This window comes from Triticum urartu, chromosome 2A (genome assembly GCF_056163025.1).
Source record: "Triticum urartu cultivar PI428250 chromosome 2A, HENAU_Tu73, whole genome shotgun sequence".
Taxonomy (NCBI): Eukaryota; Viridiplantae; Streptophyta; class Magnoliopsida; order Poales; family Poaceae; genus Triticum; species Triticum urartu.
Window position 1 is genome coordinate 8,998,408 of NC_141874.1, and position 72,089 is coordinate 9,070,496.

The 72,089-nt window shown below is 44.8% G+C and overlaps 3 protein-coding genes across 4 annotated transcripts; all 3 read right to left on the reverse strand.

Moving 5' to 3' along the window:
- Positions 1-11,740: 11,740 nt before the first annotated feature.
- Positions 11,741-29,806, reverse strand: LOC147982802 (uncharacterized). Its single transcript, XM_087542699.1, has 4 exons — positions 21,743-29,806; positions 13,099-13,216; positions 12,562-12,971; positions 11,741-12,183 (listed from the first exon to the last, which is right to left on the reverse strand). Exons 3-4 carry the CDS (start codon positions 12,928-12,930, stop codon positions 11,923-11,925), a joined length of 630 nt encoding a protein of 209 aa, XP_087398825.1. The 5' UTR covers positions 12,931-12,971; positions 13,099-13,216; positions 21,743-29,806; the 3' UTR covers positions 11,741-11,922.
- Positions 29,807-39,479: 9,673 nt separating this feature from the next.
- On the reverse strand, positions 39,480-46,252 carry LOC147982803 (G-type lectin S-receptor-like serine/threonine-protein kinase At2g19130). Of its 2 annotated transcripts, XM_087542701.1 has the most exons (2): positions 44,462-46,252; positions 39,480-41,774 (listed from the first exon to the last, which is right to left on the reverse strand). In XM_087542701.1, exons 1-2 carry the CDS (start codon positions 46,169-46,171, stop codon positions 41,616-41,618), a joined length of 1,869 nt encoding a protein of 622 aa, XP_087398827.1. In that variant the 5' UTR covers positions 46,172-46,252; the 3' UTR covers positions 39,480-41,615. The 2 variants fall into 2 exon arrangements, with proteins under 2 accessions (XP_087398827.1, XP_087398826.1); XM_087542700.1 differs by lacking the exon at positions 39,480-41,774 and having other exon boundaries at positions 43,069-46,252.
- A 7,566-nt stretch (positions 46,253-53,818) lies between these two features.
- On the reverse strand, positions 53,819-58,717 carry LOC147982804 (L-type lectin-domain containing receptor kinase IX.1-like). The gene is made up of 3 exons (XM_087539356.1): positions 57,784-58,717; positions 54,859-55,435; positions 53,819-54,744 (listed from the first exon to the last, which is right to left on the reverse strand). Exons 1-3 carry the CDS (start codon positions 58,646-58,648, stop codon positions 54,129-54,131), a joined length of 2,058 nt encoding a protein of 685 aa, XP_087395482.1. The 5' UTR covers positions 58,649-58,717; the 3' UTR covers positions 53,819-54,128.
- Between the last annotated feature and the right edge of the window lie 13,372 nt (positions 58,718-72,089).

Sequence of the window (72,089 nt, forward strand, 5' to 3'; positions counted from 1 at the left end):
GAGAAAAACAGAGAGCCGGAGGGTTACCAGAACCCTACCGGGAGAAGTAATGGGCCATATGGGCCTTAGTGGAGAGAGAGAGGGGCAGCCAGGGTGGGCCACGCGCCTCCTCCCCCCTGGTCCGAATTAGACTAGGAGAGGTGGGGCGGCACCCCCCTTTCCTTCTCCCTCCCCACTTCCTTCCCCCTCCTAGTAAGAATCCTACTCCTACTAGGAGGACTCCTCCTTGGCGCGCGTATAGGGCCGGCCGGCCTCCTCCCCTTTCTCCTTTATATACGGGGGCAGGGGCAACCCTAGACACACAAGTTGATCCACGTGATCATATTCTTAGCCGTGTGTGGTGCCCCCTTCCACCATAATCCTCGATAATATTGTAGCGGTGCTTAGGCGAAGCCCTGCGACGGTAGTACATCAAGATCATCACCACGCCGTCGTGCTGACGGAACTCTTCCCCGACACTTTGCTGGATCGGAGTCCGGGGATCGTCATCGAGCTGAACGTGTGCTAAAACTCGGAGGTGTTGTAGTTTCGGTGCTTGATCGGTTGGGCCGTGAAGACGTACGACTACATCAACCGCGTTGTGCTAATGCTTCCGCTGTCGGTCTACAAGGGTACGTAGATCACACTCTCCCCTCTCGTTGCTATGCATCGCCATGATCTTGCATGTGCGTAGGAATTTTTTTGAAATTACTACATTCCCCAACAGTGGCATCCGAGCCTAGGTTTTATGTGTTGATGTTATATGCACGAGTAGAACACAAGTGAGTTGTGGGCGATATAAGTCATACTGCTTACCAGCATGTCATACTTTGGTTCGGCGGTATTGTTGGACGAAGCGGCCCGGACCGACATTATGGGTACGCTTACGCGAGACCAGTTCTCCCGACGTGCTTTGCACAAAGGTGGCTAGCGGGTGACAGTTTCTCCATCTTTAGTTGAACCGAGTGTGGCTACGCCCGGTCCTTGCGAAGGTTAAAACAGCACCAACTTGACAAACTATCGTTGTGGTTTTGATGCGTAGGTAAGATTGGTTCTTGCTTAAGCCCGTAGCAGCCACGTAAAACTTGCAACAACAAAGTAGAGGACGTCTAACATGTTTTTGTAGGGCATGTTGTGATGTGATATGGTCAAGACATGATGCTAAATTTTATTGTATGACATGATCATGTTTTGTAACCAAGTTATCGGCAACTCGCAGGAGGCATATGGTTGTCGCTTTATTGTATGCAATGCAATTGCGCTGTAATGCTTTACTTTATCACTAAGCGGTAGTGATAGTCATGGAAGCATAAGATTGGCGAGATGACAACGATGCTACGATGGTGATCAAGGTGTCGCGCCGGTGATGATGGTGATCACGACGGTGCTTCGAAGATGGAGATCACAAGCACAAGATAATGATGGCCATATCATATCACTTATATTGATTGCATGTGATGTTTATCTTTTATGCATCTTATATTGCTTTGATTGACGGTAGCATTTTAAGATGATCTCTCACTAATTATCAAGAAGTGTTCTCACTGAGTATGCACCGTTGCGAAAGTTCTTCGTGCTGAGACACCACGTGATGATCGGGTGTGATAGGCTCTACGTTCAAATACAACGGGTGCAAAACAGTTGCACACGCGGAATACTCAGGTTATACTTGACGAGCCAAGCATATACAGATATGGCCTTGGAACACGGAGACCGAAAGGTCGAGCGTGAATCATATAGTAGATATGATCAACATAGTGATGTTCACCAATGAAACTACTCCATCTCACGTGATGATCGGACATGGTTTAGTTGATTTGGATCATGTAATCACTTAGAGGATTAGAGGGATGTCTATCTAAGTGGGAATTCTTTAGTAATATGATTAATTGAACCTAAATTTATCATGAACTTAGTACCTGATAATATCTTGCTTGTTTATGTTTGATTGTAGATAGATGGCCCGTGATGTTGTTCCGTTGAATTTTAATGCGTTCCTTGAGAAAGCAAAGTTGAAAGATGATGGTAGCAATTACACGGACTGGGTCCGTAACTTGAGGATTATCCTCATTGCTGCACAGAAGAATTACGTCCTGCAAGCACCGCTGGGTGGCAGGCCTGCTACTAGAGCAACACCAGATGTTATGAACGTCTGGCAGAGCAAAGCCGATGACTACTCGATAGTTCAGTGTGCCATGCTTTGCAGCTTAGAATCGGGACTTCAACAACATTTTGAACGTCATGGAGCATATGAGATGTTCCAGGAGTTGAAGTTAATATTTCAAGCAATTGCCCAGATTGAGAGATATGAAGTCTCCAATAAGTTCTATAGCTGCAAGATGGAGGAGAACAGTTCTGTCAGTGAGCATATACTCAAAATGACTGGGTATAATAATCACTTGATTCAATTGGGAGTTAATCTTCTAGATGATTGCGTCATTTACAGAATTCTCCAATCACTGCCACCAAGCTACAAGAGCTTCATGATGAACTATAATATGCAAGGGATGAATAAGACTATTCCCAAGCTCTTCGCAATGCTGAAAGCTGCGGAGGTAGAAATCAAGAGGGAGCATCAAGTGTTGATGGTCAACAAGACCACTAGTTTCAAGAAAAAGGGCAAAGGAAAGAAGAAGGGGAACTTCAAAAAGAACAGCAAGCAAGTTGCTACTCAAGAGAAGAAACCCAAACCTGGACCTAAGCCTGAAACTGAGTGCTTCTACTGCAAGCAGACTGGTCACTGGAAGCGGAACTGCCCCATGTATTTGGCGGATAAGAAGGATGGCAAGGTGAACAAAGGTATATGTGATATACATGTTATTTATGTGTACCTTACTAATGCTCGCAGTAGCACCTGGGTATTTGATACTGATTCTGTTGCTAACATTTGCAACTCGAAACAGGGACTACAGATTAAGCGAAGATTGGCTAAGGATGAGGTGACGATGCGCGTGGAAAATGGTTCCAAAGTCGTTGTGATCGCGGTCGGCACGCTACCTCTACATCTACCTTAGGGATTAGTACTAGACGTAAATAATTGTTATTTGGTGCCAGCGTTAAGCATGGAAATTATATCTGGATCTTGTTTGATGCGAGATGGTTATTCATTTAAATCAGAGAATAATGGTTGTTCTATTTATATGAGTAATATCTTTTATGGTCATGCACCCTTAAGGAGTGGTCTATTCTTATTAAATCTCGATAGTAGTGACACACATATTCATAATGTTGAAGCCAAAAGATGCAGAGTTGATAATGATAGTGCAACTTATTTGTGGCACTGCCGTTTGGGTCATATCGGTGTAAAGCGCATGAAGAAACTCCATACTGATGGACTTTTTGAAGGAAATATGCCCTAGAGGCAATAATAAAGTTATTATTTATTTCCTTATATCATGATAAAAGTTTATTATTCATGCTAGAATTGTATTAACCGGAAACATAATACATGTGTGAATACATAGACAAACTTAGTGTCACTAGTATGCCTCTACTTGACTAGCTCATTAATGAAAGATGGTTATGTTTCCTAACCATGAACAAGGTGTTGTTATTTGATTAACGAGGTCACATCATTAGTTGAATGATCTGATTGACATGACCCATTCCATTAGCTTAGCACCCGATCGTTTAGTATGTTGCTATTGCTTTCTTCATGACTTATACATGTTCCTATGACTATGAGATTATGCAACTCCCGTTTACCGGAGGAACACTTTGTGTTCTACCAAACGTCACAACGTAACTGGGTGATTATAAAGGAGCTCTACAGGTGTCTCCAAAGGTAGATGTTGGGTTGACGTATTTCGAGATTAGGATTTGTCACTCCGATTGTCGGAGAGGTATCTCTGGGCCCTCTCGGTAATGCACATCACATAAGCCTTGCAAGCATTGCAACTAATGAGTTAGTTGTGGGATGATGTATTACAGAATGAGTAAAGAGACTTGCCGGTAACGAGATTGCACTAGGTATTGGATACCGATGATCGAATCTCGGGCAAGTAACATACCGATGACAAAGGGAACAACGTATGTTGTTATGCGGTCTGACCGATAAAGATCTTCATGGAATATGTAGGAGCCAATATGGGCATCCAGGTCCCGCTATTGGTTATTGACCGGAGATGTGTCTCAGTCATGTCTGCATTATTCTCGAACCGTAGGGTCCGCACGCTTAACGTTACGATGACAGTTATTATGAGTTTATGCATTTTGATGTACCGAAGTTAGTTCGGAGTCCCGGATGTGATCACGGACATGACGAGGAGTCTCGAAATGGTTGAGACATAAAGATTGATATATTGGAAGCCTATGTTTGGATATCGGAAGTGTTCTGGGTGAAATCGGGATTTTACCGGAGTACCGGGAGGTTAACGGAACCCCCCGGGAGCTATATGGGCCTTAGTGGGCTTTAATGGAAAGGAGAAAGGGGCAGCCCAAGGTGGCCGGCCCCCCTCTCTCCCCCCCCTTAAGGAATCCTATTCCAACTAGGATTGGGCGGGGGGAATCCTACTCCCAGAGGGAGTAGGACTCTCCTGGCGCGCCCTCCTTGATCGGCCAGCCCCTCCCCCTTGGATCCTTTATATATGGAGGCAGGGGGCACCTCTAGACACACAAGTTGATCCTTGAGATCGTTCCTAAGCTGTGTGCGGTGCCCCCTGCCACCATATTCCACCTCGATCATATCGTTGTAGTGCTTAGGCGAAGCCCTGCGTCGGTAGAACATCAAGATCGTCACCACGCCGTCGTGCTGACGGAACTCATCCCCGACGCTTTGCTGGATCGGAGCCCGGGGATCGTCATCGAGCTGTATGTGTGCTAAGAACTCGGAGGTGCCGGAGTAACGGTGCTTGGATCGGTCGGATCGGGAAGACATACGACTACTTCCTCTACGTTGTGTAAACGCTTCCGCAGTCGGTCTGCGTGGGTACGTAGACAACACTCTCCCCTCTCGTTGCTATGCATCACCATGATCTTGCGTGTGCGTAGGAAATTTTTTGAAATTACTGCGTTCCCCAACAGTGGCATCCGAGCCTAGGTTTTATGGTTTGATGTTACATGCACGAGTAGAACACAAGTGAGTTGTGGGCGATATAAGTCATACTGCCTACTAGCATGTCATACTTTGGTTCGGCGGTATTGTTGGACGAGACGACCCGGACCAACATTACGCGTACGCTTACGCGAGACCGGTTCTCCCGACGTGCTTTGCACATAGGTGGCTTGCGGGCAACTGTCTCTCCAACTTTAGTTGAACCGAGTGTGGCTACGCCCGGTCCTTGCGAAGGTTAAAACGGAGTCTATTTGACAAACTATCGTTGTGGTTTTGATGCGTAGGTGAGATTGGTTCTTGCTTAAGCCCATAGCAGCCACGTAAAACTTGCAACAACAAAGTAGAGGACGTCTAACTTGTTTTTGCAGGGCATGTTGTGATGTGATATGGTCAAGGCATGATGCTGAATTTTATTGTATGAGATGATCATGTTTTGTAACCGAGTTATCGGCAACTGGCAGGAGCCATATGGTTGTCACTTTATTGTATGCAATGCAATCGCGCTGTAATGCTTTACTTTATCACTAAGCAGTAGCGATAGTCGTGGAAGCATAAGATTAGCGAGACGACAACGATGCTACGATGGAGATCAAGGTGTCGCGCCGGTGACGATGGTGATCATGACGGTGCTTCGGAGATGGAGATCACAAGCACAAGATGATGATGGCCATATCATATCACTTATATTGATTGCATGTGATGTTTATCCTTTTATGCATCTTATCTTGCTTTGATTGACGGTAGCATTATAAGATGATCTCTCACTAAATTATCAAGAAGTGTTCTCCCTGAGTATGCACCGTTGCGAAAGTTCTTCGTGCTGAGACACCACGTGATGATCGGGTGTGATAGGCTCTACGTTCAAATACAACGGGTGCAAAACAGTTGCACACGCGGAATACTCAGGTTATACTTGACGAGCCAAGCATATACAGATATGGCCTCGGAACACGGAGACCGAAAGGTCGAGCGTGAATCATATAGTAGATATGATCAACATAGCGATGTTCACCAATGAAACTACTCCGTCTCACGTGATGATCGGACATGGTTTAGTTGATTTGGATCACGTGATCACTTAGAGGATTAGAGGGATGTCTATCTAAGTGGGAGTTCTTAAGTAATTTGATTAATTGAACTTAAACTTATCATGAACTTAGTACCTGATAGTATCTTGCTTGTTTATGTTTGATTGTAGATAGATGGCTCTTGCTATTGTTCCGTTGAATTTTAATGCGTTCCTTGAGAAAGCAAAGTTGAAAGATGATGGTAGCAATTACACGGACTGGGTCCGTAACTTGAGGATTATCCTCATTGCTGCTCAGAAGAATTACGTCCTGGAAGCACCGCTGGGTGCCAGGCCTGCTGCTGGAGCAACCACATGTTATGAACGTCTAGCAGAGCAAAGCTGATGACTACTCGATAGTTCAGTGTGCCATGCTTTACGGCTTAGAATCGGGACTTCAACAACGTTTTGAACGTCATGGAGCATATGAGATGTTCCAGGAGTTGAAGTTAATATTTCAAGCAAATGCCCGGATTGAGAGATATGAAGTCTCCAATAAGTTCTATAGCTGCAAGATGGAGGAGAACAGTTCTGTCAGTGAGCATATACTCAAAATGTCTGGGTATAATAATCACTTGATTTAGATGGGAGTTAATCTTCCAGATGATTGCGTCATTCACAGAATTCTCCAATCACTGCCACCAAGCTACAAGAGCTTCGTGATGAACTATAATATGCAAGGGATGAACAAGACTATTCTCGAGCTCTTCGCAATGCTGAAAGCTGCGGAGGTAGAAATCAAAAAGGAGCATCAAGTGTTGATGGTCAACAAGACCACTAGTTTCAAGAAAAAGGGCAAAGGGAAGAAGGGGAACTTCAAGAAGAACAGCAAGCAAGTTGCTGCTCAAGAGAAGAAACCCAAGTCTGGACCTAAGCCTGAAACTGAGTGCTTCTACTGCAAGCAGACTGGTCACTGGAAGTGGAACTGCCCCAAGTATTTGGCGGATAAGAAGGATGGCAAGGTGAAGAAAGGTATATGTGATATACATGTTATTGATGTGTACCTTACTAATGCTCGCAGTAGCACCTGGGTATTTGATACTGGTTCTGTTGCTAATATTTGCAACTCGAAACAGGGACTACGGATTAAGCGAAGATTGGCTAAGGACGAGGTGACGATGCGCGTGGGAAACGGTTCCAAAGTCGATGTGATCGCAGTCGGCATGCTACCTCTACATCTACCTTCGGGATTAGTATTAGACCTAAATAATTGTTATTTGGTGCCAGCGTTGAGCATGAACATTATATCTGGATCTTGTTTAATGCCAGACGGTTATTCATTTAAATCAGAGAATAATGGTTGTTCTATTTATATGACTAATATCTTTTATGGTCATGCACCCTTGAAGAGTGGTCTATTCTTATTGAATCTCGATAGTAGTGATACACATATTCATAATGTTGAAGCCAAAAGATGCAGAGTTCATAATGATAGTGCAACTTATTTGTGGCACTGCCGTTTAGGTCATATCAGTGTAAAGCGCATGAAGAAACTCCATACTGATGGACTTTTGGAACCACTTGATTATGAATCACTTGGTACTTGCGAACCGTGCCTCATGGGCAAGATGACTAAAACACCGTTCTCCGGTACTATGGAGAGAGCAACAGATTTGTTGGAAATCGTACATACAGATGTATGTGGTCCGATGAATATTGAGGCTCGTGGCGGATATCGTTATTTTCTCACCTTCACAGATGACTTAAGCAGATATGGGTATATCTACTTAATGAAACATAAGTCTGAAACATTTGAAAAGTTCAAAGAATTTCAGAGTGAAGTTGAAAATCATCATAACAACAAAATAAAATTCCTACGATCTGATCGTGGAGGAGAATATTTGAGTTACGAGTTTGGTGTACATTTGAAACAATGCGGAATAGTTTCGCAACTCACGCCACCCGGAACACCACAACATAATGGTGTGTCCGAACGTCGTAATCGTACTTTACTTGATATGATGCGATCTATGATGTCTCTTACTAATTTACCGCTATCGTTTTGGGGTTATGCTCTAGAGACGGCCGCATTCACATTAAATAGGGTACCATCAAAATCCGTTGAGACGACGCCTTATGAACTGTGGTTTGGCAAGAAACCAAAGTTGTCGTTTCTGAAAGTTTGGGGTTGGGATGCTTATGTGAAAAAGCTTCAACCTGATAAGCTCGAACCCAAATCCGAGAAATGTGTCTTCATAGGATATCCAAAGGAAACTATTGGATACACCTTCTATCACAGATCTGAAGGCAAAACCTTTGTTTCTAAATTCGGAAACTTTCTAGAGAAGGAGTTTCTCTCGAAAGAAGTGAGTGGGAGGAAAGTAGAACTTGATGAGGTAACTGTACCTGCTCCCTTATTGGAAAGTAGTACATCACAGAAACCAGTTTCTGTGACACCTACACCAATTAGTGAGGAAGCTAATGATGATGATCATGAAACTTCAGAACAAGATACTACTGAACCTCGTAGATCAACCAGAGTAAGATCCGCACCAGAGTGGTATGGTAATACTGTTCTGGAAGTCATGCTACTAGATCATGATGAACCTACGAACTATGAAGAAGCGATGGTGAGCCCAGATTCCGCAAAATGGCTTGAAGCCATGAAATCTGAGATGGGATCCATGTATGAGAACAAAGTATGGACTTTGGTTGACTTGCCCAATGATTGGCAAGCAATTGAGAAAAAATGGATCTTTAAGAAGAAGACTAACGCTGACGGTAATGTTACTGTCTACAAAGCTCAACTTGTCGCAAAAGGTTTTCAACAAGTTCAAGGGATTGACTACGATGAGACCTTCTCACCCGTAGCGATGCTTAAGTCTATCCGAATCATGTTAGCAATTGCCGCATTTTATGATTATGAAATTTGGCAGATGGATGTCAAAACTGCATTCCTGAATGGATTTCTGGAAGAAGAGTTGTATATGGTGCAGCCGGAAGGTTTTGTCGATCCAAAGGGAGCTAACAAAGTGTGCAAGCTCCAGCGATCCATTTATGGACTGGTGCAAGCCTCTCGGAGTTGGAATAAACGCTTTGATAGTGTGATCAAAGCATTTGGTTTTGTACAGACTTTTGGAGAAGCCTGTATTTACAAGAAAGTGAGTGGGAGCTCTGTAACATTTCTGATATTATATGTAGATGACATATTACTAATCGGAAATGATATAGAATTTCTGGATAGCATAAAGGGATACTTGAATAAGAGTTTTTCAATGAAAGACCTCGGTGAAGCTGCTTACATATTGGGCATTAAGATCTATAGAGACAGATCAAGATGCTTAATTGGACTTTCACAAAGCACATACCTTGACAAAGTTTTGAAAAAGTTCAAAATGGATCAAGCAAAGAAAGGATTCTTGCCTGTGTTACAAGGTGTGAAATTGACTAAGACTCAATGCCCGACCAATGCAGAAGATAGAGAGAAAATGAAAGATGTTCCCTATGCTTCAGCCATAGGCTCTATCATGTATGCAATGCTGTGTACCAGACCTGATGTGTGTCTTTCTATAAGTTTAGCAGCGAGGTACCAAAGTAATCCAGGAGTGGATCACTGGACAGCGGTCAAGAACATCTTGAAATACCTGAAAAGGACTAAGGATATGTTTCTCATATATGGAGGTGACAAAGAGCACATCGTAAATGGTTACGTTAATGCAAGCTTTGACACTAATCCGGACGATTCTAAATCGCAAACCGGATACGTGTTTACATTAAACGGCGGAGCTGTCAGTCGGTGCAGTTCTAAACAAAGCGTTGTGGCGGGATCTACATGTGAAGTGGAGTACATAGCTGCTTCGGAAGCAGCAAACGAAGGAGTCTGGATGAAGGAGTTCATATCCGATCTAGGTGTCATACCTAGTGCATCGGGTCCAATGAAAATCTTTTGTGACAATACTGGTGCAATTGCCTTGGCAAAGGAATCCAGATTTCACAAGAGAACAAGCACATCAAGAGACGCTTCAATTCCATCCGGGATCTAGTCCAGGTGGGAGACATAGAGATTTGCAAGATACATACGGATCTGAATGTTGCAGACCCATTGACTAAGCCTCTTCCACGAGCAAAACATGATCAGCACCAAAGCTCCATGGGTGTTAGAATCATTACTGTGTAATCTAGATTATGACTCTAGTGCAAGTGGGAGACTGAAGGAAATATGCCCTAGAGGCAATAATAATGTTATTATTTTATTTCCTTATATCATGATAAATGTTTATTATTCATGCTAGAATTGTATTATCCGGAAACATAATACTTGTGTGAATACATAGACAAACTAAACGTCACTAGTATGCCTCTACTTGACTAGCTCGTTAATCAAAGATGGTTATGTTTCCTAATCATAGACATGTGTTGTCATTTGATTAATGGGATCACATTATTAGGAGAATGATGTGATTGACATGACCCATTCCATTAGCTTAGCACCGATCGTTTACTGTGTTGCTATTGCTTTCTTCATGACTTATACATGTTCCTATGACTATGAGATTATGAAACTCCCGTTTGCCGGAGGAACACTTTGTGTGCTACCAAAGGTCACAACGTAACTGAGTGATTATAAAGGAGCTCTATAGGTGTCTCCAAAGGTACATGTTGGGTTGGCGTGTTTCGAGATTAGGATTTGTCACTCCGATTGTCGGAGAGGTATCTCTGGGCCCTCTCGGTAATGCACATCACATAAGCCTTGCAAGCATTGCAACTAATGAGTTAGTTGCGAGATAATGTATTACGAAACGAGTAAAGAGACTTGCCGGTAACGAGATTGAACTAGGTATTGAGATATCGACGATCGAATCTCGGGCAAGTAACATACCGATGACAAAGGGAACAACTTATGTTGTTATGCGGTCTGACCGATAAAGATCTTCGTAGAATATGTAGGAGCCAATATGAGCATCAAGGTTCCGCTATTGGTTATTGACCGGAGACGTGTCTCGGTCATGCCTACATTGTTCTTGAACCCGTAGGGTCCGCACGCTTAAGGTTTCGATGACAGTTATATTATGAGTTTATGAGTTTTGATGTACCGAAGTTAGTTCAGAGTCCCGGATGTGATCACGGACATAAAGAGGAGTCTCGAAATGGTCGAGACATAAAGATTGATATATTGGACGGCTATATTCAGACACCAGAAGTGTTCCGGGTGATTTCGGAGAAAAACAGAGAGCCGGAGGGTTACCAGAACCCTACCGGGAGAAGTAATGGGCCATATGGGCCTTAGTGGAGAGAGAGGGGCAGCCAGGCACTACTAGGGAAAAGGCTAGCAGCAGCGCGGGTTTTAGGCCTATCAGCAGTGCGGGTGCCCGCGCTACCAATAAGGCTCTACAGCTAACTCTTAGTAGTAGCGCTGCCTGTACTCGTGCTACCACTATTGACTATAGCAGCAGCGCTTTTCAGGAACGCGCTGCTATTACTTAGCTGTAGCGATTACCAGGTCCAGCGCTACTGTTATATCTTTCACCATTTCCCATTCCAGCTTCAATAAACTGTAATTTCCAGATACTAGGTACTACTAGATATCAATTTCATAAAGCATTATAGGTACTAGGTAGTACTCCCTTGGTTCGAAATTACTCGTCGTGGTTTTAGTTCAAATTTGAACTCAAACCACGATGAGTAATTTGCAACCGAGGGAGTACTAGATAACAATTTCATATATACTCAACATGCATCCTCAAGCAGTACAAGGTGACATCGACGACAATCATCATATTTCTAGATGATATCGACGACGATCATCATATGTAGTTCTACATGATATCGACGACGATCATCATATGTAGTTCCAGATGATATAGCCACACACACATATGTAGTTCTAGATGATATCGACGACGATCATCATCCTCAAGCCTGGGCGGTGGGTGTTCCTGATAGTAATTAGGATGGCCTGTCCAGCACGAAGATTCTTGCCAACGAGGAATCTCTTCCACCCAACCGAGTTCAAGTGTGTGCGACCATCTGTGCCCATGCGGTAAGTACATGTGGTGACGGAGCCCCTTGCGGTAAGGCGTAGTCCAACTGAGCCTTCTTCATCAGGCTCAATACTACAACTCACAGATAGGTTCTTTGGCAATCTCTGAATAAGAAAAACATATCAATTAATAAATAGCCTCACACATACTCTTGCAAATATATTTCTATTGAGTCTAGATTTCTACACTATCAAAAGACACAGTACTACGCATTTGTACTAATTAATCATGAATTCTACTAATAAGTATATATGGATTATCTACACTATTAATAGTTCCTTGGATTCTACACTAATAAGAATGTGATCAGACTCTACACTAAAGTATATCATCGACTAGATTCCACAAAGCATATCATTGGACTCTACACTAAGCATATCATCGGATTCACTAAGCATATAATCGGATAATTTGCATTTGTAAGTATAACAATAAAGCATATATATATCATCAAATTACTACATGCAGTGCGTATAACATACCATTTCATGCCGATCGACCATGGTACTTGTCAGGCGGGTTACGAATGGCACCCCGACAAAGTCATCACGTGGCGGAATTATGTCCCATAGGTTGCACACCTCCTCCTCGCTCAGCCTCATTCTTTGAGCTATGATGGCTTCATGAAGTGGGTTCTCATCATCTTCATTGAGTGGGTCCTCATTATCTTCATCATCTTCGTCATCTTCATCATCTTCCACCAGGTTGATATAAATGACAACCAGCTTGGGTCTTTCTGCTCTGAAGGAGAATCTGATCAACTCACCACCAGTAAGACGCATGCGAGCGAGGAAACGGGCCCATCCATCTCCTCCAATCTGCGACATATTGCGTCCTTTCTCGAACTCCATAGTGTACGGCCCCCCAGGAGCCTCAAATGTCACAGTGTCTCCTGTCAGCTTGTTGAATTTCAACCTCACATTGCATGGGACGATCTATGTAAGAAAAGCAAAATGGTACAATGCAGTAATGCCAACACTAAAAATAAAATAGTTGTTACATTTCATCTAATTTCTTACCGCCGCATGACGAAAACTCGGATGGAAGTAGATGCCGAACAGCTTGCCAGTTGCAAGGCTACTAGCGCACCTTGACTTGCACAGTCGACATAGTGGTGCTGGTGGTGGCACCATTTTCCTAAAGCAATATGAGCAAAGGATTAACGATTCACTTCACAGGAAACAAGTGGCAAATTTAACTAAATTGGCACCTATATTTTGCCAAAAAATAACTTATTACAAAAAAACTAAATTGAGCATACTAAATCAACTAGCATACCAAATCCACTAGCATACTAAATCCACTAGCATACTAAATCAACTAAATCAAAATGTTCTAAATTAACTAGCCTACTAAATCAACTAGCCTACTAAATAAACTAAATCAAAATGTTCTAAATCAACTAAATCAACTAGCCTACTAAATCAACTGAATCATATCAACTAAATCAAAATGTTACATATGAAAGCCTACTAAATCAAAATGTATCAGGGAGGAGGGACAAGGAGGGGCGACTCGAGGAGGGAGAAGATAGTAGGATGGAGGAGGAAGGCGGAGCGAGGAGGGGCCGGCCGGCGGCGAGTGGAGGGAGGACGGATCGAGGAGGAAGGAGGAGCGAGGACGGGGCGGCCAGCGGCGAGTGGAGGGAGGACGGAGGAGGAGGCCGGTACCGAGTCCAGCGAGGAGGATGAGGCGACAGCGGCGCAGATTGGGGGAGGGGTGACGGGGGAGGACCGGCGGCGCGGGGGGTGAGGAGGAGACCATGAGTGTGTGTGAGTGTGATCTGTGGACGAGGCTAGTGAGTGGGGAGATGGAATGGAATAGCAGTAGCACGCTATAGGTAAACGCGCTACTGCTAAACTACCTATCAGTAGCGCCTTTCGGCCTGAACGCGCTACTGTTATGTGTCAGTATGTAAAAATAGACATAGACATAAAAAATACGCTACTGCTACGTTACGCTGAATGCGCTGAATGCGCTGAATGCTCATTGATTTTTGTAGTTAATTTAGCAGTAGCGATTATTGCCTGAATGCGCTGCTGCTACGTTATGTAGCAGTAGCGCTGTTTATTTTAACGCGTTGCTGCTATAACTGGCCTCGCGGCGGCGTCGTGGGAATTTTAGCAGTAGCGCTTCTTGGAGTGCACGCGCTACTGATAAACTTGTTTCAGCAGCGAGTTTCCATGGCCCGCGCTACTGCTACTTAGCAGCAGCGCCTGATTTTAAAGCGCGCTGCTGGTAAGATTCTGTGTATAGGCTTTTCCCTAGTAGTGAGGGTGGGCCGCGCGCCTCCTCCCCCCTGGTCCGAATTGGACTAGGAGAGGTGGGGCGGCGCCCCCCCCCCTTCCTTCTCCCTCCCCACTTCCTTCCCCCTCCTAGTAGGAGTCCTACTCCTACTAGGAGGAGGACTCCTCCTTGGCATGCCTATAGGGCCGGCCGACCTCCTCCCCTTGCTCCTTTATATATGGGGGCAGAGGGCAACCCTAGACACACAAGTTGATCCACGTGTGCGGTGCCCCCTTCCACCATAATCCTTGATAATATTGTAGCGGTGCTTAGGCGAAGCCCAGCGACGGTAGTACATCAAGATCGTCACCATGCCGTCGTGCTGACGGAACTCTTCCCCGACACTTTGCTGGATCGGAGTCCAGGGATCGTCATCGAGTTGAACGTGTGCTAAAACTCGGAGGTGCCGTAGTTTCGGTGCTTGATCGGTTGGGCCATGAAGACGTACGACTACATCAACCGCGTTGTGCTAACGCTTCCGCTGTCGGTCTACAAGGGTACGTAGATCACACTCTCCCCTCTCGTTGCTATGCATCACCATGATCTTGCGTGTGCGTAGGAAATTTTTTGAAATTACTATGTTCCCCAACAGCACTGTCGAAAGTGTTCAGACTTCTCACGCTGTGTTATGGGGTATGCTTAAGCCCCTGGCGTATTGGCCGTACCAGAGTGTACAGGTGCTAGATGTCATGAATGAACATATATATAAAAAAGAATAGAGAATGCGGTAATAGTCTAGTTCTATGCATTGTTTACTCAAAAAGGTGCGTCGAAGCAGAATGATACAAGTAGTGCGATAAGCAAAAAGTAGGACTATTTAACATGTCCCCGCCAAGGGCAAGCTGAGGAATGGTATTTAAAGCAGGTATTTCGCCCGTTATCAGAGACCACCTGGGAATTCCATGATGCGACGTAGCTTTCTGCCTCCTTGGTTGTTGTATCATGTGTCCGGCAATCGTACTACCGGTCGGGGTTTCCAGAGAGTAAAGTCCTGAAAGATAGAAAAAATAAAAAGGCGGGAAGCCCCTAGTGCGGTTGAGCTGCGTTTTGGGGCGTGCCGTAGTCGTGCCCCCCCCACCTATGCCCATGGTATTTTCAATGCGTAATTATGTACGCGTGACATGGATTTCGCCATTTGGCTAGGACTGGGGTGGGGGCCGCATTGCTATGCAAGCTCGGAACGTGCCAGGCGGTCTTGTTGCAGATTACTCCAGGCGCGCTTGACGGTGTCCGGGTGTTTAATCATTGAACTGGTGGATTGCCTGAAGAGGCTGCTTTGTGCTTCTGCTGCAAGGGCCGCAGTGTGCTCCTCTGTGCAGAGAGAGCGCTCTGTGTTTCCATTGACTGTGATGACCCCCCGAGGTCCTGGCATCTTGAGCTTGAGGTATGCATAATGCGGTACCGCATTGAATCTCGCAAATGCGGTTCGCCCGAGTAGTGCGTGATAGCCACTGCGGAACAAGACTATATCAAAGATTAACTCCTCGCTTCGGAAGTTATCCGGGGATCCAAAGAACACTTCCAGTGTGACTGAGCCTGTGCAATGGGCCTCTGCACCTGGTATGACGCCTTTGAAGGTCATTTTTGTGGGTTTGATCCTTGAGGGGTCTATACCCATTTTGCGCACTGTGTCCTGATAAAGCAGGTTCAGACTGCTGCCGCCGTCCATGAGGACTCAAGTGAGGTGAAATCCGTCAATGATTGGGTCTAGGACCAGTGCGGCGAATCCGCCATGACGGATACTAGTGGGGTGGTCCTGGCGATCGAAGGTGATCGGACAGGAGGACCATGGGTTGGACTTTGGGACGACTGGCTCCAACGCATATACGTCGCTTAGCGCACGCTTCCGCTCCTTCTTGGGGATGCGGGTTGCGTATATCATGGTCACCATCCGCACTTGTGGGGGGAACCTCTTCTGTCCTCCGGTGTTCGACGGTCGGGGCTCCTCCTCGTCATCACTATGTAACCCCTTATCTTTGTTTTCGGCATTTAACTTGCCGGCCTGCTTGAACACCCAACATTCCCTGTTGGTGTGGTTGGCTGGATTGTCGGGGGTGCCATGTATTTGGCACGAGCGATCGAGTATACAGTCCAAACTGGACAAGCCCAGAGTGCTTCTTTTGAATGGCTTTTTCCGCTGACCAGGTTTAGAGCCTCTGAATCCGGCATTGACTGTCATATCCTCGGTATTGTCGGTGTTGATGCGGCGCTTGTGTTTGTTGCGACATGACCTGCCATTGCTATCCTTGGTATCCGAAGTACCATGGTTCTTTGATATGTTATTGCTTCGAGCCAGCCAGCTATCCTCTCCCGCGCAAAAGCGGGTCATGAGTGTCGTGAGGGCTGCCATAGATTTCAGCTTTTCCTGGCCAAGGTGTCGGGCGAGCCACTCATCGCGGATGTTTTGCTTAAAAGCTACTAGGGCCTCTACATGTGGACAGACGACGATTTGATTTTTCTTTGTTAGGAACCGTGTCCAGAATTGCCTGGTCGATTCCTCTGGCTGTTGAATTATGTGGCTCAAGTCATCGGCATCTGATGGTCGCACATAAGTGCCCTGGAAGTTGTCGAGGAATGCGGCTTCCAGATCTTCACAACAGCCAATGGATTCTGCTGGCAGGCTGTTGAGCCAATGCTGAGCTGGTCCTTTGAGTTTGAGTGGGAGGTATTTGATGGCGTGTAGATCGTCACCGCGGGCCATGTGGATGTGCAGGAGCAAGTCCTCGATCCATACCGCAGTCGTATGATTCGATATTTACGGGTTTGAAACCCTCTGGGATTTGGTAATCCATTACTTCGTCCGTGAAGCATAGTGGGTGTGCGGCGCCTCTGTACTAGGCTATATCGCGACGCAGCTCAAATGAGTCTTGTCCGCTGTGTTCGGCCCGGCCAGATTTACTTTTACTGTATCCGGCGTGACGGTTATCGTCTGGCATAGTGGCGCACCCTCGTGATCCGTAGATCGATCTTGCGTGTTTTGCTTTGTCCTCCAATACGTCTCGTAAGTCTAGCGTGTCTCCCCGTGACATGACATTTATGTTTGAGTGGCATCGGGATGCGGGCAGAGCTTTTGGCTGAAATGCCTCTCTGTCGCGGCCACAAGGTGGCCGATCAGCCGTGTCACACGCTAGAGATGTAGGTTTTAATGCTTCCTCCTCCAGTCGGGGTAGCAACCTGCACTTTGGGTAACTCTTGGAGGGGCGTTCGAGTTCATATTCCTCGACCACAAGGACTTCAGTCCATCTGTCAGCTAGCAAATCTTGATCAGCTTGAAGCTGTTGTTGCTTTTTCTTAAGGCTATTTGCCGTGGCTATAAGCCGGCGCTTGAAGCGCTCTTGGTCGACGGGATCCTCAGGCACGACAAATTCGTAGTCGTCGAGTCTTGCCTCCTCTTCGGAGGGAGGCGTGTAATTATCATCCTCCACCTCTCCATCTGCCGCTCTCTCGGGAGGGCTGGCTTCTCTATCCTCCTGCTCTAAATCTTGCTGGGGGGATTGTCGTCATCTTCGGCACTGTTCGGAGTTCTATTATCTCCTGCGCCGGTATCACCTCTTTTGCCTTGGCGAGACTTAGAGCAGCACCGCTGACGTCGGCGCTTGGGTTGCTTCTTGGAGGGGTCATCCTCCACTGTCCCGTCGCCATTGCCTTCTTTGGGTGTGTCCACCATATATATATATCATATGACGAGGTGGCTGTCCAGTGCCCTGTGGGCAGTGGTTCTTGTTCGTCTCCTGCATCGCCGTCCATACCGTCGATGTCTTCGGAGTCGAAGTCGAGCATGTCGGTCAAATTGTCGACAGTGGCTACTAAGTGGGTGGTGGGTGGGCGGCGAATTTCTTCGTCATCCGCATCCCAATCCTACCGGACATAGTTCGTCCAGGACTCTCCTGACAAGGAGAGAGACCTTAATGAGTTCAGTATGTCGCCGAAGGGCGAGTGCTGAAAGATATCCGCGGAGGTAAACTCCATGATCGGCGCTCAGTCGGATTCGATAGGCACGGGCGCAGCCGGTTCGGAGTCCGTGGCCGGGGAAGAATCCGGCAGTTTGGCGTCACGGCTCTCGTGAAGGGTAAGGTCGATACTCAGCTCGATCGCCGCTGAGAATACGGCCTCCATGGGGGGGACTATCCACCCATCCATTGATGACGCAATTGGCTCCGAATTGAGGGTCGGAGCGGTTGTCGGTGCGATCTCCTGAACACTATCCGATGGTAGAGCTAAATCATGCTCATCGTGACCGTGTGGCGCGCTCGGCAGGGGCTCAAATCCGTCGAAGATCAAGTCTCTATGGATGTCGGCCGTGTTGTTTAAGCTTCCAAACCTGACCTGGTGGCCAGGGGCGTAACTCTCGATCTGCTCCAGATGGCCAAGCGAGTTGGCCCGCAGTGCGAAGCCGCCGAATACGAAGATCTGTTCGGGGAGAAAAGTCTCACCCTGGACTGCATCGTTATCGATGATCGAAGGAGCCATCAAGCCTAACGATGACGACACAAAGGAACTCTCAATGAAAGCACCAATGTCGGTGTCAAAACCGGCGGATCTCGGGTAGGGGGTCCCGAACTGTGCATCTAAGGCGGATGGTAACAGGAGGCAGGGGACACGATGTTTTATCCAGGTTCGGGCCCTCTTGATGGAGGTAATACCCTACGTCCTGCTTGATTGTTCTTGATAATATGAGTAGTACAAGAGTTGATCTACCACGAGATCAGAGAGGCTAAACCCTAGAAGCTAGCCTATGGTATGATTGTTGTTGTCCTCCGGACTAAAACCCTCCGGTTTATATAGACACTGGAGGGGGCTAGGGTTACACAGAGTCGGTTACAAGGAAGGAGATCTACATATCCGTATTGCCATGCTTTCCTTCCACGCCAAGGACAGTCCCATCTGGACACGGGACGGGGTCTTCAATCTTGTATCTTCATAGTCCAACAGTCCGGCCAAAGGATATAATCCGGCTGTCCGGATGCCCCCTAATCCAGGACTCCCTCAGGTACTGTCTCGCGTTGATTTTCTTCCCATGTCTCACAAATATTAAAAAAATATTCTCCGTCCGTTTTTATTCTGTTTGGACTCCGTTTGATATGGATTTTTTGTGAAACAAAAAACATGCAACAAACAGGAACTAGCACTGGGCACTAGATCAATATGTTAGTCCGAAAAATAGTATAAAAAGTGGCCAAAAGTATATGAAAGTTGTAGAATATTGGCATGGAACAATCAAAAATTATAGTTACGACGGAGACGTATCAGCATCCCCAAGCTTAATTCCTGCTCGTCCTCGAGTAGGTAAATGATAAAGAAGATCATTTTTGATGTGGAATGCTACCTAGCATAATCTTGACCATGTAATCTAATCATGGCATGAATATTAAGACACGAGTGATTCAAAGCAATAGTCTATCATTTGACATTAAAACAATAATACTTCAAGCGTACTAACCAAGCAATTATGTCTTATCAAAATAACATAGCCAAAGAAAGATCATCCCTACAAAATCATATAGTCTAGCTATGCTGCATCTTCACCACACAAAGCATTCAAATCATGCACAGCCCCGATGACAAGCCGAGAAATTGGTTCATACTTTTTAATGCGCTTCAGCCTTTTCAACCCTCACGCAGTACATGAGCACAACCCATGGACATAGCACTATGGGTGGAATACAATTTGATGATGGAGGTTGCGTGGAGAAGACAAAAAAGGAAGAAGTCTCACATCGACGGGGCTAATCAACGGGCTATGGAGATGCCCATCAATTGATGTCAATACGAGAAGTAGGGATTGCCATGCAATGGATGCACTAGAGCTATAAGTGTATGAAAGCTCAAACTGAAAACTAAGTGGGTGTGCTTCCAACTTGCTTGCTCATGAAGACCTAGGGCATTTGAGGAAGGCCATCGTTGGAATATACAAGCCAAGTTCTATAATGAAAATTCCCACTAGTATATGAAAGTGATAACTCAAGAGACTCTCTATATGAAGAACATGGTGCTACACTGAAGCACAAGTGTGGTAAAAGGATAGTAACATTGTCCCTTCTCTCTTTTCTCTCTTTTTTTATTTTTTTCTCTTTTATTCTCTTTTTTTGTAGGCTTCTTTGGCCTCTCTCTTTTTTTGGGGGGGGGGGGGCTTCCTTGGCCACTTTTATTTTGATAACCTCACATGGGACAATGTTCTAATAATAATGATCATCACACTTTTATTTACTTACAACTCAATATTACAACTCGATACTAGAACAAAGATATGACTCTATATGAATGCCTCAGGCGGTGTGCCGGGATGTGCAATGACGATCTAGCGTAGCAATGACATCAAAAAATGGACAAGCCATGAAAACATCATGCTAGCTATCTTACGATCATGCAAAGCAATATGACAATAAATGCTCAAGTCAAGTATATGATGATGATGGAAGTTGCATGTTAATATATCTTGGAATGGCTATGGAAATGCCATGATAGGTCGGTATGGTGACTGTTTTGAGGAAGATATAAGGAGGCTTATGTGTGATAGAGCATATCGTATCACGGGGTTCGGATGCACCGGCGAAGTTTGCACCAACTCTCGAGGTGAGAAAGGGCAATGCATGGTACCGAAGAGGCTAGCAATGCTGGAAGGGTGAGAGTGCGTATAATCCATGGACTCAACATTAGTCATAAAGAACTCACATACTGATTGCAAAAATCTATTATTCATCGAAACAAAGTACTACGCGCATGCTCCTAGGGGGATAGATTGGTAGGAAAAGACCATCGCTCGTCCCCGACCGCCACTCATAAAGAAGACAGTCAATAAATACCTCATGCTCCAACTTCGTTACATAACGGTTCACTATATGTGCATGCTACGGGAATTACAAACTTCAACACAAGTATTTCTACAATCCACAACTACCCACTAGCATGACTCTAATATCACCATCTTTATATCGCAAAACTATTGCAAGGAATCAAACATATCAAATTCAGTGATCTACAAGTTTTATGTAGGATTTAATGACTAACCATGTGAATGACCAATTCCTATCATCTCTCTAAATAGATATAAGTGAAGGAAGAGAGTTTGATTCTTTCTACAGAAGATATTCCCACGCTCTAACAAATATAAGTGAAGCAAAAGAGCATTCTACAAATGGTGGTTTTCTATGTGAAGAGAAACAGGCAATCCAAACTTCAAATGATATAAGTGAAGCACATGAAGCATTCTATAAAGCCATACTCAAAAGATATAAGTGAAGTGCAAAGAGCATTCTATAAATCAACCATGGACAATCTCACACCAGCATGGTGCATCAAAGAAAAGCGAAAACTAAATGCAAAATATGCTCCAAGATTTGCACATATCACATGAACGAAACGAATCCGAAAACATACCGATACTTGTTGAAGAAAGATGGGATGCCTTCTGGGGCATCCCCAAGCTTATGTGCTTGAGTCACCTTGAATATTTACTTAGGGTGCCTTGGGCATCCCCAAGCTGGAGCTTTTGCCTCTCCTCCTTCTCCTCCCATCGAGACCTCCTCGATCTTCGAACACTTCATCCACACAAAACTCAACAGAAAGCTCGGTAAGATCTGTTAGTATAATAAAGCAAATAACTACTCTAAGTACTATTGCAAACCAATTCATATTTTGTTTTTGCATTGTAGCTACTGTAATATAACTTTTCCATGTCTTAATCCACTGATAGAAATCTATAGTTTCATCAAAACAAGCAAACAATGCATCAAAAACAGAATCTGTCTTAAACAAGACAGTCTGTAGTAATCTAAACATTCACCATACTTCTGTTACTCCAAAAATTATGAAAAAATTAGGACAAATAAAAAATTTGTATAGAAAGACAGTGCAAAAGGTTTCAGAACCGTTTGACGTTCCAGTAAAAAATGTAAAATGCGCACTACAGCCAAAGTTTCCGTCTTGCACCACACAAACCAACAAGCAATGTAAACATCCTAAAGGCAAATCTTAGCACATTATTCTTGTTTTTAAACTTTATAAAAGCACACAATAGAAATAAATGACTCTCTAAAACTTCCGGGTTTTCGCCCTGGCAGCGCTTTCTTTAAAGCCATTAAGCTAGGCATATAGTGCTCAAGTAATGGATCCACCCTGATCCCAAGGTATATCAAAGCCAATTTTAATTAACAATGATTTGTGATTTAGTTGTGAGCACAAAGTAACATATATCATGTAATGACGAAGTCTAACTCTCTTGCTATGCATCGGCACGTCATAAAAGAACAATTCATGCACAAAAAGTAAAGGCCAATACATAGCATAAGCAGTTTATATCATGTGGGAAACATGGAGAGGTGGAGATATAGTTCCTCTCTCATAATAATTGCAAGTAGGAGCAGCAAGCACATGCATATTATATCTATCAAAATCATCATGTGTAGTAATAAAACGCAACCCATCAATATAATCCTTAATAAGGGTAAACTTCTCTGATATAGTGTAATTGGGAGAATTCAAAAAGATAATAGGACTATCATGCGTGGGTGCAATAGCAACAATTTCATGTTTAATATAAGGAACTATAGCAAATTCATTTCCATAAGAATAATTCATATTGGCATCTTGGCCACAAGCGTAGCAAGCATCATCAAAAAGGGATATTTCAAAAGAATCAACGGGATCATAACAATTATCATAGCAATCATCCTTCGGTAAGCACGAAGGGAAATTAAACAATGTATGAGTTGAAGAGTTACTCTCATTAGAAGGTGGGCATGGGTAGCTAATCCGCTCTTCCTCCTTTTGTTCTTCGCTCTCCTCATCATCTTTTTCATCCAATGAGCCCACAGTTTCCTCAATTCCTTCTTCCATAGACTCCTGCAAAATATTAGTCTCTTCTTGGACAGCGGAGGAGTCCTCAATATATGGTTTAACATAGGCAATAGAAGCATAATTATCATAACAAGATTTAAGTATGGCAAAAAATTTAGATTTGTAAAGAGTAGCATCATACTTTCCAATCAAAGAAGCAATTTCATAAGCACCCTTAAAAGCAAAAAATTCTTCAATTCGTTGGAGATCATAGTAATTATAAACACCCTTAGCATACAAAGATACGGTTCCGTTATCACTAAACCCACATTGGTAGGGAAGGTGTTTCTTAGGGTCTTCAGAACAACAAGTAAAATCATATATTTCACATAAATTCCAAGCATAGCATTGCAAACGATGAATTTGATCCAGTAAAAGTTTCTCTTTTTGAGATAAGCTGTGTCGCACATAACAAGTATGCTCATCTAAAGATTTGCCCTCAACTAAGCTAGTTGGGGTTTTCAACACGAGCACATAGGGATCGAAGATGATCCGAGTAAAAAGCTTCACGAGTGTGATAGATTTTGAGTGGTTCTTCAACCATTAGTGTAGTAGGTACAACTATTTTTTTGGTATTTTGCATTTCCTACACATAACTAAAGATAGAAAACAAGAGCACAAAATAAAAACTACTTAATGATAAAGCAAACAAGCACACATGAGAATATTCACCCCACACCATAAATCCCCGGCAACGGCGCCAGAAAAAGGTATTGATAACCCACAAGTATAGGGGATCAATTGTAGCCTCTTTCGATAAGTAAGAGTGTCGAACCCAACGAGGAGATAAAGGTAGAACAAATATTCCCTCAAGTTCTATCGACCACCGATACAAATCTACGCACGCTTGACGTTCGCTTTACCTAGAAAAGTATAAAACTAGAAGTACTTTTTAGGTGTAACGGGATAGGTTTGCAACAATATAAAGAGCACGTAATTAAAAACTAGGGGCTGTTTTAGGTAAAGAAGCAATAAAGTTAGTATAGCAAGTGTGGAAAAGTGGTGGTAGGAGTTGTGATATTGTCCCTAACCAATTGGCTACTTTACTAGACCGATAGCAAGTTTTATGTGGGAGAGGCCATTGCTAGCATGTCATCCCTGACTTGGAATTCTATGCACTTATGATTGGAACTATTAGCAAGCATCCGCAACTACTAACGTTCATTACGGTAAAACCCAACCATAGCATTAAGATATATTGGTCCCCCTTCAATTTCTATGCTAGGTTGAAGCTTCTGTCACTCTTGCCCTCCAATACATAGTCCTATCAACATACAACTAACACTATGGTGTGATCCACGCACGCACTCATATGATGAGCACCAAAGGAAAGCAACATAACCACAAGCAAATTAAACCAATCATAGCAATTCACCAATTACCGATAGGACAACGAAAATCTACTCAGACATCATAGGATGGCAACACATCATTGGATAATAATATGAAGCATAAAGCACCAAGTTCAAGTAGAGGGTACAGCGGGTTGCGGGAGAGTGGACCACTGTAGATTGATACGTCTCGAACGTATCTATAATTTTTGATTGCTCCATGCTATATTATCTACTGTTTTCGACTATATTGGGCTTTATTTTCCACTTTTATATTATTTTTGGGACTAACCTATTAACCGGAGGCCCAGCCCAGAATTGCTGTTTTTTTGCCTATTTCAGTGTTTCAAAGAAACGGAATATCAAATGGACTCCAAACGGAATAAAACCTTCGGGAACGTGATTTTCTCACCGAACGTGATCCAGGAGACTTGGACCCTACTCCAAGGAGTGAAAGAGGCGGTCACGAGGGTGGGGGCGCGCCCCCTGCCTCCTGGGCCCTTCGGAGCTCCACCGACGTACTCCTTCCTCTTATATATACCTACATACCCCCAAACAATCAGAACAGGAGCCAAAAACCTAATTCCACCGCCGCAACTTTTTGTATCCACGAGATCCCATCTTGGGGCCTGTTCCGGAGCTCCGCCGGAGAGGGCCGTCATCACGGAGAGCTTCTACATTATCATAGCCCCTCCGATGAAGTGTGAGTAGTTTACCTCAGACCTTCGGGTCCATAGTTAGTAGCTAGATGGCTTCTTCTCTATTTTTGGATCTCAATACAAAGTTCTCCCCCTCTCTTTTGGAGATCTATTCGATGTAATCTTCTTCTTTTCGCGGTGTGTTTGTTGAGACCGATGAATTGTGGGTTTATGATCAAGTCTATCTATGAATAATATTTGAATCTGCTCTGAATTCTTTTATGTATGATTAGTTATCTTTGCAAGTCTCTTCGAATCATTAGTTTGGTTTGGCCTACTAGATTGGTTTCTCTTGCCATGGGAGAAGTGCTTAGCTTTGGGTTCGATCTTGCGGTGTCATTTCCCAGTGACAGAAGGGGCAGCAAGGCACGTATTGCATCGTTGCCATCGAGGATAACAAGATGGGGTTTATTTCATATTGCATGAATTTATGTCTCTACATCATGTCATCTTGCTTAAAGCATTACTCTGTTTTTTAACTTAATACTCTAGATGCATGTTGGATAGCGATCGATGAGTGGAGTAATAGTAGTAGATGCAGAATCGTTTTGGTCTACTTGTCACGGACGTGATGCCTATGTACATGATCATGCCTAGATTCTCATAACTATGCTCAATTCTGTCAATTGCTCAACAGTAATTTGTTCACCCACCGTAGAATACTTATGCTCTTGAGAGAAGCCACTAGTGAAACCTATGGCCCCCGGGTCTATTCTCATCATACCAATCTCCATCACTTTATATTGCTTTGCTTTTTACTTTGCCTTTAACTTTTCACTTTGCATATCTATACCAAAAATACCAAAAATATTATATCTATCAGATCTCACTCTCGTAAGTGACCGTGAAGGGATTGACAACCCCTAATCGCGTTGGTTGAGAGTAGCTATCGTTTTGTGCAGGTACGAGGGACTTGAGAGTGGCCTCCTACTGGATTGATACCTTGGTTCTCAAAAACTGAGGAAAATACTTCGCTACTCTGCTGCATCATCCTTTCCTCTTCGGGGAAATCCAACGCAAGCTCAAGAGGTAGCATAGATAGATGGGGGAAGGAGATGAAGATGTTGGTGAAGATGACGGAGGTGTTGGTGTAGATCGTCGTCACACGATGATGGCCCCGGCGGCGTTCCGGCGCCACCAGGAGAGAGGGGGAGAGAGCCCCCATTCTTCTTATTCTTAACTGACCTTCTCCCTAGATGGGAGAAGGGTTTCCCCTCTGGTCCATGGCCTCCATGGCGGAGGAGGGGCGAGAGCCCCTCTGAGATTGCATCCGTCTCTCTCTGTTTCTGCGTTTCAGATTCTTGCCTTTCACCGTTTCTTATATTCCCGGATATCCGTAACTCCGATTGGGCTGAAATTTTAACACGATTTCTATCCGGATATTGGCTTTCTTGCGGCGAAAGAAGGGCACCAACTGCCTTACGGGGTGGCCACGAGGGCCCAGGGCGCGCCTGACCCCCTGGGGCGCGCCCCACTGCCTCGTGGCCCCCTCGGGCATCGTTTCGCGTTGATTCTTCTTCCCAAAAATCACATATATTCGAAAAAAATCTCTGTCAGTTTTTATCCCGTTTGAACTCCATTTGATATGGATTTTCTGTGAAACAAAAAACATGCAACAAACAAGAACTGGCACTGGGCACTGTATCAATATGTTAGTCCCAAAAATAGTATAAAAAGTTACCAAAAGTATATGAATGTTGTATAATATCGGCATGGAAGAATCAAAAATTATAGATAGGATGGAGACATATTAGTACTGTAGGATAGACACACCTCCATCAACTAGATGAGGTACCAGGCCACCTACTTGACCAGCATCCTTAGCCCTTCCTATTAGGATCGTCAACATGTCGACTACTATGTTGAACAGAATAGGTGACATCAGATCTCCTTGTCTCAGGCCCTTATGTGTTTGGAAATAGTGACCTATGTCGTCATCCACTTTAATTCCAACACTCCCTTTTTGTGTGAACAATTCTACCTGGCGTCTCCAGGCCGGATCGAAACCTTTCATACGCAAGGCCTATTGAAGAAAAGGCCATTTGACTTTATCATACGCTTTATCAAAATCCACTTTGAAAACAACCTAGTCTAGTTCTTTCGTGTGAATTTCATGGACCGTTTCATGAAGGACCACAACCCCTTCTAGGATATTTCTGTCTGGCATGAAAGCAGTTTGGGATGGCTACACCACAGAGTGCGCAATCTGTGTGGGTCTATTAGTCCCGACCTTGGTCAAAAAAATTTAAACTTACGTTAAGAAGACAGATCGGCTTGAACTGCTCAATTCTCACAGCCTCTGTTTTCTTAGGAAGCAAAGTTATTGTTCCAAAATTCAGATGAAAAAACTGAAGCTGTCCAGAGAATAAGTCATGGAACATCGGTAACAAATCCCCTTTAATATGCCAACATTTTTTATAAAACTCCGCCGGAAATCCATCCGGCCCCGGAGCTTTATTATGCTTCATCTGTAAAATAGCTTCAAACACCTCTTTCTCCAAAAATGGGGCGGTCAATAAATCGTTCTCCTCCCCCGCAAGTTGAGGAACATTCTCAATCCTAGACTCATCCAAGGACACAAAATTATTATCCGGAGGCCCAAATAGCTGCTTGTAGTAATTGGTTATGTATAATTTTAGATTTTCCTGTCCTAAAATCGTCCCCCAATCTTGCTCAAGATGAAAGATCCTTTTCTTTCTATGCTTGCCATTGGCGATCATATGGAAGAATTGAGTGTTGGCGTCCCCTTGGACAACTTTGCGAACCTTAGCTCGTAATGCCCACTTCAATTCCTCCTCTCGCAGGAGTTCTTTCAATCTCATCTCCGTGTCTACTTTAGCATGAAGCTCCGTGGTTTATAAAATTGTGGACTCGGCTTTTAAATCTAGGGACTGTATAAGTGTAAGGAGCCTTTCCTTTTCAACCTTATAAATCCCACTGAGATGCTTAGCCCACCCTCGTAAGAAACTTCTCAAGTGCCTTATCTTATTCTGTCATCTCTCAATAGAAGTCCTCCCTCCTGCATCTTTAGCCCATTCCCTGGCTATCAGATCCAAGAACCCGTCTCTTTCAAACCACGCTAATCCAAAAGAAAAGGTATTTCTATTTCCCACATGTGTTGCCTCACCAGAGTCAACCAACAAAGGGGTGCAGTCTGAGATTCCGCATGATAACGGTTGGACTGTTACCAGAGGGAATTTCTGTTCCCAGTCGATGCTCGCGAGGACTCGATCCAACTTATCAAACATCGGGTTTGGCAGGGCATTAGACCAAGTGAATTTTCTACCCGAAAGATCTATTTCTCTCAGATCCAAACTTTAAATAATGGTATTAAACATAAACGACCACCTCCCGTCAAAATTATCATTATTTTTTTCCTCTCTCCTTTGAATAATGTTAAAATCACCCCCAACCAGGATTGGAAGCTGCTCAGACCCGCAAATACGGACAAGATCCACCAAAAAGTCTGGTTTGAATTCTGGCTGCGCGGCACCATATACCGCCACTAGTGCCCAGTTAAACCCATCGACCTTGGATCTAACCCAAAACTTAACAGCGAAATCTCCCTTGACCACACTTCGGACTTCCAACGTCTCGCATCTAACCCCAAGTAAGATCCCACCCGATCTTCCTCTCGGGGGGAGGCAATACCAATCAAAATCGACCCCTCCCGAAAGAGTACTTAGAAATTGGGGGAGAAATTGCCCCTTCCTGTTTCAGAGAGGGCGATAAAATCCAACTTCTGTTCAATGGAAGCATCTACTAGAAACCTTCTTTTAGCCAAGTCTGTCAGACCTCTGCTATTCCAAAAGATTCCTCTCATAATTCATCATGAAATATTTTAGTAGTACGGATCCTAGCACTTCTACGCACCGCCAATGCTGGATAAATCTTTCGCCTCCACTTGCGTTTAGGCTTGTGCTGGTCCTCCACCCGGTCCTCACAACCGGGCTCCGTGGACCTAACAACCTGATCCTCAATCGGGGTCAAATCTCATAGGGGTATAGAACCGTCATCCTCCTCTGTCTCAGGGATGGATGGGGCAAGATCCGCACAGAAAGTATCTAGCATCCTGACTCCCAATGCATCTATGTTGGAATCGTTCATAGGTTTGACCGTTGCTAAGTTGCATATCAATTCTAAAGCGTGTTCTGCCTCAACGTCCAGGATATCATTAACGGATTTAGAAATTTCACTATCATTACTACCTAGTGAAACTCCTAACTGATTTGCATTATGAATAATCTCATCATTGAAAAAATGCAGAATGGAGTGTTGACTGACATACCAGTAGTGACATCAATGTCACGAAGCTTGGCCGCCCACATGGCGCACCTCAGCTGCATGTCATCAACATCCGGCTGGTCCTGGAGGCGGCAACTCATCCGTCGCCCCTCAGACACAGGATCCGGAATGCCTCCAAAAGCGATTAACTCCTCTTGAGTGGCCCCGTTTGGGGTGAGGCCTCCAGCCCCACACCCAACGCGCGGCTTGGCAGCACCTCCCAGAGAGCCACCAAGATCTGTCCCAATCACCGGCGAAGTCCCCAATGCCCCCGGCGAGCGCGCGGGGGGGGGGGGGGGGGGGGGGTTGAGTGCTGGGCCACCTGCCCATACTCCCCACCTGACCAGGCCCTCTGACTAGAGGGAGACGCGGCCAACACAACTAGTGTCCCAACCAAATGCTGCTGAGCAGAAGTGAGAGCGGGGGCCACCTACCCCCGCTCCCCACCCGACCCGACCCTTAGGCTGGAGGGTGACGCTACCACCTCGGTCGGCATCGGCTGGGTCAGCACCTGCAGCAGAGCAGGCGACGGCTGGCCCTCAGGGCTCGTGGACGGCGCAGGCTTGGCCGCCTGGGCCGTCGCGGGAGAAGTAGGGTCCGAGGACATCTGCCTGGGTCCCCCTCCCAAGCCGGTGCCGTCACCGTACAGCAACGCAGTCACCTCCGCGGCCGGCTCCATCTGAGTCCTCACGTGCGGTGAAACAACCAGATAGGCATCTGCGTCTGCAAAGTCCAGGGGGTGTGTGCGTTCTAGCACATCCTCAGACTCCACCCGATCGCTCCATAACCTAGGAGGAGCAGACGTTCGCTCAAAAGAACCAAATCTCATAGTGTTCATAGGCACCATAGCTGAAGGTGCAGCCCCAGTCCCGGGCGTCTATGAGGCGGAACCCAGGTTATTGGACAACTCATGCCCAACATCCTCCCCTCGCGCCTCCGTATTACCCGATCCATCATCCTTATCCTGCATATCCACATCAGTCCCTGCTAGAGCCTCAGCAAAGAGATCGGTATCCTCAAATTCAATCTCAAGGTTGTATACCAGGCCAATATATGTCCACTTGACCATGTCAGGCACAAACTCGATGTCCAAGACACTCACCAGCAGTCGGGCCACCCCGTTTGCTCGGGTAAAGGCCATGTCCACCCTCTCAGTTTTCCCGACCAACATCCCCAATCTAGCAGTGACCCGAGCATCCTGAAGCTGCTTCGATGGTGCCCCCGAGAATCGCAGCTAGACCTGAGTGAGAGGCTTTCCCTGTGGCTCTACCTTCATCCACTCATGAAACTCAAGAATGCACTCGGTGCCAGGTACGCGGCACAACCAAAACTGACAAGACGCTCCAAGTCCTCTATTTTAGGGAAGTCCACCTTATACATATTGGCCTCAAGTCGCATAAGCTCCCACTGAAAATTACCTGGAGCTAACTCACTAAGTCTCTGCATAATCTGAGCCTCAGACACATCACCTTTTGTGACTTTGACAATCCCCGTGGTCGTGCTCTGGGGCTCCTCTGGGATCTCCCTCGCACTAGGAGACTCAAAAAACATCAACTCCCCCGTATCATGCACTGGCTTGAGGCAGGTATCACATAACTTAGTCACACATTCTGCTATAAAGTGTCCTCTCTCACCACAATGATAACACAACATCTTCTCCTTTTTACGAGCCCACTTGGAAGCTCTATCACCATCTGTCTGTTGGAAATATGCCCTAGAGGCAATAATAAATTGGTTATTATTATATTTCCTTGTTCATGATAATCGTTTATTATCCATGCTAGAATTGTATTGATAGGAAACTCAGATACATGTGTGGATACATAGACAACACCATGTCCCTAGTAAGCCTCTAGTTGACTAGCTCGTTGATCAATAGATGGTTACGGTTTCCTAACCATGGACATTGGATGTCGTTGATAACGGGATCACATCATTAGGAGAATGATGTGATGGACAAGACCCAATCCTAAGCCTAGCACAAGATCGTGTAGTTCGTATGCTAAAGCTTTTCTAATGTCAAGTGTCATTTCCTTAGACCATGAGATTGTGCAACTCCCGGATACCGTAGGAATGCTTTGGGTGTATCAAACGTCACAACGTAACTGGGTGACTATAAAGGTGCACTACAGGTATCTCCGAAAGTGTCTGTTGGGTTGGCACGAATCGAGACTAGGATTTGTCACTCCGTGTAAGCGGAGAGGTATCTCTGGGCCCACTCGGTAGGACATCATCATAATGTGCACAATGTGATCAAGGAGTTGATCACGGGATGATGTGTTACGGAACGAGTAAAGAGACTTGCTGGTAACGAGATTGAACAAGGTATCGGGATACCGACGATCGAATCTCGGGCAAGTATCATACCGATAGACAAAGGGAATTGTATACGGGATTGATTAAGTCCTTGACATCGTGGTTCATCCGATGAGATCATCGTGGAACATGTGGGAGCCAACATGGGTATCCAGATCCCGCTGTTGGTTACTAACCGGAGAACGTCTCGGTCATGTCTGCATGTCTCCCGAACCCGTAGGGTCTACACACTTAAGGTTCGATGATGCTAGGGTTATAAAGGAAGCTTGTATGTGGTTACCGAATGTTGTTCGGAGTCCCGGATGAGATGTCGGATGTCACGAGGAGTTCCGGAATGGTCCGAAGGTAAAGATTTATATATAGGAAGTCCTATTTCGGCCATCGGGACAAGTTTCGGGGTCATCGGTATTGTACCGGGACCACCGGAAGGGTCCCGGGGGCCCACCGGGTGGGGCCACCTATCCCGGAGGGTCCCATGGGCTGAAGTGGGAAGGGATCCAGCCCAAAGTGGGCTGGGGCGCCACATCCCTTAGGGCCCATGCGCCTAGGGTGAAGGGGGAACCCTAAGGAAGAGTCCCAAGGAGGGAAGGCACCTCCTAGGTGCCTTGGGGGGGAGGGAAACCTCCCCTGGCCGCCGCCCCCCTAGGAGATTGGATCTCCTAGGGCTGGCGCACCCCCCCTTGGGCTCCCTATATAGAGTGAGGGTAGGGGGCCTCTTGAGATGGTGCAGCCCCTCCCTCTCTCCCAAGTTCTTCTCCTCTTCTGCGGTGCTTGGCGAAGCCCTGCAGGATTGCCACGCTTCTCCATCATCACCACGCCGTTGTGCTGCTGCTGGATGGAGTCTTCCTCAACCTCTCCCTCTCTCCTTGCTGGATCAAGGCGTGGGAGACGTCACCGGGCTGTACGTGTGTTGAACGCGGAGGTGCCGTGCGTTCGGCACTTGATCATCGGTGCTTTGGATCACGACGAGTACGACTCCATCAACCCCGTTCACTTGAACGCTTCCGCTTAGCGATCTACAAGGGTATGTAGATGCAACTCTCCTTCCCCTCGCTGCTGGTCTCTCCATAGATAGATCTTGGTGACACGTAGGAAAATTTTGAATTTCTGCTACGTTCCCCAACAGTGGCATCATGAGCTAGGTCTATTGCGTAGATTCTATGCACGAGTAGAACACAAAGTAGTTGTGGGCGTTGATTTTGTTCAATATGCTTACCGTTACTAGTCCAATCTTGATTCGGCGGCATCATGGGATGAAGCGGCCCGGACCGACCTTACACGTACTCTTACGTGAGACTGGTTCCACCGACTGACATGCACTAGTTGCATAAGGTGGCTAGCGGGTGTCTGTCTCTCCCACTTTAGTCGGATCGGATTAGATGAAAAGGGTCCTTATGAAGGGTAAATAGCAATTGGCATATCACGTTGTGGTCTTTGCGTAGGTAAGAAACGCTCTTTCTAGAAACCCAGAGCAGCCACGTAAAACATGCAAACAACAATTAGAGGACGTCTAACTTGTTTTTGCAGGGTATGCTATGTGATGTGATATGGCCAAAGGATGTGATGAATGATATATGTGATGTATGAGATTGATCATGTTCTTGTAATAGGAATCACGACTTGCATGTCGATGAGTATAACAACCGGCAGGAGCCATAGGAGTTGTCTTTATTTATTTATGACCTGCATGTCAACATAAACGTCATGTAATTACTTTACTTTATTGCTAACCGTTAGCTGTAGTAGTAGAAGTAATAGTTGACGTGACAACTTCAAGAAGACACGATGATGGAGGTCATGATGATGGAGATCATGGTGTCATGCCGGTGACGATGATGATCATGGAGCCCCGAAGATGGAGATCAAAAGGAGCAATATGATATTGGCCATATCATGTCACTATTTGATTGCATGTGATGTTTATCATGTTTATACATCTTATTTGCTTAGAACGACGGTAGTAAATAACATGATCCCTTACAACAATTTCAAGAAGTGTTCTCCCCTAACTGTGCACCGTTGCTACAGTTCGTCGTTTCGAAGCACGCCGTGATGATCGGGTGTGATAGATCCTTACGTTCACATACAATGGGTGTAAGACAGTTTTACACATGCAAAACACTTAGGGTTAACTTGACAAGCCTAGCATGTACAGACATGGCCTCGGAACACAGAAGACCGAAAGGTCGAGCATGAGTCGTATAGAAGATACGATCAACATGAAGATGTTCACCGACGTTGGCTAGTCCGTCTCACGTGATGATCGGACACGGCCTAGTTGGCTCGGATCATGTAATCACTTAGATGACTAGAGGGATGTCGATCTGAGTGGGAGTTCATAAGATGAACTTAATTATCCTGAACATAGTCAAAAGGAATTTTGCAAATTATGTCATAGCTCGCGCTTCAGTTCTACTGTTTAGATATGTTCCTAGAGAAAAATTAGTTGAAAGTTGATAGTAGCAATTATGCGGACTAGGTCCGTAAACTGAGGATTGTCCTCATTGCATCATAGAAGGCTTATGTCCTTAATGCACCGCTCAGTGTGCTGAACCTCGAACGTTGTCTATGGATGTTGCAAACATCTGACATACACGTTTTGATAACTACATGATAGTTCAGTTAAACGGTTTAGAGTTGAGGCACCATAGACGTTTTTGAAACGTCACGAAACATATGAGATGTTTCGAGGGCTGAAATTGGGATTTCAGGCTCGTGCCCACGTCAAGAGGTATAAGACCTCCGACGATTTTCTTAACCTGCAAACTAAGGGAGAAAAGCTCAATTGTTGAGCTTGTGCTCAGATTGTCTGAGTACAACAATCATTTGAATCGAGTGGGAGCTGATCTTCCAGATGAGATAATGATGTTTCTCTGAAGTCATCATCACCAAGCTGCTAGAGCTTCGTGATGAACTATAATATATCAGGGACATATATGATGATCCTTGAAATATTCGCGATGTTTGACACCGCGAAAGTAGAGATCAAGAAGGAGCATCAATTGTTGATGGTTAGTGAAACCACTAGTCTCAAGAAGGGCAAGGGCAAGAAGGGATATTTCATGAAACGGCAATTCAGCTGCTGCTCTAGTGAAGAGACCCAAGGTTGAACCCAAACCCGAGACTAAGTGCTTCTATAATACAGCCACTGGAGTAGAATTACCCTAGATACTTGGTAGATTACAAGGCTGGCAAGGTCGATAGAAATATATTGGATATACATTATGTTAATTTGTACTTTACTAGTATTCCTTGTAGCACCAGGGTATTAGATACCGGTTTGGTTGCTAAGTGTTAGTAACTCGAAATAAAAGCTACGGAATAAATGGAGACTAGCTAAAGGTGAGCTGACGATATGTGTTGGAAGTGTTTCCAATGTTGATATGATCAAGCATCGCACGCTCCCTCTACCATCGAGATTGGTGTTTGCGTTGAGCATAGACATGATTGGATTATGTCTATCGCAATACGGTTATTCATTTAAGGAGAATAATGGTTACTCTATTTATTTGAATAATACCTTCAATGGTCTTACGCCTAAAATGAATGGTTTATTGAATCTCGATCGTAGTGATACACATGTTCATGCCAAAAGATATAAGATAGTAATGATAATACCACCTGCTTGTGGCACTGCCACGTAAGTCATATCGGTATAAAACGCATGAAGAAGCTCCATGTTGATTGATCTTTGGGCTCACTCGTTTTTGAAAAGTTTGAGACATGCGAACCATGTCTATTGGTGTTTATGCATGAAGAAACTCCATGCAAATGGACCGTTTGGACTCACTTGATTTTTGAATCACTTGAGACATGCGAATCATACCACATGGGCAAGATGACTGAAAGCCTCGGTTTCAGTAAAATGGAACTGGAAAGCAACTTGTTGGAAGTAATACATTTTGATGTGTGCAGTCCAATGAGTGCTGAGGCGTGTAGTGGATATCGTTATGGTCTTACTTCACAGATGATTTGAGTAGATGTCGAGTATATTTGCTTGATGAATCACGTGTCTGAATTATTGAAAGGTTCAAGTAATTTCAGGGTGAAGTTGAAAGATCGTCGTGACAAGAGGATAAAAGATCTATGATATGATCATAGAGATGAATATCTGAATTACGAGTTTGGCACAGAATTAAGACATTGTGGAAATTGTTTCACAACTGATACATCCTGGAACACCATAGTGTGATGGTGTGTCCGAACATCATAAATGCACCCTATTGGATATGATGCATACCATGATGTCTCTTATCGAATTACCACAATAATTTATGGGTTAGGCATTAGAGACAACCACATTCACTTTAAATAGGGCACCACGTGATTCCGATGAGATGACACCGTATGAACTATGGTTTAGAGAAACCTAAGCTGTCATTTCTTAAAAGTTTGGGGCTACAACGCTTATGTGAAAAAGGTTTCAGACTGATAAGCTCGAACCCAAAGCGGATAAATGCATCTTCATAGGACACCCAAAACAGTTGGGTATACCTCCTGTCTCATATCCGAAAGCAATAAGGGATTGTTTCTAGAATCAGGTCCTTTCTCGAGGAAAAGTTTCTCTCGAAGGATTGAGTGGGAGGATGGTGGAGACTTGATGAGGTTATTGAACCGTCACTTCAACTAGTGTATAGCAGGGCACAAAGAGTTGTTCCTGTGGCACCTACACCAATTGAAGTGGAAGCTTATGATATTGATCATGAAACTTCAGATCAAGTCACTCCCAAACCTCGTAGGATGACAAGGATGTGTACTACTTCAGAGTGGTATGTAATCCTGTCTTGGAAGTCATGTTGCTAGACAACAATGAACCTACGAGCTATGGAGAAGCGATGGTGGGCCCAGATTCCGATAAATGGCTCGAGGCCATAAAATCCGAGAGAGGATCCATGTATGAAAACAAAGTGTAGACTTTGGAAGAACTACTTGATGGTCGTAAGGCTGTTGAGTACAGATGGATTTTAAAAGGAAGACGGACAATGATGGTAAGTATCACCATTAAGAAAGCTCGACTTGTCGTTAAGATGTTTTCTGACAAGCTCAAGGAGTTGACTGCGATGAGACTTTCTCACTCGTAGCGATGCTAAGAGTCTGTTGGAATTATATTAGCGATTACTGCATTATTTATGAAATCTTGCAGATAGGATGTCAGAACATTGTTTCCTCGACGATTTATGAGGAAAGGTTGTATGTGATACAACCGGAAGTTTTTGTCAATCCTGAAATATGCTAATAAGTATGCAAAGCTCCAGCAATCCTTCTAAGGACTGGAGTAAGCATCTCGGAGTTGGAATGTATGCTTTGATGAGATGATCAAAGATTTTGGTGTATACAAAGTTTATGAGAAACTTGTATTTCCAAAGAAGTGAGTGGGAGCACTATAGAACTTCTGATAAGTATATGTTGTTGACATATTGTTAATCAGAAGTGACGTAGAATTTCTGGAAAGCATATAGGGTTATTTGGAAAATGTTTTCAATGGAAAGCCTGGATTAAGCTACTTGAACATTGAGCATCAAGATCTATAAGGATAGATCAAAACGCTTAATGGTACTTTCAAATGAGCACATACCTTGACATGATCTTGAAGGTGTTCAAGATGGATCAGTCAAATGCTATGTACCGCACCTGAAGTGTGCCTTGCCATAAGTCAGTCAAGGGGTACAAGAGTGATCCAAGAATGGATCACAGGACAGCGGTCAAAGTTATCCTTAGTAACTAGTGGACTAAGGAATTTTCTCAATTATGGAGGTGGTAAAAGAGTTCGTCGTAAAGGGTTATGTCGATGCAAGCTTAACACCTATCCGGATAGCTCTGAGTGGAGATACCGGATACGTATAATGGAGCAACAATTTAGAATAGCTCCAAGTAGAACAGTTATTTGGAATAGCTCCAAATAGAACGTGGTAGCTACATCTAGGAGATGACATAGAGATTTGTGAAATACATACGGATCTGAATGTTGCAGACCCGTCGACTAAAACCTATCTCACAAGCAACATGATCAAACCTAGAACTCATTGAGTGTTAATCACATAATGATGTGAACTAGACTACTGACTCTAGTAAACTCTTGGGTGTTAGTCACATGGCGATGTGACCTGTGAGTGTTAATCACATGACGATGTGAACTAGATTATTGACTCTAGTGCAAGTGGGAGACTGTTGGAAATATGCCCTAGAGGCAATAATAAATTGGTTATTATTATATTTCCTTGTTCATGATAATCGTTTATTATCCATGCTAGAATTGTATTGATAGGAAACTCAGATACATGTGTGGATACATAGACAACACCATGTCCCTAGTAAGCCTCTAGTTGACTAGCTCGTTGATCAATAGATGGTTACGGTTTCCTAACCATGGACATTGGATGTCGTTGATAACGGGATCACATCATTAGGAGAATGATGTGATGGACAAGACCCAATCCTAAGCCTAGCACAAGATCGTGTAGTTCGTATGCTAAAGCTTTTCTAATGTCAAGTGTCATTTCCTTAGACCATGAGATTGTGCAACTCCCGGATACCGTAGGAATGCTTTGGGTGTATCAAACGTCACAACGTAACTGGGTGACTATAGAGGTGCACTACAGGTATCTCCGAAAGTGTCTGTTGGGTTGGCACGAATCGAGACTAGGATTTGTCACTCCGTGTAAGCGGAGAGGTATCTCTGGGCCCACTCGGTAGGACATCATCATAATGTGCACAATGTGATCAAGGAGTTGATCACGGGATGATGTGTTACGGAACGAGTAAAGAGACTTGCCGGTAACGAGATTGAACAAGGTATCGGGATACCGACGATCGAATCTCGGGCAAGTATCGTACCGATAGACAAAGGGAATTGTATACGGGATTGATTAAGTCCTTAACATCATGGTTCATCCGATGAGATCATCGTGGAACATGTGGGAGCCAACATGGGTATCCAGATCCCGCTGTTGGTTACTGACCGGAGAACGTCTCGGTCATGTCTGCATGTCTCCCGAACCCGTAGGGTCTACACACTTAAGGTTCGATGACGCTAGGGTTATAAAGGAAGCTTGTATGTGGTTACCGAATGTTGTTCGGAGTCCCGGTTGAGATCCCGGATGTCACGAGGAGTTCCGGAATGGTCCGGAGGTAAAGATTTATATATAGGAAGTCCTATTTCGGCCATCGGGACAAGTTTCGGGGTCATCGGTATTGTACCGGGACCACCGGAAGGGTCCCGGGGGCCCACCGGGTGGGGCCACCTATCCCGGAGGGTCCCATGGGCTGAAGTGGGAAGGGATCCAGCCCAAAGTGGGCTGGGGCGCCACTTCCCTTAGGGCCCATGCGCCTAGGGTGAAGGGGGAACCCTAAGGAAGAGTCCCAAGGAGGGAAGGCACCTCCTAGGTGCCTTGGGGGGGAGGGAAACCTCCCCTGGCCGCCGCCCCCCTAGGAGATTGGATCTCCTAGGGCTGGCGCACCCCCCCCCCTTGGGCTCCCTATATATAGTGAGGGTAGGGGGCCTCTTGAGATGGTGCAGCCCCTCCCTCTCTCCCAAGTTCTTCTCCTCTTCTGCGGTGCTTGGCGAAGCCCTGCAGGATTGCCACGCTCCTCCATCATCACCACGCCGTTGTGCTACTGCTGGATGGAGTCTTCCTCAACCTCTCCCTCTCTCCTTGCTGGATCAAGGCGTGGGAGACGTCACCGGGCTGTACGTGTGTTGAACGCGGAGGTGCCGTGCGTTCGGCACTTGATCATCGGTGATTTGGATCACGACGAGTTCGACTCCATCAACCCCGTTCACTTGAACGCTTCCGCTTAGCGATCTACAAGGGTATGTAGATGCAACTCTCCTTCCCCTCGTTGCTGGTCTCTCCATAGATAGATCTTGGTGACACGTAGGAAAATTTTGAATTTCTGCTACGTTCCCCAACACTGTCTTGTCGGCGGCACCGACAGGACGCCCATCACCAAGGCCTCAGTCACAGTCACGTCAGCATTAGCCGGCGCCGTCACCGCATCCAAAGCCTGGCCGGACAATTCCGACGTCTGTCCAGAAGGAACCACCTCTGAGGACGCTGTCGGCTCCACAACGACAGGCGATGGAGGTTGGCGGTAACAGTTCCGACCACCACGATGACCACGATAACCACCTCTTTGCCGGTAATCTGGGCCAGATGCCCCCTCAACAAAGCCTCCGAGGGGCCGTAAAAAGGTCTTTCAGCTGTTCGATCACTCTGCCATGCATAACCACACCCGCCGCCCGTCGACGACGAGCCACGATGTTGTCCCTCACCATAAGTGTTGTAACCATCATCGCCCCACTGTCCTCGAGGTGGTCCATTACCACCACGGTTAACCGGGAAACGAGCATGTCCCACGCCTCCATCGCCGACATGCTCAGGTTGAGGTGGCGGTTCATGCGACTACACCGGCCCAGACCGTTGTTGCGGCGGTCTTGCAAGAAAGTGAGGCGGCGGCGCAGCCCGGGGCTGCTGCCCATGCGCCTGCGACTGATTGCGAAGCGTCACCACTGCCATCCTTGGCGTCGATGGTCTAGGACCCTGCGCGTTTCCACGCCCCGCAGCGGCTAGGGCGGGCGCCGTACCGGCCGACCCAGGAGCTGGCAGTCTAGGCCCCAAAGCGCCACCGCCATGACCCGCAGCGGCCGGCCTGGTCCCAGCGGCCGCCGAAGCTCTCTGACCCAGCGTGCCGCCACCGTGACCCGCAACGGCCGGCCCGGTCCCAGCAGCCACCGGGGTTTTCTGTCCTGGCGGTGCGCCACCACCACGGCCGACTGGCACGGTCCCGGCCGGGGGTTTCGGTCCTGGTGGACCACCTCCACGCCCCGCCATGGCCGCGAGAGGAGGAACACGGGCAGCACGGCCAGGCCCATACCTAGGAAACCCGGGAACGGCGCGAGTTCGACGAACCCTAGGCGGAGGCGGCGGAGGAGAGCGATCAGGAGAACGACGTCATAGCGATTTGCATGCGGCTACATACACCGTAGATACGTTCGGCGTTACTTGGGCCTCATACACAGGAGCGTCCGGTCCGATCCGCTGCGCCTCACGGCTGACATGCTGGGCCACATACCCGGACATGCCAGAGTCCGTGACGGCCCGCTCAGTCACAGGCCCGGGATGGCCCAGAAGCTGATCCAAACGCTTCTCCCTGGCCGCTCGGATCTGAGCCGCCGTGCTGGTCGCCGGCGACGGCTGCGCCGCCACCGGTCGGCCCTTCCTATTCTTATTTCTAATCACACGAGTCCAAGAATCCGGCAAGAAGAAATCCGACAATGTGATTGGCTTGATACATACCTTGGGTATAGGTCCTTTTCATGGCCGGATCGTGGAGGCCGCCGTCCTCTGGTGAACAATCCGTCCAACCAGCTCCACCTTGTCCTCGGGGTTCAGTCCCTGCCGCGCTGGATCGTCACGCGGCACAACATCGTCCACAATCATGGCCACTTCCTCCTCCGAATATCCTGGATTGAACGCTTCACAGATCACATCCGATGGCGTCGGCGAGTACAACTCCGGCGAGTCTCCGGCGTAGTTCCCGTCGTCGTCAGCCTCATCGTCTGATTCCACGAGCGCCCAGAACCGGCCGCCGACGTGTCCACGTCCAGGGCCGGCGGAAGCCGCCGTCCGGTTCGCGGCGATCGCCGTGGGCGTCGCCCGCGTCGCCTGCCTCCCCCTCATTCGCTAGGAGTGCCACAGTGCTAATTGCCTCGTTCTTTCTTTGGATCATTGGGTCACATGACAGGCGGTGATATGGCCTGTTCGGGCGGGAAGTATGCCCTCCCAGCTATGTTCCTACTCCATCAAGAATGGCTTTTGGCACTGGTAGAGAGCTCAAGATTTTGTGCACTGGTCCAGACCTGCTCTTGTGATTTTTACTCATTATACTTTCGGAAAGACAAGTCTGCATTTGAAAATTGCTAATAGAGCTTGAGCTCCATGGAGCCTGAAATACAAAAAAAATCTAAAAATTTATGTGTCAAAAAGTTGTGAAAAAAAGTACAGACATACCTTTGGATGTATACTATTTGTCTCTACAGTTTCATTGTGAAATAGAGTTTATGCAAGCTACACATAGTAAAAAAAAGGGATTTCTAGCACATGTACCATCTATCTATTATATTTTACTATATACTAAAAGGAAAATACGGAGGATAATTAGAGATATTGGCTAGAAAATCTCACATTAATCAGAAAATGACGACACTTCAACTTGTGGACAACGTGTTGGAACCATTCAATCATCGTAAAAAGATTTTATGTCAAAAAATGTATTAGAGATATTGGCTAGAAAATCTCTGACGATGGCAGGGGAGATCAAGGGTGGAAGGGGAAGCTAGAGCGGACACGAAAGAGGAGTCGCCCGTTGGGATGACGCGGGGCCTGGCGAGTTGGTGCTGATTGAAGTGCTAGCTCCCGATTCTTTTCTCTCCAACTAAATTAGGCAGAACAGTAGTGAATCTTCAAGCAAGGAGACTGGCTCAATTTGCATCTCCAAAATAATACTCCAGTCAAATTTAGTTTGGCCAGTCCAATCATGCACTCACAACGCTCCAAGATACACGTGGAGTGAGGTTGTCGTATGCATCAAGTGGTTAATTTGAAGTCTTTGCCAGAAAGAAGAAAGAAAGAGGACTTCAGTAGTTGTGTTCGTTCTTTCAAAGCAAGTACGTTTGGGGTCAAAACGCCGCAAAAGAAAAATGAACATCCTAGAATTCCATGCAACTCACTATACAAGTCGCCGCTAGGTGCGCCGTATGTGCTGGTCGAAACTTACCAAATTTGACTCCAGTCAGTGGGTCACTAGTTGTTATTAGGAGAAACTGAAAGCCAGAGCAATACGCTATATACGTTCAAGTGAGCAGCTAGCTAGCCAGCACAACTAGGTTTTGGCCACCATGTAGTATGCAATTTGTATGCTTTGGAAGGATCGTCCCATCTTCTCCGGCAAATCTGCATCCGACGCCGGTTCTGTCAACTGCCGACGTCCTCCATCACGGTTAGCTAGTATGCATCAGATGAAACACCGACGGCCACTCACAGTCGTCCATTGTCGTAGTGCAGTGAATGTGAAACAGTAATCCCAACTTGCTTTGGCTGTTTTATTTATTTATTTAATATCAGTGATCATCCGGCGATCAAACATGAAAATTTGTTACCATTTGTTCTTGGTATCATTGCTACCTTGCTTGCAATCAAACAGTCTCCGTCACCACAGAAGATTCTTTTTTTGAAACTTGAGGAATTTATTTCAATCTCTAAGCAAGTCACAGAGACTAATGTGCATGATTCCACATTAAGATTAGTGATACATGTGCTGTGACTGAACACTCCACGAATCCTTGTCATGTCTAACACCAGCACAAGTGAAAATACAATCTCACGCATTATAGATGTTAAAATCATCCTGAGCTTGCCTATGTGCTATCTTGCTGTTTGTCCTACGGATGTTGAAGACTCTAGCATCAGCTTCGTTACTGTGGTTGATGAATGTATTAAGTGCAGGTCTGTTTTTCAGTGGACGCCTTGTTGTTGCTTGCCTGCTTCTGCCAAAACTTTGATTATCTATTAAGCAATTTGGTTTATAAAGGTTCAGCACCTTGGCTACTTCAGAAACCAGCTCCAAAGCATTAGCTCCAGCCTCTATGACTGAACAAGCCGTTGATGCCGCAGTGGAAATAGCTTGGTGTTTCCCTCCTGCTGACAAAGACGCCCCTACAATGCCTGGTTACTATAATTGGCCATTGAAAAACGAGAGGCAGTTTGGTAACTACAAGTTTGCCTCCTTTATTCCTTCTCCACCACATTACAATTTAAAATCGTTGAAACAAAGATTAGCAACATCCGATGTAAAATATTTATAAATTACATTGAAGTTGTATCAGAGTGTTCTGTTATAGCTGCAAGTAGTCTTGGCATTGGGGGCATATCAATCTCCTGTAGACCCTCAAGAACACGTACCACTTCATCCATCGCCGGCCGATCAAACTCATTATCTTGAATGCACCAACATGCAACTTTGCAAACCCTTTCAGCTTGTATCGTATTGAAGTCGACATGTAACCGTGGATCCACCAAACTCCCCACATCCCCTTCATGAAGCTTGTTGACGACTTGTACAGGGAAATATTCAACATGATAACTGTTGCTAGTGGATTCTTCACCTGAATTTCTCCTTCCTGATATGATTTCCAACAATACCATGCCAAAGCTATAAACATCAATTTTTGGTGTAACAGCAACTCCACTAAGCCACTCTGGGGCAAGATAACCTACAGTTCCCCTGAATGTAGTCAGAATTCGGCTCCAATTTCTTCCCAGAAACACTGCCAGCCCAAAGTCCGCAACTTTAGGAGCCAATGATGCATCGAGGAGTATGTTTTCTGGCTTAATATCACTGTGTATGATGCACTTGTGACAACTCTGATGCAAGTAGAACAATCCTCTAGCAACTCCTAGGGCTATTTGATACCTGGTACTCCAACTTAGCACACCAAAATTGCTCTTAAATAGATGACCATCAAGAGAGCCATTTAGCATATGTTCATAGACAAGCAACCTATTATGTCCTTCACAGCAGAAACCAATCAATTTGACTAGATTGATATGTTGGATCAGTCCAAGTGAGCTCACCTCAGCCCTAAATTGCTTCTCTCCCTGGCGAGCACCATCAAGCCTTTTCACCGCTATCGGAGTCGATCCACTTAACACTCCCTTATAAACAGAGCCAAAACCACCTCCTCCCAGCTTTTCAGAGAAGTTTTTAGTAGCGTCAACTAAATCGGTGTATCTAAAGGCAATAATCCCACCACAACCTTGGTTATCGTATAATGGAGAACAACACCACTTGAATTTGTTCCTCTGAACCACTAACAACATCACGAGCATTATTAACGCAAAGCTAATAATGCTTGCAGCAATAACAACTCCAACGCTTAGTTTTCTTTTGTTTTTGCTCAGACTTGGAAAATCATTGGCCGCAAGGCGAAGGTAAAGAACATCTTCAGCAAAAATTTCAATGCCATCATTCAGATTTACACTAAGCAATTCCCCATGCCAGACAGAGCACATGTTATTGTTATAGGAATAAGCAGTGCAGGAGCAGGAACCTCGACAAGCTTCTTCACATTTTCTCTGAGTGGTAATATTTTGTATGCTTTTTGGATTGTAGGGCAATGTAACATGAGTAATAGGGTGGAACATGTCTGTTGAACTTGTCTTGTTGGTAGGGCAATGTAATGGTGTACTTCTGATGCAACCTCCTGTCCGATCATCAAGGTACCAATCTGTTGGCGACTTCTGAGAGAAGCTCTCCATACAATCACAGAATGGACGTGCATTACCGCGTGCAGTGCCATTGCAGACCGTGAAAGGTCCGCAGGTAGCCGTCGGAGTGCAGGGATCAATAGGTTTGGATTGTACAGTTTGCCAAGACTGTTCGGCTTCCGACCATATATTCAGCTTGATCTGGCCAAAGATGTCTAGTGATAATGTGGAAGATGATTCATCAGGTGAAGTGTACATGTAGTACTCCTCTTCGTTGTTATCAACGTATGTTACGTTAATCAAACCTTTGGTCCGCGAATCCGCATTTATAACCATCATAATTACTGGTAAAAGTTTGGACATTTGTGATGTTCCATATTCCCAATTCCAGTACACTACTGAGGGATTTCGGCGCTTCATGATGATCCCACTGGTGGCTAGTTCAAGGGTGTATGAGCCGAGACCTGGATCAATCAGGCTCTTCTTAGAGATGCCAAATCTACTCAAACCGGTGATCTTGTTCCGGCCTCCCTTGGCACCAGGAAGCAGAACATCTGTTGGGTAGTCGAAACTCTGCCACAACGGCGGACCAGATGATGGGCCTTCTGTGAGGACAAGGTTTCCGTTGTTCAAGAGAACGGCGGTACTACTGGTGTTTATGTTGGTTTGTGTTCTATTGATGATGTGAGTGGACCAGAGTACAGACTCGGTACCGGCATGGTTCACGATGGCAAGATTGCCATCACTAGAGATTTTGAGGTGTGTTAGGTGGAGCTCGGGGCCGGGTATTGGCTTCTCTCTATTACCAACCCAGACAGTAGTGAAAACCGGAATCTTATCGAACCATATGCCAAGGTACCAGTTGGGGGAGGTGGTGGTGTCGGACTTACTGATGGTGGTGCGTGCTGCAGGCTGGAAGAAGCCGAGCGCGAACTTGCCGTTGCTTGAGACGAGCTTGTCGCCGACGGCAAGCGTCTGGGCAGCCGTGAGAGTATCATGTGAAGTTGTAGAGGAACATGGAGGAGCGTGCAAGGAGGAGACGAGGAGAAGTAGGAGTAATGTGTAGAGGGCAGGCATGGATAAGAGTGTCTAAGGACTTGACAGAGCATGAGTAATGTGTTGACGGTGGAGGGATGTTGTGCTGTTGGGAGAAGGCAGAACAAGTGTTTTTATAGAATGAAAATGGCGGAGCGTATCATACACGTTCAGATGATTGAAGGAGAAGAAGGGCCCACTTGGAGAAGAATGGCTACATGTTTATCAAAAAGAGACGAATGGCTACATAGTATATACCCACATGGGCAGCCACTTGGACTAGTTATACTACGTGTACTCCCACGTCCTATATGTGTCAACAAAAAAACGGTCAAGAATGTCCAGCTGAATGAAGGAGAATGACGTACGCGGTCCACTTGGGGTCAAGTAGATTAGCATGTTCAGCTGAGTGAGCGAAGCTTCCATGGCCCTTTCCCTTGCCCCAGCCAACCACGGGCCTTGGTCAAGTCACTCACGAGGCTTCCACGAACCTGCTGCTGGAGCTAGCTGATGCTGCTTGTACCAACTATTGATCTGGGCCTGAGTACAATACATTAGGTTTGTATATCAAGTTGGCTAGACTGCACTTTAGTCGCTGCAAGTCCGGAATAACTTGTTCGCCACAGCGAACATCATGTATCAACTAGCTAGGGAAAGCCACCTTCATGATCTGAAACCTATTAATGAGTTGCCAAAGCAGTTTATTAGGTACGTAAAGGTCCTTGTTGTGCTTTCACTACTCCTACAGCCTGAATGGAGATGAAGTGCTACTAATTTGGGTCACAGGAGTTAAATAGTTATTTGCGCAAAAACATGCCATGAACAAAAATTTATAAAGAAAACGGAACAGAGACATAAATTTATAGTTTTTCATGATTTAATGTATAAGAAATGCGATGTTATACTCTAAAAAACCTGACATCCTCTAACATATAGATTACCAAGATATATTCAAAATGCTACGATGGCAAATATGTTGATCCAGATCATGGTGAAAAATACATAAACTAGGTATGTTTAACAAGGTAGACTAATAAGGAGAACATTGGGTTCTCTAAAAACATGGCAAATTTACAAAACAATTATGTAGTGTTCACGTGGCAAAATTTGCGTTGTGAAATAAGTTTACATGGTAATTCTACATGGTGAAAAAACTTGTGAGAGAGGCAGAAATTTTCGATATGAATAATATAATAGTATATATAAAAGAATTTATCATGGTATGTTAAATAAAATTTACATGGTAATTCTAACAAATTTGCCATGGAAAATAGCCAAAAAAATATATTTCTAAGATCAAAATTTACCATGGTATGATTAATAAAATTGCCATAACTATGATAAAACTACCATGGTCCAATAAATAAATTTGCCATGATCTTAATAAAAACATTGCCATGTCTCAGATAATGGAATTCCCGTGATACCGACAAATAAACTCCCATTGATTAATTAATAAAACTACGACAGTGTAAATAATATAATTTAATGCCCCCTATTATAAAATTACACACGACCAATTTTTAGATTTTGTTCTCTAAAAACATGGCGACTTTTGGGATTTTGTAAAATAATGGGCACATGGCCAAACAAAATATGAGTTTTCTTGTTACAAAAAGGATGGAAATTTTAGGGATTTGTCAGGGTGCACATGGAAAAAATTGAGAAAATTTGTAAAAGGTGAAAAAGTTATGGATTTTTTTCTTCAAAAAAAGATGGATTAGTCATGCACACATGCAAAATTAGGGATTTTTTTTTCTCTAAAAGCATTGCAAGTTATGAAAAAAAAATAACACATGTCAAATTTAGAAGATTTATTCTTTATTAAGGAAAAATTAGCAAATTGCCATGTCCACAAGCTAATTTTAGGATATTTGTTTTAAAAATATGACAAAATTTAGGGATTTGCCATGGGTACATGAAAAAATTAGGAGATTTATCTTATATATCTAAATAATAATCCCCCACTACCCTATTTCTCTCAACACACAAGCATGCCACCACATCAATCAGCATGCATGGGAAAAGGGCCACCCCTACTAACCTATTTCTCTCAACATGCAAGCATTCCACCTCATCATGCAAAGTCGGCGGGAAAAAACTCACCTAAGCATGCAAGCATACATGAGAATTTGAATTCAATTATGCTACTTATATTATAAATATTTTACAAGTATACAATAATCAAACATAATAAATCATATGTATTTAAATTTTAGTTTTTATATTATTTCTTAAAATATTTATGTTCTATACAACCAAATCTCACTGAAATATACTGCAAACCATCACCGCACCAACGTGCGGGTTATCATCTAGTTCTTCCAAAAATGATGGCAACATTAGGAATTTATCAGAAGAGGAGATGGCAAATTTGCCATGATAAGTACAATAAAAATGCCATGGGTACAAGATAAAAAAATATAATGGGCACATGCCAAACTTAGGAATTTTGCTGTTTTAAAAAGGATTTGTCATGGTCCAAAAAATACATTTCGGATGGATTGTTCAATAAATTTGCCATGGTCCAAAAAACACAGTTGACATAGTCCAAAAAGTACATGCCAAATGTTCATTAGTTTAGTACCTATATCATGTCAAATGTTGTTCACATGGAAAATTTGAAGAAAAAAATTGGTATTGGCAAAAGGAGCTAATTTTCCATCGCAAATTTGGAAAACAAATTGTAAAAAAGGAAAATTAACATGGCAAAAATGTGGATTAAAATGACCTATGTAGATCATGGGCACAAGATAAAGATTTTGTAGTGGGGGCATGGGAAATTTAGTAAAAAAAATTGAAAAAGGTATGGTTGCCATTACATTTAAGATACACACACACAAAATTAGTCGTGATGTTTGTAAAAAAGGCCATGCCTGAAAATTTTACATTTTGCCATGCGTGAGAAACTAACATTTTCTATGACTTGAAAAACAAAACAAATGGAAGCTTAACAATTATGTTTGAACCTAGGCACACATGGAAAACTTCATGCCATTTCCGTTGAAATCTTAATATTAATTAAGATTTATGCAATTTATCATGTATGAGGAAATAAATTTTACTCCCTCCGATCCAAATTAATTTATGTAGCTTTAGTACAACTTTGTACTAAACTGGCGTCATTTAATTTGGATTGGAGGGAGTATCAAGTTGCCATGTGACCATTCATAAATTTGCTATGGACAAATGCAACAAATTTACCATGGTTCATGGAATAAATTGCCATGTGAATAGTTTGTTGAAATATAGGCAAGAACTTAGAAAAGTGGACATGGCAAGAACATGAACAAATTGCCATTAATAGTTTATAGCTAAAGGAAAGCAACTTAGAATTGCAATGGCATAAACATAGCTAAAACAAAATCACAACATAAGTAGTCAAACACATCATGTGATAATCTTGCTAGTCTTTTCACAAAGTCTCTACTACGATCCAGTTTTCAAAGATGTGTTCATGGAATTGGTAGGAGGAATCTTAGAGCCTTGCAAGGTTCAGGGGGAGTGTACGCCCGAATCATAGTTGTATTTGATGATACTAAAGATCGTTGGTCCAGTAGAAAATTTTCAATGCAGAAGACTAGACTGTGCACTCTTCCTTAGTGAGTTTTCCCAAGGGGTTTTGTCAAGTAGGTTTTTGAGGAGGCAACAAGTGCAACTAGATATACGCATGCAATCACTCTTTTTCCATAAACTTGGAGGGGGGGCTGCTCAACCAATTTGTAATTAGAGAAACAGTAATTAATGACATTAGTAATATGGCATGAAACCTTTGCAACATATCAAAAGGTTAATATGGGCTTATTACTAAAATGCCCATGGTGGGTTAGGGTATAAAGAGCCATGAGATGGAGTGTTTTTTGTACATAATTAAGTCGATTTGAGTTAACACGAGAGAAAACAATGAAAAGAGCTATAATAAAGAGCTTGCACGTTTCTCTATACACATATTGGGTTCCTTATTCGTGCAACTTGTTGGTTTTCCTATTCAACCTTTGATTCGAATCGGAAGATCGGCAACGATTTTATAACAGGAATGGTCGTCTTGTTGCTGATCGGCCACCAGCTAGCGAGGGCCTCTTTTCACCGGGGAGAGTACAATAATATCGCAAAATCCACAAAGACAGCAACAACACCGTGAGATGGACGAGCACCGGCGTACTCACCACTCGTTCAACAATTAGGAACATTAACATATTCTCTTGCAATTAAAGCCTAGCTAGCTACAGGCAATAAGCTTTGTTCCCTAAATTGACCCCTTTGACATGCCTTTGACATCTTCACAGTTGAGCATTTATTCTTGGCAGAATCCTAATGAAATATCGAAAGTGAGAGAAGATAGTGACTGGTTAGGAAACTAGTGTCAAAATCGCTCTTATATTATGGGACGGGGGGGAGTAGGCCCTAATTGTTCACCATGTGTGATGCTATGTGCAACTTTCAATAGAGTGTATTATACTGTTTGTAGAAGAAGCAGTAGAAAGAAAAAGTATTGTCCAACGAGTGGGAAAACGGCTCATCATTGACTGGTTTTCAGTCCGGAGGTGTTCTTGCACCCCACTCATCCTTGGCAAGGCCGGAGGTTCATTTCCCTTCCGTTCATCCCTCGGCGGCCGAAGGGTTGAGGAACCCTGGTTCTTTTTCTGGGTGAACAATTAGGGATGCGATTTGGTCCCTCATCAGCATGATTGAGTTGGTGATGGCTCGTCCCGGTGGGGAACAACAAGCCTTCCCAACTTTGTTCCTACTACATCAAGGACGATTTCTGGCATTGGTGGAGAGCCTAAGAATTTGAGCACCAAACAAGGGTCGTCCATGGCCAGATCTCGGTTCTTGAGCAAGCTCCTCCACTGTGAGAGGATGCAAGTGTTATCCGGAATAATTGGGCGTAAAGCGCCTGTAGGTGGATTTTCAAGTCCGCCGTCAAATCTCAGGGGAAAAGGACACCAGGGGCTATTTGACCTAACTTGTCGGAGACTGAACTACCGCTCGACACCTTCATCGTAGGAAGGAAAAAAAACCTGGATCCCTGAGCAACAGTGTTATTAGGTCACCGAAGATCGGGGCCCGATAAAAAGCAATTAGAAAACAAATCTAAGTAGTTCCACACACCGCGCTTTGCTTAAAAGACAGAGGTATGTTTGTAAAGGCAGCCTAGGCACAACGCGATCCTTAGAAAACATACCTAGATTCAAAGTCCACTCTCTCCTTCAGCTTCCACCACTATCGTTGCACGTTAGCGCATCCGTTTTTTCATTCAGGAACGAGGGGACTAAAAAATTTGTCAAAAGTCATCTTTTTATTTAACTAAGTAAATATTCTAAAAAATATGTCTATGTGTACGATGATTAGTTACAACCAACCGAAAGACTTATTTAAATAATAGGGAATTTCCTCCTCCAGTCTACTCCTAGGACTACATCATATGCTCCCAACTCCATGGCCAACAAATTAAACTACAATCCATATCCTTTCATCTCCCACTATACACCAGCTGAACACATCCCATACAATCAGCTCGAAGAGCATCTCATGCTAGTCTGCTCTAGTCCCTTTATGAAACTTTCGTCCTTCTCCTGTTGCTTGATTCACCATCATTAAATGATACAAGTCTTGGATAAGAATCTACAACGCACTAGAACGTCCAGTTCTATAAACATTGGTACCAGGGGTTCTATGATAAAAAAAATCTTATATTTGTTTGCTTGCCACTCAACCAAAGAAATGTAAAGTTGTTCGAAATGAGCACTAATTGAAAAGTCAAATTTAATTTCAGACTGTGTATCTATTTTCAAATTGTTTACTTACCAGGGGTTCTATAAACATTGTGCATTTATTTTCATATTTTTTTTAAAAAAATGAAAAGTCAAAATTTGGATTTTTGGAAATTTCGAGCTCCATGGAGCCCCAGACCCAAATTGCCTCACTCGTTTGCATTGTTTCATGTAGCAACAAGAGAACAACGTTGCTGTCGAAAATCAAGTATCAATGAATTATGCCCTTACAAAAAACACTCTTACATAAATTAAAAAATACATTCAAATACTTGAGGGTGCTGAAGTCTTCTTTGTCATGCATCCACCGGCAATGTGTGTATGGCCTTTTTATATCAATGGTACTAACCATTTCGTAGTACCTAGTATCTTTGAATTTTGAAGGAGTTGCAACGTGTGCATACTGCACACGCATGAGTATACCCGTGAGGAAGGATGTGCTCTCTTATAGCACCATAGTACCTAGTATACAAAGGGAAAGATATTGCTATTTCAAGGGAATTGGCCAAGCAAAGATAGTGCACATCTGTTGTTATTATGAAATAAAATGTATTTTTCATAAGAAACTATGGATGAATAATGCCATAGAAACGAGATAACTACCTCCAACCAATCAAAAAGAAGCTACTAGTCTACAACTTGGTCTATGGAGACATAATATTTCGTGAAGAGAGGACCAGGAAGCGACCGAAACCCTAGCTATTACCCCATCTACTCCCCCATCTCGCTGCTGCGGGGGCGCATCACGGAGAAAAGATCTTACAGCCTTGGGGAGGGGGGAGGTTCTGATTGCGGGCGGCCTACTTGTGGAGGAGTTGGAGGGCTGTCTCGAGATGGTGAAGGAGATGTGTTCTTGAGTGACGGTCTTCGTTAGGCGATGCTCGATGGCGGCGTTGGTGATCCGTCACAGCAATCTCCAACAGCGCCCCGACCTAGCTAGGTCACCGCAGAAGAGGGAGTTAGTGCATGGTCCTAGATGGCGGCGAGCTCGACATCGGACACAGTCCTGTTGTGTCATGACATGGGTGTTTTTTCCAGATTTTCTTTAGTGAGTCTTCGAATTTGGTTTGGGACGGCAAGGCGACAGTGTTGTTCTAGTGTAGGAATAATTACTGCTCTTTTCCATTTAGTTGGTGTTTTTTATCCAAGGCGCGGATCATGTTGAGTCATATCTCTTGCGGGTCTTTCGAGATCTAACCGATTTAGGTTTCTGGTGGATCCGTTTGGATTCAACAGACTTGCATGGTCTTTGGAGTTTCTACATGCCCTTGTTGACGCTTCTTCGCTAGGGTGGCGATTTGTTTCCTAGATGGCGGCTGCCGGTGTCTTTTGGTTTGTATTGGCGACTTCTCGGCCACTACTTCTACAAGCTCCTAGGTTTAAAAGAGTTTGCTCCTCCAAAGCGGAGGCTAGAGACGGCGTTGAGCTATGCTCGTGCACTCCACCGAGGGGTGCAGGAGGAAGAAGACTTGTGATTTACAAAAAAAAAGATCTTGCAGGAGGAAGCAGACTCGTGCACTCCACCAAGGATTTGAATGTAATTTTATTTTTCTACACAAATGTGTCTGGAATGACTTGTGATGCTTAATATATGAACTTAGACCCTTTCACCCAAAAAAAATATAATAGGTGTTTTACAAAAACAATGACTGGTTGCAAGATGTAATGGATATGTATATATTTGTAAGATACTGTAAGATATTTGTAAGACCCTCCCATCCTGATTTGTACGGCTAGCTTGAATTTAGAAAAATTGATCATAATTTAGTCAATAAATGATCAGTTATATGCCAAATAAAATGCCACTAGAAACTACATTGAACCTGAATCTAATAATATAATTTGTTGTGACATATAAATAATAATATTGTATTGAAACAATTAATGATCAAAGTTTTTAATAAAATATGTGTGAACCTTACAAATCACGATAGAGGAATTGGTATATGTGTAAGCATCCATATATGGTGATCAACAAACATCGATAGTTCAATTCAATTGTAGATTTGACATGACACACATTGCCAGAACATGCATGGTGATCCAGAGACAGCAACATGATACATAATGACTTAGCAGCAGATGAGAGAAGCAACATTGCTAACGGGAGATGCATAAGAAGCATGTGCTACGTTGTACCAAGGAATGTTGATAGCAGGATATATAATGTAGTTGACGTAACCACCCTAAAATCTTTGTATGCAGCTCCCAGGAAGGTCTAGCTGTCATCTGAGATTTGACATAAGTGTTTGCTCGTCAGAGCAATGACTAGTGTAGGGATCATGATGTGCCGAGGGAAGCCAAGTGTTCACTGCGTAGTTAAGGTTAGGCAACGGCTCATCACGTTCCAGGAACTCCATTGCTTTCTGAATGGTAGGCCTTTGCGCACCGTCAAGAAGAGAACACCAGAGTCCTAGGACAGCCACACGCTGCATCTGCGCCTGCCACCTATCAAAGTCATCCCCATGCAACCTTGCATCTGTAGCCTCGATGACCTTGCCTCCTTTGTATAGCTCCCACACTTGCTCCCTTGACTTCCATGTGCATACAATGTCTAGCAGCACGATTCCAAAGCTGTATACGTCAGATCTAGGGTAGAATTTGACTTTCCCATCTTTCTTGCATTCTGGATCTATGTACCCTTCCGTTCCTAGAGCGGTTGTCATCAATGTCGCATTGTCCTGGTTGCCTATCCTTGATAGTCCGAAATCAGCAAGCTTGGCGTTGAAGTTGTTGTCTAGGAGTATGTTTCCTGGTTTGATATCTCTGTGCAAAATGTATGGGGCACTGTCATGATGGAGATAAACAAGGGCAGAGCCAATGTCTTTCACAATTTGGTACCTGGAAGACAGACTGACACATTAGTGAATCCAATGAATGTTAATAATACTATATAATCACTTTATTAATCCTTGCAAAAATAAATAATGTATGGTCCAAAAAATCTCAGTATACCTTGTTGCCCATGGTATTGCTTTCGTACTCTCGCAAAGGTGGTAGTGTAGATTGCGGTTAGGCACCAATTCATAGACAAGGAAGAGCTCGTCATCCTTCTTCTTTCTGTAGCACCAGCACATAAAATCAAGCAGGTTCCGGTTGTTTTCCTTGCAACACCAACCTTTCAGCTTGACGAGATTCTTGTGCTTGGCTTCGCTAATGGTGTTCATCTCAGCGAAGAAGTCAAGATTTCCTCCCCTTGTCTCTTTCAATATCTTCTTTACAGCCACCTCGTCCCCGTAGGATGGACCATCTGATCCGGTGGAGGGTGCACCCGATGATAATTTCTTGGAGAACGTACCCCTGTAGACTACTCCAAAGTTACCTCTCCCAATAACCCTCTCCTCAGAGAAGTCGTCTGTTGCAGAAGCTAGAACACGGTACTCGAATTGTCTAGCTCCGCCACTTCGGGCAACAAAGTCATGGCTTGTTGTCCCTATCCACTTGAAACATGAGATGATACACCACACCACAACCATCAACGTCACAACTCCTCCAATTGACACTCCAACAATTGCTGCCTTCATGTCACGATCTGTATGAATACACAAAATAATTACTAGTAATTTATAAATGATGCTGCTAGGGAACGCTCATGCGCTTTTTCAGTTCATGAATGCACACATACCGTACTACAAAGAAAATCAGCATTAAACCATATATATAGAGCCAGAATATATGACATCACCAACTTGCAAAACTGTTTCTAACCTTCATAAATGCATTTTGTCCAACCCAAACTCGGTTTTCACTGTTGTGTTCCTCACGATTAGATATTCGAAACTAAATCTTGCACGGGGATGTTCTGATGAATATTCTTGGATATCAACTTTGAGTCATGAAAAGCAGGTTTGTTGCACAAGCATGTTTTTTCTAGCTCGGACCAATTTTCTACCACAACGGTGAGTCAATCATTTATTATACATTATCGAGGGGTGAAACATTTCATATCATTAAAATTGCTTTCTACTTATTTATAGGGTATGCACTAGATTCTTAAAGCAATATGATATGATGAACATACAAGTTTGTCTTATAACTTACTTTTCGTCACGCCAGTTCTCTTTAAAAAAAACTTGGGGCAACTCTTAAATTTGTATTAAAATATTCTTTAAACAGTAAAACTTGTTTTTAGCCCACACCATTCATACCAGCCCATCTACGTACCTACTGGGTTATGAGGAAAAAACTTGTTTATACTAAACACTTGTTTTTTTTTTGGTCACAGTAAGTCGATTTTCAAACATTCCATGCGGAGTCTACTTTCGAAGGCCTCGTGATGAGGAACATTCAAAATGCAATTATGCATATGAGGTCTTGTGTACTCAAAACAAGTCCCAGCCTTTTTTTTTGAATAAAAACAAGTCTGGGCTTGATAATATGAAACCCGATCAATATTTACGTAAAAGCCAATTGTTTTTACCGAGTGCCCGGAAAGTTATCACCAGTGTTAAGCTGCACCGAAAAGCCAATCGCTTTTACCTCATGGTCTGGTCCCAAGACTATCTAAGCAACGGCTAGGACAAGAATACACGTGGATACATTGCATTCCTAGGGATCAAATCACCACCTATTTAAGCATGGGCTATGGATCCCCGGCTGGACCACCGACTCGAGATAAAACGTGAATACTCAAAGTAGCACCAGCAAAGCAGGGTACGGATCGTGCATCTTGGCGGCTCCATGCCGTCGAGAGTCTTGTGCAGGTGTGGACGTGACCAGTGGCATATGACGTCTTCAGCTCGCTTCAGTGCTTGTAATCATTGCTAGGTGGTCTACGGTTCTGAATGTAATTTCTATTTCTACACTGTTTTTTGTATGGGAAACGATATGGTTTAGGCGGCGGATAATCAAGCTCGCGGCCGCCGCCTTGCTTGGACGCCACGTGTCCCACGTGACGTGATGGACCTGATTCCCCACAATCTCTCCTTTCTGCAACAAGGCCTTTGTTGAAAAAAAAATGTAACAAACCTCGGTTACGAAAATAATTGCAACATGACCTCCGCTGCAAAAAAAATTGTAACAATGCCTCTGTTGCAAAAAAAAAAAGCTGCAACCATTTTAGAGAAAAGGCCAGAGCCCGACTTTATAGATAAGGGTCTGTCTAGGACACATCTAGATGTGACATAGTTATGTCACATCTAAACTGATTCTCACTCTGTTTATGGTTTATTTTTTTTGTCCTAGTTTTTTTTTGTTTCTTGTTGATGCATTATATACTTGTGGGAGGTTAGATGTGACATCCTTAAAAAACATCTAGATGTGAATTAGACAAACTGTATAGATAAAGCCACCAGGCCAAGTAAAAAACTGCAACCTTACCTATATTTTTGCAAATTTTCTGCAACACGACCCGTGTTGTAGAAAGTTACCGCAACACAACCTTTATTGCGATGCTAGAGGATGACGTTCGCCCACTTAATTCGTCAAATCCACGTCCCGCGAGGCGGCCGATCTTTTAAAAAGATCCGTCGACCCACGCGTAGCAGCGCCCTTTTTGTACTGCCTTAAAAGGCGATGAATAGATTGAAGTTTATCACGAAAAAAAAGACCCCTCGTCTTTGAGTGCGCCCGAACATGCAAAAGTGCATGTGCGCTCTGTAGCAATTTGGAGTAATAAGACTAATTCACTCACGTGTCCAAGTTACTTTTTACTACTGACGGTCTAAACTAAAGGTGCAAAAATACAGCTAGTGTAGTTAATAAACCCGAAAGGAGGGAGTAACACCTTTGCTAGCTGCGGGGCTATGCTAGTTGTAGCATCCATTTTTATCCGTATTTTATCCATTTCTGAGAGAAGGGAGTATAGTATATGCATCTTTTTCAAAAGATGCATATACCTTTGCTTCTTTTTCAAAAGATGTTTAGGAGTAATAGCAATACCTTTGGTTGGCGGAGCAAGTGACGAGTTGAAGGACCAGGAGAGTAACTGATGCAGCTCCATGCCTAAGCCAGTGGCCGCAGAAAACCCCACTGACACTTGAGCCGGGAGCAAGGCGGTGACCGGATCCGGTAACTGCCAGCTGACCTGAACGGGCTGGTAACTTTGATTGTCGAGTAACTGCAGGTCGGCGACTAGCATCCGGGTGGTGTTGTCAAACGTGACGGTGGCCGTCATGGAGCCGTTGAGGCTGAAGCGGGGAAAGCTCGTGTTCTCCGAGCGAACAGAGTTGATGTCAATCCCGATGTGGTCGGCGGTGGTGTTTGGGGGGTCCCACCCGTTGTTGTGGGTGTCAAACTCCACGGCGACGAACTGCTGGTTACCCAATGCGGCCCCCCTCTCCTGGTCGCCTTGGGAGATGAGGCCGAGGTGGCCGCCAGTTGAGTTGGGCGGCAATTCCGACGGGTAATATGCGAGAAAGAAGGCCATGCCATCGCCCTTGTTCTTGGTGGTATTGATGGTGAAGGTGAAGCGCGTTTGGAAGCTGGCCACCTCGCCGGTGGTGACGTCGTAGAACGGCACCGGGTGGCCGTACGACACCCGTCCCTTGCAACTTGTGGGGTCCTCTCCCCACGAGTTGCAGGTGACGTCGACCATGCCGCGGCCCAAAGGTATGGCGGCGTCGCCCTCGAGCTTGAGGTCATCTAGGCGGTAGCTGGATGCGTTGGTGAAGTCCAAGCTGAAGGAGAAGGGTGAGGTGTCTGCGGCTGTAGCTGGAGCGGAAGATATAGCTCCACAGAGGTGCATGGAGGCGAGGAGGAGGATGAGCTGCGCACTGCCGGTGCTTGCAGTTGCAGGCAAGCCCATGGCCACGCAATGGTAGGTGTACGTACGTAGTAACTGGCTGGCTATCAAGACCAACAGGACAGAAGGGCTAGCGAGCAACGGTGGTGAGAGGGATTGAGCGGTGGGTGGCCTATTTATGGGCCACCGCACGACACGACTGACGCGATGATAACTGCGTGCACGGTCCAGGTCGTCGGCCGGTCAACGGCCATATGACACGGCATGTCTTTCGTCCACAGAAGGGCATACGTGTTGGAGTCGCGTTAGAGCATCTACAGCCGGGCGTCCTACACCGGTCTCAAACGCCCGGATGACCGTTTGATCATCAACCGGTCACGATTTTTTAATCCAGACGAACGTCTTAAACGGGCTTCAAACGTCCGAGCTAGTTGGCATTTTAAATATGGAGCGGATATGGGGTGATCCGGGCACGTCCACCTGACAAGCCCATCCCACCACCGACCCTACGGTTTTCCTACAAAAAACCCCATCTAGCTCATCGCTTTGAAATCCTAGCTCACTCACTCTCCTCTTTGGCCCCGTCCTTTCCTTTCCCCGCACCGATTCCGATCGAATCTGGCGCAATGTCGAGCTCCGGTAGCCGCTCCGACTCTGGGATGGAGACGGAGCCCGATGAGGACGCCTCGACTACTCGAATAGGTCTACTGCCGGTAGCTTACGACCGCGGAGATGGACGCGCGGCGGCTCCGTCGGAAGAACGCCAAGGTGCTACTGATTGCCATTGAGCAGTCCTAGCGCGAGGCGGCGGAGGTGGCTCGGCTCGCGAAGCTCAAGCGGCAGCAGGACAGGGAGGTCCGGCGGCTAAAAGGGCTCGTCATCCTCTCCGACACACCCTCCGACAACGACGACCACGGCTCCTCGTCAGGCGACTCGGACGATCCGCCACCTACCATCGACACCTTCAGCGGCGGAGGCGGCTCGGCTCACGAAGCTCAAGCGGCAGCAGGACAGGGAGGTCAGATGGCTAAAAGGGCTCGTCATCCTCTCCGACACACCCTCCGACAACGACGACCACGGCTCCTCGTCAGGCGACTCGGACGATCCGCCACCTGCCACCGACACCTTCAGCGGCGGAGGTGGCTCGGTTCACGAAGCTCAAGCGGCAGCAGGACAGGGAGGTCAGATGGCTAAAAGGGCTCGTCATCCTCTCCGACACACCCTCCGACAACGACGACCACGGCTCCTCGTTAGGCGACTCGGACGATCCGCCACCTGCCGCCGACACATTCAGCCCCGGAGGCGGCTCGGCTCGCGAAGCTCAAGCGGCAACAGGACAGGGAGGTCCGACGGCTAAAAGGGCCCGTCATCCTCTCTGACACCTCCTCCGACAACGACGACCACGGCTCCTCGTCGGACGACTGGGACGATCCGCCACTTGCCGCCGACGCCTACAGCGGTGAAGGCAGCTCGGCTCGCGAAGCTCAAGTGGCAGCAGGACGGGGGGTCCGATGGTTAAAAGGGCTCGTCCTCCTCTCTGACAATGACGACCGCGGCTCCTCGTTGGACGATCCGTCACTTGTTGCCGACGCCTACAGCTGCACCGGCGACTGGAAGGGCAAAGGGACAGCGAGGAGGTGGTGATTCTCCGCTGTCTCCTTCTTTAGTTTCAAGCTTTTACTAATCTAGTTTAAATTCATCCGTCGTTTATGTGAATTATGTGAACGATGGAGGTCTTTTAGTGATCTATGTTTGTGTGATGATCTACGTAGTTTTTATCTATGTTGCATGTTAGTATGAATATGAGGGACCAGATATGAGATATAAGGATGTGGACGACAAGATTTGAGGAGTGCCCGCGACCGCGCCCAGGCGCGTCCGCGGGCGTTTGAGGGCCCGGATTTGCAGGTCGCGGTTGTTGATGCTCTTAGACTACCCACAATGGGAATAACTTCGGCAGTAACATAAGGTCCAACTCATCAAATTTGCTTATGTGGCAATGATTTAATGATAACAGAGATGATTTGAGTCACATAATAAGTTACTCATAATCACACATATCAAGACAAGATGAGTCTACAAGATAATAAATGAGGTGTTGCATTCGGAGCGCACTTTCAGTGCACGGCGGCATTGGCGCACTTATCCTCGCCGTGCACTGCATGCATCGTGGTGCGAGGAACCAGCGACAGCCTGTAATGTAGGAACAATACATGAGACATATACTACATGCGGATGGTACTATATACTCATGTTGCGGTTCAGTATGGTGTGTCTGGCGCCCGGTTTGCATTATCACTTGTATCAAGCATGATGGCATCCTATGCGAGAATCGGCTCAGGTACGCTTGCGTGTGGTAGATGATATGGCCCCATAAGTACCTGGACAACATTTTACGTGTGTGTTGTTTTAGCCCGGGCCTATGCATTTCGCATCACTTAATATAGCCAGCCCAGGCGTGGCACGTAAAAGCAAAAACGTAAACCGAAAGCTCTTGGTGTTTCGGCTGGATCTATTGCATGATCGACAGAAATATGGAGTTCGTCGACATGGACGGGCAACTAAGGTATCAATTTTGAAGCTATCTTCTTGCAATATGAAGTTCTTCTAATTGAGCTTGATTTCTTTTTTTTCCATCATAGATCAACAGCTAGTTTCTTGAGAACTTGACAGTGTGGTGGTGTGAGCAAGATGTTGGGTGGTGTTTGTTTAGGGGGCGGGGATATTTTGTGTACTGGCGCATGCATGTGATACGGGTTGTGACATGTTCGTGCTATATGAAAAATGAGGGCATGGAGTTAAGAAGAATGGCTGGGGCCGATCAAGATGGCGGGCTGGTAAATGTGCATGCATGCATGCAGCTCATGGCCTGACTTTACCTTATACAGTATATATATTTTGGTGAGACATGTGGTGCATGCATGCTGTTTCGGGCGAGTATTCGAGTGTGCAGGCGGATTGAGCTGCGTTACTGCTGACTGTGTGTGTGCATCTGTTTTGGCTCATATAGGTCCGAAGACAGGTCGAAGGATGGCCGTGACAGTGACGCCATAAATATGCTACGACCAGCCATTCGAGTCAGGAGACATGTCTTGCATAAACAGTTCCAAAAAGTCCCCTTTGGCGCAAAAGCTTTGAAACCCTAGATCATGAGCATGTCGAACTCATCATACACAAGATCGATGGCTGGTTCGCCTCGCCAGCAGAGCCACGAAGGGGGGTGGAAGCATCCGAGCTATTGAGAAAGTGTCCGCAAAGTGTTGATTGTGTGCCGGCGGCGGTGGCGGTGGGATCCCTGGAGATTTTGATCTTGAGCGCCGTCGTGAGCGTTTCCGGTAGGTGAGAGGTGGGGAGGAGGGAGAAGAACAGTAAATGATTTAAGTGCGCATGGTGGTGAGGCGATAAGGATTGTCTGATCAAATAAAAAAAGGTTACAGTGCTGCATAATGAGCGAGTGTTGAGGTAATTTGCGGCACGAGAAGTTAAAAATGACATGATTAGCATTTAAATGCAAACGCATGCTTCAATTAGTCGATTAGCAATGGATGCATGTAATTGGGGTGCATATAAACGGTACGCAGTTGTCCGATTAGTACACCATGGTTAGGTAAATTGACGAACTAATTATCCACTAGTGATTGCATGACAACTAAAAAAACTATTGAACTAACAAGTTAATTGCTCAGGTGCATTAATTGCTCCTCGGGATATATGTGTGACAGTGGCCAGCCTAATGTGTCGATCTTGTACCTGTGCATCGAGTTGGTACAAAATGTAACCAGTTCCAGATTCCGACCTAATATGGAGCTGGCTCGTGGGACATATGCTATACGAGGTGGATGAATCCAGGACCAAGGTGCTGCATTATGCGATGAATACTACCGGATGAAAATCAGCTACAGCTCCCTTATACATTGATCATTAAATGCTAGATGATGATCCACATGCAAACCAATGGCGCTGATAAGCATACCACTGGACGCCGTGCATCAAAGGAGCTTTTCGGTGTTGCGTTACACTATACATATGCTACTTCCCACTATAGAGGTAGTAGCATGAAGTGGTAACATATGCATGTTACTACTCTAAGTTACATCCCACTGGGAGGAATTAGTCTTATCTAGTCTGCTTCTTCTCCTATTCTAAGTTTAGTACTACTTTGATTTAAATAAATTTCATAATTATAGTGGACGCTCTTATATTATGGGCCGGAAAAAGTGTTTTCGTTTCACATGATTGAATACTATAGGAATTTCTGAAAAAAAAATCTTTCTACTAGATTTCATAAGAATTTTACCATCTACTCAAACCTGTTAAAAAAATCCTTTATTTTTCATGTGAACAATCAAATAAACCAAAATCTCGTCACAATCAGATATGCATGACATTACATTCATACATTTTTTATATTCCCACATTTTTACAATCCAGTGAATCAAAAAGACCTTAAGCATGTGATGCTCCTAAGCCGGCCCAGGTTACTGCCCGTGTTTGTTCGCTCCTGAAGCAGACGAAGCAGCTGGACAAAGATGCAGTCTGGTTGGAGTCCTGGGATACACGCCTGGGAAAAAATGGAGTTTAGTCTGTGTGTTAACAATGTCAAACAAAACTAAGCATTGATGCCGAATGAACCGTATAGAGAAGAAAAAACGAGGCCACATACCTCACAGCAAAATCTTCATCATATCTTACCACAAACCCTATGACATGCGACCGAACAATGAAACATACACTCCTTCTAAGCAAGCCTTGAAAACCGAATTGACGCATGTGCGCGAGTACATACGTGCACCAGAACCACCATGACGAAGAGAGCACGGCAGGGTTAAAAATTTCAACGAAATTTCACATATTTCGGTATGGTCCAGAAAAAAATAATCACAAAATTTTGAGCCAGTTTAAAACAAATTTCAAAATAAATATAAATTAGATTAAAATCCAATAAAATTGAAAATCTCAGAATCCAAAAAAACCAAAAAATATGCGATTTTAAAAAAAATCGCATATTTCTGTGGGGCCTGAAATTGTTTTGTTTTTTACGAAATTTAAATCCTTGGTCACCGGTAGTCATGTCAAGGAGTTCTGCCATTACTAACTCCGTCTCATTAAGTACTCACTCCACTAAAAGAGTGGTCATTCATCGAAACAGGCTTTTACTCCACTTTATATATAAAGCAGCAACCAAACAAGTACAAGGCCAAACGATACAAGGTGATGAGGTTGCCCTCATACAATCTCGATCTCGGGATAATCATATCAGGCAAGACGCACGCGACAACGCTACCAAGAGAGAGCATAGAAGGAACTGGTTAGAATGCCACGCTACGTTCTCAAACACCTAAGATCCACGATAATGCCCCCAAGAGGGATAATGATGCTAAGCGTCGTCATTGCCGAGTCCACCGGCCGCCCACATCACGTTGCATCCACCACTGAAAGAGTGGTCATTGCCTAGAATTGAGTGAAAATGAAGACGAGAAAGGCTCCAACTTGTCGAGAAGGCGTGAAAGGGGAAGTGCAATTTCACGAAACACGTCATCAGAAAAATCCATGCACGTGATCCCCATGTTTCTGATCTAGATGTTTGAAACGATACTGATGGTCAAAGTATTCAAGTTTCAACTTAATACTACATGAGTAGTACCTGAATAGGATGTCGTTTGTTTGAACATGAAGGTGCTTCTCATTTCTATCCAAGTCTTTGTTGTAACCACACGACTTGCCGGTAGGTACGCCGTACTTGTTTGTGGAAATTTCGTATTAGACTCAGTCACTGGGTTACTGGTTGGAGAAAATGAGAGTCTGAGCAATACGCTACATACATTCAAGTGACCAGCTAGCACAGCCATCATGTAAGCAGGGGAATACTTTGAAAGGTTCGTCCCATCTCTTCTTTCGGCGAATTTGCGTCCGACGCAATAACCTCATCCCCCGGCACGTCGACCACAGTCGTCCGACAACGCAGTTAGTCTGCATCAGGAGAAAACTCCGACGACCACTCACAATCCATTTTCGCCGAATGCATGCAGGGGTTGTTGGCGAGCCAGACGAGTTAGGCCTCCTTTGGTCATAGGAATTTTGTAGAAATTGTAAAGGATAGAAACTTGAAGAAAAAATTTCTTTGAAGCACTTTCGTTTATAGGAAAGGATTCCTATTCCTACGTAGGATAGGATTCAATCATTCATATTAAAAGAAAGAAAACATTAACCTAGACTCAATGAAAAAATTCCTATCCTATGCATTAAATGACATGTCTTTCTAATTGAGATGCATGTCATGTCACTTACTATGATTTTCCTATTCCTATCATATGAAACAAAAGAGGCCTTAGATATCGAAGATAAAAGGGTTAATTGGATTCATGCGACTGCAACTTTCATGAGTTGAAAAAATGCCATTACAAAAATTGAAGTTAGAAATATGCCACTACAACTTTTTCATACCTCTACATATGCTATTTTCTTCACTTGAAAGAATAACGGTTCAATAAAGACATGTATTTTAATGTATATTTCAGTATTGGCTATACTGCCATGTGCCCACCGAAGTGTTACATTGGAAAACTTGATTTCTCTTAGCCCAACCCCATGCCACTGACTACTTCCGGCGTCACGGGACGACGCCGCAAGCTGACTTCCGCTCCTGAAGTCCTAATCGAACCTGCGGGCAGCTAGCACCGGCAAGATGCACACGTACACAGATTGATCTTGGCCTTGATTGACACACGCACGTACACAGCACCCTTGCCTGATCGATTCTGCCGCCGGTGGGAAACACAACGCACGCACGCGAGCTTCGACGGGCGTAGGTCGTGGTGTTGTGAATAATAACGTGACGGGGTCGGGGACTTGGGCGCAGCTGAGAGGCCGATGCAGCGTCGTGAGCGAGCTCGTCCGGCGCGGTGGACTGCGGCGTGGTGGTGAGCTCATCGAGGACTGCAAACGCGACGGGCAGAGGCCGCGAGCTCGCTGGAAATGCGGCTGGAGCTCGGACAGGTCGGGGCGATGAGTCTGACACCGTCGGGGAGCGCGAGGGCGACCAAGGGACGGTGGAATCTGTTAGGATTAAATTATTAATGTAATTGAGGTTAATCCTCGCTTGTACATAGCGCACGTACGGTTACCGATTCGACAGCCGTCACGGCGTTTCCACACATCCCACTCTCAGGCGCGTCCCTTGCATGCATCCTCTCCCCTTGTATATAAGATATGACTATCAATGAAATTGATGCGGTTGATTCGTTCGTACTTCTGTCTCTAAACACGTTATCAGCACTTGGCTCTCCGTTGAGAGAATAAATCACCGCGGTTAATTACGCACGAAGAACGACTCGGCAGTCCCGGCGGGGAAGCCCTCGGCGGCTCGGCGCCAACGCGGAACGGGACGACGACCATTGCCGTGCCTGGAAACCGCAACGGCCATGGCGCGAGGGCAGCCGACGCGTCACGGCACGCAGCGACATGGCACAGGCCACGGAGAGAATAAAAGAGAAGATGAGCGGCAATTGCGACGACGAGGATGACCACGTCCGGCGCATGGCGGCGTGATACAGCGCGGGGCGGCGCAGTCTCGCTCTTCCCGGTGCCGCCGCGGCGCAGCCATGGGCGACAACAACGCGAGACGCCTGGCGAGACGCGGCCGCCTGCTGCAAGAAGAATGGCGCCAGATAAGGCATGCATGTACCAGTACAGGAATTCAATCAGGAGCGAGAATCACTTCATCGAAGATCGAATCCGGCACATGCACCTGAAGAATGGATGAAGCGTACCACAAGTAAGAACTACTACTCACGATTGATTTGTGCTTTCATGTACATGGGACGACAGGAGCCGCTGGATCCATGGTACTTCGGCGTCGACGACCACGACGGTCTCCGTAGCAACGTAGGCGGAGGCAGACCATGCGCCCTCAACCATGGAGACGGCAGATGACGCGGCCCGGCTCGCATCCTAGTGGCGTGGCAGACTGTGAACGGCGACAGGGACGGCCGCGGCGTCTCTGCATCAACCAACAGCGACTCCGCACGGTTTCTGATGTCGAGACGTGGTTCTAAGACAACACAGCACGGCGTGGTCGGCCACCGGAGCGTGGCGGCAAGTTGCGTCGGCGAACACCATTGGCACACGGCTAAGGCCTTCTGGCCAACGCACGGGCCGGTCCACGCGCAAGGCGAGGATGGGGCCACGACCTCCTGGTCCGGCTCTCCAGATCGCAGGTGGTGACTGCCAACAGCGGCGCACGGCGCAGCGGTAGTTCTGCCTGGGACAGGGCGGTGCCGTGGTGTAGCACGACGCTACGCGGTGTCGGGAGGGAAAGTGGGCTATAGCCCCATGCCTCGTTTCCGGCAGGAAATAAAGAAAAAAATAGAAAACAAAGTGGGCTATGCCACTAGTTTGGGCTGTGCAGACTCCGCCCATGGTCTGTTTTTCTTTTCTGTTTAGCTTTTAGCTAACAATAATTATGGTATGTTACTGTATTATAAAGCATATTCATGCATCCACATGTTTGATTAGGTAATTTTATGATTGCTACATGTTAATGATGCTTAAAAGGTAATTTACTACATAGTAAATTAATTGTGCATGATCATTTCATGTTGGATATGCTAGAAATATCCAAGAGAGTTTTGCTGAGTTTGCCGTAGATGGCAACAGTTATCAAACATCGAACCTGGTCGATGTAAAGACTAACTTGGCAACCCGGGATCTTAGTGCCCACATAACCACACCTACTCAGGGGCTCCGGCTATAGTCGCTATAGCAAAGTCTGTTGCATTGCACTTCACTACACCATGATCTAAAAAAAAAGTATCCGGTACTCTAGAGCTCTTTTGAGGAGCAATATGGTCAATATAGGGTGATGATGATGCGTGAAGTGCACAGGAAATGGACACTCGTCCAATTCCGTGACTTGGAGTCTATGGTAGCATGCAACTCTTATGTGCATCAGATCAAATAGTAGTTCAGATTCTGCAATTTGCAGTTCTGGATGTTGATCTCATCGTGTAATGCTCTTTACTTGCAATCCTTCTATGAGGATTTGCGCTGAACAGTATCGTCAGCGGTAAAGAAATTTTAGTTGTGATGAGAGGCAAAATAAGAGTGGATCTCAAAAAGGGCAAAAGTCATTTCAAGGAGAATGACAAGGCCAACAACTCTGATGGTTGCTATAGGTGTGGTTGTATAACTCGGTCAATTGCAAGAAAATGCGATACCTCCAAGCATTTGGTGGATAAATACATGCAATCAATTGCAAGAGCAATTGGCTCATGGAAACCAGTGTGAAGCTTGCTTCACTGGACATAACAATAATTTCCCGATGGTTGAAAGTTCCTAGACGTACCTCGGGATGTGGGGACCAAGAGCATGCTCAGCAAAAGGAAGGCCCACTACTTAGTATTGATGACATGCTAATGGACTTCACTACCAGTGATATACAATGTGTGTATTTCTATATGAGTTCAATTATATCTTGAAATTGGTTTCTTTCACTATAGAAGCCTAATGGAATAATCTAGTTGAGAAGAAAGTGTGTTAGTAGAAACTAGGTCTACTAACATGATACTAAGGGAGATTAAGTATTTCCATACTCCTGAGAAGAGTAGTGGAAGTGTCATGACAATTGCTTGTCGTGATGTGGTAATTGTTGGTTTTGGTCAAGTCGCAATTGCACTCCCTATGGGTACTACATGGTAATCATGGATGCATTGATGTATCTAGATTCTACTCGTACCTGGCTGAGTTTTAAGGATATCTGCATTGGTTTCTATGTTGAAACTCATGAAGTGAGTGAGGTTGGAAGCCTACTCATGACTCGGCTAAAGGGATCTGAATGAAATCCTAGAGTAAATGCTTCTCTATATTGTGGATTGTATTATACATACATTAAATTGGATACACAGTGGCGTATAAGATAATTCTCTAGAATCTTGAGAAGTTCAAAATATGGCATGATTGCCTGGGTCATCCTGTTATTGGAAGGATGAGAAAATTATCGACGATTCAATTGGACACAGTCTAACGGTGTGAATTTTCCAAATTCATTTAATTGTGTATACACAATGTGTGCAAACTGGAAACTGATCGCAAGGCCATCTTATCTCATGAAAAGAGGATGAGCCACTAGATTTCCTTGGATAGGAGATATACATGTGATCCAATTCAACTGTTATATGGAATATTCACGTATTTCATAGTGCTTTTGGATGCATCAGTGAGATGGTCCAATGTGTGTCTTACTCCCATAAGGAACCCCGCTTTTACAAAGCTTATTGCTCAAATCATTAATTTGAGAGCAAATCATCCTGCGCACGGGACAAAATCCATCAGAATGGATAATGCTGCGAAATTTAGTTCGTGAGCATTTGATGATTACTGCCTAGACTGAGGCATAACTGGGGAGCATATTGGTACTTTGTGTACATACCCAGATTGGTTTTGTGGAATCACTTGTCAAGACGACAAGTTGATAGCAAGATTGCTCCTACAGAATTGTAATCTCCCAACATCTAGTTGGGGACATTGCAGTTTTATGTACTGCATATACAAATTCGACGAACTGCATATTATATGGTCTCCCCGTTGCAGTTAGTATGTGGAAATGAGTAAGTATTTCCCATCTGCGATAAATCGGTTGTGTTGGATACATACCGATTTCACCACCACGGCGTACATATATGGGCCCTCATAGAGAAATGGGGATCTATATGAGGTACAATTCTCCGTCCATCGTAAAGTACCTGAAGTCCTTAGAAGGGGACTTGTTTATGGCCCGATACGCTGGATGTATTTTGATGAGGACATTTTTCCGGCATTAGGGGGAGATAATAACCACATTGAATGCCGGGAAATAGAATGAGATGTGAATAGACATCTAGTCCTTAGGTCCACGTACGAATGAGTCTGGACTGGAGGTTCAGAAGATTATCAATTTGCAAAGTATCGCAAATAATCTGCCAATTGCATTTACTAAGTATATAGGTGTCACAAAGTAAAATGTTCCCATAGTGAATGTGTCAGAGAGAGTGGATGTGACCCATAGGTCCACTCGGCCACCGACGAGGGGGATGAATCTAGACACAAGAGGACAAGGCTTCATGGAAGCGTCCAAAGGGAATGAGGAATCCTCAAACAGTAAATGCAGGTCAACATCATGTTGATATTCAACCAAGGGTTGAAGGACACCTGAAGGATGTTGGACACATCCAGGACCCAACACGAGTGTGCACACAGATTTTTGTGTTGGGACATCGGAAGACCTTGACTCAACTGTTGTCGGAAATCACAAAGAGTCAAAAGGTAATGATAAAATCTCCACTGTGGATATGGATTCGGGAGAATCATATAATAAAGACTACATTATGTCGACATTTATTTATCCTCATGAATTGCAGAAGACCTTGGATTGGATCTAGAATCTAAGCCCATGCATGGCTGAGTGTCTAAAACGCTCTAGTTGATCCAAAGGAAGGCAACAATTGAGGATGCACTCGCTCTCAAGAAGAGGGGGTATTGGTCTGATCAGTAATACCCACTCCTCTGAATATGTTCCCTGGGGGAGCAAATGGGTTTTTGTTCATGTGAGGAACAAAAACAATGAGGTGGTGAGACATGAAGCAAGGCTTGTAGCACATGGGTTCACGCAGAGACCCTTCATCGTTTAAGATGAAACATGTTCTCTTGTTATGAGTGGATTAACGTTCCGATATTTCACATCACTGGCAGTAAATAATGAATTTGTATATCCAACTAATGGATGTTGTGACTGAATAATTGTATGAGTCACTTGATTCAGATATCTCTATGATAATTCCAAAGGAATGAAAATTCTGAATTTAATCGCAACATGTGTTGTGTAAAGCTTCAAAAGTCATTATGACTTGAAGTAGTCGGAAATGATGTGGTAGAACCGACTGAGTGAGTTCCTTTATTAGAAGGTTACTCAAACATTGATGATTGTTCATGTATGTTCATCATGAAATCCAAAGAGGGATTTTGTACTATTTCTATGTATGTCGATGATCTAGTATCATTGGAGCTACACGAGAGGTACATGATACAATCATATCATCTTAAGACGGAATGTAAGATGTAAGATTTGGTTGAGACCAAACTTTGCTTGAATTTGGAACTTGAGCGTGTTCCTTCGGGAATACTTGTTCACCAGTCTACATATATCCAAAAGATTGTTGAAAGTTCAATATGGATAAGTCATATCCATTAAAGAACTATGGTTTGAGATCTCTGAATTGCGAGAGATAAGGACCCATTAAGTCCTAACGACAGTGATGAAGAGATATTTGGACGTGAGTTTCCATATCACGGTGCAATGAGAGCACTGATGTATCTAGCAAACTGCACCAGGCCTAACATGTCATTGGCAGTGAATTTATTGGCTAGATACAATGTATCACTGATTAAAAGGCATTGGGTTGGTGTGAAGAATATTTTTGGATATCTTCTAGACACTAAAATCTTGGTATATTTTATGAGAAAACTCAAGATATGAACATGCTTGGATATCGTGATGCTGGGCATATATCATATCCCCATAATCCCAGATCACAGACTGGTTTTGTCTTCTCGAATGGAGGTACGATCTTCTCTTGGAAGTTGAGAAGAAAAACTTTAGTGGCTGCATCCACTAATCATTCTGAATGTATGAAGCAACATCTGAATCTATTTGGCTTCACAGAATGATGAACTTTGTTGAAAGTTCGGGCGGGTTTGATTGATAGGACTCACCCACCATTATCCATGAAGGTAATGTTGTTTGTATTACATATATGCAGACAGGTTATAAAGAGCAATATTGCAAAGTATATTACTCTGAAAGTATTTTTCTTCCTCGTGAGTTGAAAAGTGGGAAGATAAATATTTTGAAAGCAAAGTCATATGTGATGTGTGACATGTTCACAAAGTCTTTAACAAGTTCTACATTCCAGAAATATGTTGTTGGAATTGGTATGAGATGACTTTGCTATTTGCAAGGTTCAGAGGGAGTGTACTCCTGAACAATAACCTGTTTGAGATCTCTGGATTTTTGATATTGCACTCTTTTTCTTTATGAGTTTTTCCTATATGGTTTCTATAGAAGGTTTTTAATGAGGCAATAGTAATACAAACATTGTAATGTGCCCTTTTCTTCTTATTTTCCCACTGGGTTTTTGAAAGGAGTTTTTCATGGCATATTGTATATTTCTCCTTAATTTTTCCCGCAGGGTTTTTGAAGGGGGTAATTTCAAGGATGATCAGTCACAAGGACAAGCAAGGATTAGGGGGAGTGTTAGGATTAAATTATTAATGTAATTGAGGTTAATCCTCGCTTGTACATAGCGCACGGACGGTTACCGATTCGGCAGCCGTCACGGCGTTTCCACACATCCCACTTTCGGACGCGTCCCTTGCATGCGTCCTCTCCCCTTGTATATAAGATGTGACTATCAATGGAATTGATGCGGTTTATTCGTTCTTACTTCTGTCTCTAAACAGAATCAACTCGAGG

Coding starts and splice junctions, on each gene's coding strand:
- LOC147982802 (XM_087542699.1), bottom strand. CDS start 12,930: ATGGAGTTCGAGAAAGGACGCAATATGTCGCAGATTGGAGGAGATGGA. Junction 12,184..12,561: donor TGGTCGATCGGCATGAAATG/GTATGTTATACG, acceptor TTTCTTATTCAG/AGATTGCCAAAGAACCTATC.
- LOC147982804 (XM_087539356.1), bottom strand. CDS start 58,648: ATGGGCTTGCCTGCAACTGCAAGCACCGGCAGTGCGCAGCTCATCCTC. Junction 55,436..57,783: donor ACTTGCTCCGCCAACCAAAG/GTATTGCTATTA, acceptor GTATTCATACAG/ATCGTGACATGAAGGCAGCA. Junction 54,745..54,858: donor GCAATACCATGGGCAACAAG/GTATACTGAGAT, acceptor TCTGTCTTCCAG/GTACCAAATTGTGAAAGACA.
- LOC147982803 (XM_087542700.1), bottom strand. CDS start 46,171: ATGCCTGCCCTCTACACATTACTCCTACTTCTCCTCGTCTCCTCCTTG.